Source organism: Trichomycterus rosablanca, chromosome 4, assembly GCF_030014385.1.
Source record: "Trichomycterus rosablanca isolate fTriRos1 chromosome 4, fTriRos1.hap1, whole genome shotgun sequence".
Lineage (NCBI taxonomy): Eukaryota > Metazoa > Chordata > Actinopteri > Siluriformes > Trichomycteridae > Trichomycterus > Trichomycterus rosablanca.
This window is the reverse complement of record NC_085991.1, coordinates 43,046,621-43,102,186: the sequence shown is the minus strand read 5'-3', so window position 1 is coordinate 43,102,186 and position 55,566 is coordinate 43,046,621. Positions and strand designations below refer to the sequence as shown.

Below are 55,566 nucleotides of genomic sequence, written 5' to 3'. Positions count from 1 at the left end.
GGCAGTTGCATTTTGAATCGGTTGCAGAAGCCTGATGGTTGACATACGAAGACCTGTCAGGAGGGAGTTGTGGTAGTCCAACCTCAAAATGACCAGAGACCAGTGGAAACTTTCTATTTTAAACAATGATACTTGCTTCGACTAATCAAACCTTGTTCTGTACCTCAGCCTCTGAATTCCAAGTAGACAGGCATCTAGGCTTTTCTCTGTACTAGTACACAGGTGAACTTCCCCGTCTGTTCAAACCGTTTCTTCCTGTCTTCAAAAGACAACTAAAGCAGCGGTACAGGAAGCGAAATGCAATCGGGTAATTGGATACAACTAGATTAGGAAAAAGGCATTTAAAAAAAGTACAGTTATTATTATACTAGTTTGTAATAATCTTGTCATTATAATAATAATCTGCTGTTCATTTTTGTGTTCTTTCTATGCTGGAAAATAGATTTGGTATTTCCCTACTATAAGCTTTTTTTTTTGTTTTTATTTTTATAGTAGTAGTAGTAGCATAGTAGTAACATAGTAGTACATCAGTGCAGTAATGAAACTGTTAGTGATGCTACAAATTTGACACGAATCTCTGTGCCCTACCAGGTTCACACAGTGTTTCCACACTTGTAGAAATTTTGAGGCAGTGGCAAAGTATGCTAGGCCACTAGTGTTGAGATCTGGGGCTCTAGTATTCACATCTCAGCAGTGCTGTTGGCTAATGTCCACAGGAGAAGAATGGTCCAAACAGCCTTGCTGTTGGGAGGTGCATTTGTTAGTGCTTTCTCAGTGCTGGTCCCAAGCTCAGATAGAAACAGTCTGGTAAATAGTGTCAGATTTAAGGTGGTGACCCCTAAATACAGCAGCCAAAAGAAAAGAAAGAATGAAAGTACCTGGTTCACGCACACACACAGGGGATACTGAAATAAATAACCTAACCAAGCAATAACTGCTTGGCAGAAATGTTAACGTTACCAACTAAAGCTCTAACTTTATTCTAGTGCTGTCAGAGGTACTAAATAAATAACTCATTTATTTTCCTATCTGCCTTTTGATGTTCTGTTCTGATGAAACTTTCTGTAAAAAGACATGTTATATCCATGAGACTGTTTCCAGTTCATCGGTTGTTCTTTCTTTTGGTCCCACTTTTGGTAGGTACTAACCACTGCATGCCAAAAACACCCCACAGGATCCAACTATTTGACTTAGTGGTCTAACCATTACAATTTGCTCCTTGTTAAACTTACTTGGATCCCTACACTTACACATCACTGCTGAATATATCTCACCCCTTGACAGATGCTATTGTAATGAGATAATTCATCTTATTTACTTCACCTGTCTGTGGTTTTTCTGTTGTTACTGGTTGGTGTATTTTTGAAAAAGGTCTTACTAGACATTTTCATCAACCTCTTTATCCTGGTCAGGGCCATGGCAGGTCTGGTTTCACCAGAAACACTGGACGCAAGGCCATAACCATTTTACTCTGTTCCTAGAGCCAGGATCTGCAGAGATCTCAGCTGTGGTGTACTAGTGTAATAGACTGCTGCACCACTTAGTGCCATGTTACTTATTTGTACAGTAAAAGTATCCACATTTCACTGTGTAAAAGTGGTTAGTAAAGCTTACATATTTTTTTTACAAAGCTAGTTTACCTTTATAAATATCAAAACAATAAAAACATATACTGTAGTCTAACTGGTCACTTTATTAGAAACACCGGCAAAGCAACCTCAATATGTGCCAGCATGCTACATAGATTACATTCACACATTGTGTTACATTAAACTTGATAATGGAATGGGATTACTTTAAATGAAACCATGTGCATGTGCTCACCTGCAGAGAAGAAAATTGGACAAAATAATGTTCAGCTGTCTCTTTTGCTCTCTCCCACTGAATTGTTTCAGGTACAGTGGTACCTTGTAACTCAACGTCCCCTAAACTCAAAATCTTTGAAACTCAGTGACCTTCATTGAGAAATTTGTACCCTTATTTATGTAATTTTGAATTAACAATGAACAGTTGCTTTGTTCAGCGCTCGGCTTAAAAACTTCATCAGTGTGAATATGAGTCGAATCTGCATTTGTGTGGAATAATCGTCAGATTCACTCTGAAAGCTCCACGTGTGTGTGTGTGTTTATCTGGATTTTCCTCACTGTTTCACTTTTAAACTTATGTTACAGAGCGAGGTACAGAGAAATTGTAAGAATCAGCTTTTTATTTCAGTTTTATTTATATTTGTGTTATTTTCAGTGTATAAGTGTCAAAAACAACCCCATTATGTTACATTAGACTAAAATATATGCAGTTCCACAGGACCATGGAATGCATTAACAGGTTTCTCTTGCATCCTTATGGAAAAAAATTACCTTAAACTCAACACCACTCCTAGAACCAATTGACGTTGAGTTTCAAGGTACCACTGTATTCAAAAAACGTGTTAGACAAAACGACATTCAGTAAAAAACTGTCTGACACCCATATCAAAAGTATTTGCCCTGTTAACGTACCTGATTCAACTGCATCAAACAGCAGTCTTTTATTGCCTTGCTGCAAAACCCATGTACACCCCAGCTTTAACTCAAACGGATGACCTTATAGTGTCTTTCATTAATTTTCTTGTAGAATAATAAGTCCTCCAGGTCCTGACACACAACGTCATACTACAACTAACGTGTGAGTGTTAGTGTAGTGTTCATACTTTAAAATAAAACAATAAAAATATTGTTGCCCTCCATTTGTTGATGACACTAACAGATGCAAATACAAATGACAGAATAAAGTTCATGTATTGACTTCTCTCTGTAGAACTTTATGTTAAATCTGGGGCTCACCTGATATGACCTGAGGTTAGACTAGAGCTGTCTGCACTTTTAATGTTTTCGGGGATTTTCTGTTACGATGTGGATAAGTCAATATTTCCTTTGAGAAATTTTTAGCTGATTCACCTCTGTTCCAAGTTTCCTTAATATGGAAATAACAGCTCACTGTTGTTGGGTAGACATGGTTTTGAATCTTGTACAAAAACATTCTATATCCAGACGTATGTGGACACTTAGTGAGTTTGTTAGACATCCTATTCCAAAACCATGAGCATTAATATGAAGTTAGTCCACCCGCTTCAAAGTTACTCCAGCCTCCACTTATCTGGGAAAGCTTTTTGCAACATTTTGGAGTGTGTCTGATTATTTTGTACCCATGCATTTAAAGGAACATTAATGAGGTCAGGGACAGTGTTTAGTTCAACCTTTTGCTTAGTTTAACATTTATATGGGGCTTTTTTTTCTAGCTGTCGCTTGTTTTTCAGCTTCTCGCTCGGTTGTTGCTGTGTGTGTTTTTTAGTCGTGTGGGTTGTGGCTTTATTAAAGTCACACTCATTTTTCACCATCATACCTAGCTTTCACTTTGGTCAACTCGAAACTTGACATTTAAAAGCAGAGTGTGTAGTGATTAAACCTGGTATCTTTGGTTTTGATTTATCAAGAAATAATTTTATTTCTCGAAAGGTCATAACCACTAAGCAGCAGTGCATTTGCATTTTCCAATCGATTTATTGTCCAGGATCAAGCAGAGTGCAACGTGAATAAAACAAACAAAAACACTGACGTACGATTGTCAAAATAATTAATTATTACAATTCAAGCTGTACATTATGACTGTACTTATCCTGTCACAGTAGAACTTCTCAAAAGTCATAGAGGTCTAATAAAGTGCTTTGCTGATGCTGTTTTTTTCTATTAAGTGCTAAAAACCGCAAGACAGTGAACTGTGACACAGTGACCACAAAAACTGAGCCAGAACAGGCAACACTGAGTCAGTGAGAAATAAAATTGAGAAAGAAAAGAAAGAGTAATAGGGAGGGTGTCTACCTCATCCGCAGGGGGCAAACACATCGGTTAAAGATTTATAGCTGCCTACTGAAATGAGTCAGTGTGTTATATGGAATCCATTAACAGTATCTAACAGATTGAGGGCTTTTCCATTTATTCATGAATTTGATTCATTCATACATAAAATACATATTATTACTCACAAAGTAAAGCCATATGTACAAGCTTGTGTATGACCTCAAGCAGTCATAGCACAAATAAGCAACCACAATCAAACTTTCTCTCTGTTTAAATTATTAAGAACATACAACATTTACCTAATTTTAAATTTAGTCAGTTCTACAAATCTACAAATACATGTTTGATGTGTGACCTTTGGGTCCAACACTCAGCAGTATCTATTCTAGCAGTGACATCTGCTTTATAAAGAAGAGTAACAGCTTAAAGAAAACTCCATATAAAGCTTCTTAGTGCTTTTGAGCCACTAGAACAGCTTTATTGCACCAAAAGCTTCCATAGGTGTTTGACTGGGTTAATATTTGTTGACTGTGAATGCTGTAGCATAAAATTTAGATCACAACTACCGAATGCCAGCAAAACAGAGCTATAAACGCACAAGAATCAGTCATTAGATTTGCACTTTCAATCACATTTGTAATTCTATTTATGTCTTTCGGCCGGTTGCTTTTAAATGCATATGCAAATCACTGTTCTCACTGAAACACTAATAAGTTGAGCAGATTTGTGACAACTTCTCTCTGTGACAATAATGAACAATAATGAATGTATTTTTATACTTGCCACAAAACTTCTCAAAACACCTCATTGTTTCTACACTCACTGTCCATTTTATCAGCTCCACTTGCCATATAGAAGCACTTTGTAGTTCTACAATTACTGACTGTAGTCCATCTATTTATCTGCATGCTTTTTTAGCCTGCTTTACCTTGTTCTTCAATGGTCAGGTATTATTTGGGTGGTGGATCATTCTCAGCACTGCTCAGTTGTGCTGGTATAAGTGGATCAGACACAGCAATGCTGATGGAGTTTTTAAACACCTCACTGTCACTGCTGGACTGAGAATAGTCCACCAACCAAAAACATCCAGCCAACAGTGCCCTGTGGGCAGCGTCCTGTGACCACTGGTGAAGGTCTAGAAGATGACCAACTCAAACAGCAGCAATAGATGAGCGATCGTCTCGACTTTACATCTACAAGGTGGACCATCTAGGTAGGAGTGTCTAATAGAGTGGACAGTGAGTGGACACAGTATTTAAAAACTCCAGCAGCGCTGCTGTGTCTGATCCACTCATACCAGCACAACACACACTAACACACCACCATGTCAGTGTCTCTGCAGTGCTGAGAATGATCCACCACCTAAATAATACCTGCTGTGGTGGTCCTGTGGGGGTCCTGTGGGGGTCCTGACCATTAAAGAACAGGGTGAAAGCAAACTTAAAAAGTATGCAGAAAAACACAGTCAGTAATTGTAGAATTGTAAGTGGAGTAAGTGGAGCTGATAAAATGGTCAGTGAGTGTAGAAACAGGGAGGTGGTTTTAAAGTTATGGCTGATCAGTGTGCTATTAAATACTGTATACTACTTAAAATAATAAAACCGATCAAAATGGCAGCAGCACTTTTTCCCAAGATTCTAATTAAGACTCAGCAGGTCACTTCAGAATGGTTCAATGTTCACTTCTCATCCATTCTTGGGAGCTTTCTGATGCATTTTCTGGGTCATTATCCTGCTGAAAAACCATGGCCTGTGATTAAGGCTTTCGGACACAAGGCTGCACATTTCAGTCACAAATACTTTGATACTTCTGACTTTATAGTGGTCTGCACAGACGTAAGACATCAAATGTCTGAGACAGCAATGCAACCCCAAAACATCACTGAGCCTTCATGCTTCCCAGTAAATTCACAGTGTTTCTATAAAATAAAAGAGCTCTTATTTTGTTTCATATGTCCAACACACATTCTCCCAGAAGAACTGTGGCTCTTCCACATGCATCTTGGCAAAGAGCAATCTAGCCTTTTTGTGTCTTGCTTGTAAACAAGGGGTCCACATTCTAATAAAATGATAAGGTATTATTTTCAGCCACATCTGTAAGTGAAGACAAATCATCATTGCTGTTCAGGTGTGTTAATGCTTTGACTGAATAATTTGGCTCCATCTTGTCCATCTGCAGTCCAGCGACTCTCACAGAGCTCAGAGGAATCAACGAGTCTTCCAAAGGAAGCGATTCTCCCAACAGACACACCATTCCCGGTCTGGGAGCCGGAAGTGATGACCATCGAGGCAATGGATAGTGACCTGAACAAAGTTCTCCATCTGTTTCCAAATCTCTGGCATTGATCTCTGGGTCCTCATGTTCTTCATGACAAGCCTGGTATTGCAAAATGGCAGCTGTGTAATACCTGTCCTCAACATTCTGGGTGCGAGTATGAATTGACTGGGTGTCCAGAGAAACCATGCTAGGGATTGATACAATGGATAGATGGATGAAGGGGCCCTCTTCTTCTGAAGTCTCTGGCCTGGACTCTGGTGGAACAGAAGCTTCTTGATCCAGCAAAGAAATCTGCACAAATGTAAACAGGGTTAAGTAAATGAATAGGTTTAGAGCATGAGAAGATTAAGAGAATGTGGACGTGCTCTTGTTCCAGTGCCCATTGTCACGTTGCATAACCTAATTCAGTTTTTTTGCAGAGAGCAGAATTCCTGGTTCTATTGTTTGACTGTTGTTAAGTAAAGCTGTTTTAGGTTTATTCCAGATGTAACAGGACCCATGTCTTTGAATATCGACCCCAACCTGTTTTGGGATGTTCTAAGGACATCTAGATGTTTTTTATTGGCAAATGTCAGACCGGCCGTTATGTTCCTCTTTGTTAGTAGTGATTGATATACACTGATTAGCCATAACATTAAAACCATCACCTTGTTTCTACACTCACTGTCCATTTTATCAGCTCCACTTACCATATAGAAGCACTTTGTAGTTCTACAATTACTGACTGTAGTCAATCTATTTCTCTACGTACTTTTTAAACCTCCTTTTACTCTGTTCTTCAATGGTCAGGACCCCCACAGGACCACTACAGAGCAGGTATTATTTGGGTGGTGGAATTTCAGCACTGCAGTAACACTGACATGGTGGTGGTGTGTTAGTGTGTGTTGTGCTGGTATAAGTGGATCAGACACAGCAGCGCTGCTGGAGTTTTTAAATACCGTGTCCTCTCACTGTCCACTCTATTAGACACTCCTACCTAGTTGGTCCACCTTGTAGATGTAAAGTTAGAGATGATGGCTCATCTAATGCTGCTGTTATTACAAAGAACCGGATGTGGGTCTCTCTCTGTCAGAATGCGATTACGACCTCTGCCGGCTGATTAGAGGTGCCTGTGTCTCTCAGCATGCAACGCTAGGTGGCGCCACACTCATCAATGTGTGGGTGGCAAAAATGCATCAGGCTGCTGCCCATGTTTCGGAGGGGATATGGGTTAGCTTTGACAGAATGGAAGACAGAATGGAAGCACGATGCAAACTGAACAATTGGATGCGCTAAAGGGGGAGAAAAAAAGGAAAAAAAAAAAAGATACTGGACTAGTAAGCAGAAGGTTGCTGGTTCAAACCCCACCACTGCCAGGTTGCCCTTGAGCAAGGCCCTTACCCCTTAATTGCTTAGACTGTAAGTCGCTTTGGATAAAAGCATCTGCTAAATGCCAAAAATGTAAATGTAAATGTTTGAGTTGGTCATCTTCTAGACTTTCATCAGTGGTCACAAGACGCTGCCCACAGGGCGCTGTTGGCTGGATGTTTTTGGTTGGTGGACTATTCTCAGTCCAACAGTGACAGTGAGGTGTTTAAAAGCTCCAGCAGCGCTGCTGTGTCTTATCCACTCATACCAGCACAACACACACTAACACACCACCACCATGTCAGTGTCACTGCAGTGCTGAGAATGATCCACCTCCCAAATAATACCTGCTCTGTGGGGGTGCTGTGGTCGTCCTGACTATTGAAGAAGTAAAATGAGGTTTAAAAAGTATGTAGAGAAACAGATGGACTACAGTCAGTAATTGTAGAACTACAAAGTGCTTCTATATGTCCTGGTTATTCTATCATATGTGCAGAAAAACAAAATACTAAATAACCTAAATACTGGGATACCATTATTACCATAAGTGTACAATTATTACTAGTGAAGTTGTTACAGTTTGTTGTATTATTAGTTAATGTAAGATTTTACCTGGTAGCTGAGGACAACAGCTTCCAGCCTAAGCAGGTAAGGGCTAATGCACAACCTCTGATGCACTTGAAGCCAGCCACCACCTTCTTTTTTATCCAAATGGCAGATCATTTAAAATCATTAATCAGATTAACACACTTGGAGTTGGCACAAGCTTGGCTTGTATGCCTCTGTGGGTAGCACTGTTGCCTCACAGCAAAAAGGTACTGGGTTCAGTTCTCAGGTGGAACAGTTTGTGTCCTTTCTGTCTGGAGTTTGCATGTTTTCCCTGTGTCTGTGTGGATTTCCTCCGAGCGCTTCAGTTTCCACCCTCAATCCAAAGACATGCAGCCAGGATAACTCGTCATTTAGAAGAATTAAAGGCAAAAACTAATAGGTGCTAAGAGTAACATTTGAGTAACAATGTATTCGCATTTGCTATGAAATTAGACAAATATGATTGGTCTCCTTTAATCAAAAATGAAAAAGCCCCCCTCCAAAAAAAAGAGTTGTGGTCCATACTATATACCAGAACACTAAATATAATGGCCAATATAATTGTATTGTATATCACCACAAATGATGTGGAACCTATTTACACATAATTCACTACGACTTTACATGATTTATGTACAGTAGTTTGGAATAGAACCAAGTCTATTTACACATGTGTAAAACAGCTGTAATGCTACCGTCTGTGTTAGATACAACAGTGTAGTGGGTAAGTATACATATGACTGAGGTACCAGAGATTTAGGGAGTCTGAGATCTGTTGAAAAACACCTTCTGCCCAACACACACAGCACAATAAGTAGAGTGATGGTCATACCACACAGGACAAACCGGAAAAGGTTTGGTCTTTCTGCAAAACATTCCCAAAGATAAACACATCAGTACATCAGGTTTCTATGTGGATGCAGTCAGAATGAACAAGATTTTTACATTAAATTCAGTATGAGCAGATTTCTAACAGGCACAAATTGTCTTTAAAAGGTGGTGGATAAAATAAGACACATTCCATTAGAAAATAGACACTTGACCTTAAAATGACTAAATAACAGTTACAAATAGTTGAAGCTTTAAAACCTGATGGTTATCACTTTCATATTTAAAATATCAAAGCAACAAGATACAGCTAACAGAGTTCCAAACAGGGCAACATTTGGGTGCCTGGGATTGCAGGAGCAATACAATAGGTCTTAACCCAAATTCTACATCAAGTCATGACAAGCTTTAGAAACCATTTGTATCAAAAGCTAAAGCATAAAGACCTAATACTTGGTGTAAGGAGCACAAAAACCTAAACCTTTCAGTAATCAAATAAAGTAATTTGTCTGGTGAGACAACTTCACTGTTCATGCTAACATTACACACCATACAAGAATTATACAGGCACACATAAAAAAAACTAAAACCTTTTTACACATTTTAAAAGCATCATTCCTAAAATACTGAATATCATAAATGCTTGTCTTCTTATATAATTTTGTTTATGCATTTTATCCCCTTTTTCTCCTGACTTTAGCACGTCCAATTGCCCGATTGGGTCATGCTTCCTCTCCTCTAATGCCGACCCCCGCTCTGATTGTTTGTTTGTTAGGATTTTAATGTCATGTTTTACACTTTGGTTACATTCATGACAGGAAAGGTACTCACTCATTACACAAGATTCATAAATTCACAAGATTATATAGAACACAGTCATGGACAATTTTGTATCTCCATTTCACCTCACTTGCATGTTCAGAGCAAACTTCACACAGAAAGGACCCGGACCGCCCCACCTGGGGATCGATCCCAGGACCTTCTTGCTGCCGCTTCCGCTCTGATTGAGGAGAATAAAGCTAACCCACGCCCCCTCCAACACATGGGCAGCAGCCGACTGCATTTTTTTCACCTACACTAGGCGAGTGCATATGCGGATCAGCTTTGTGTATGGAGAGCCACACCCTGATCAACAGGCAAGAACAAACCAGGTGACTATAAGTGAAATGAGAAAAGTGTGATTTACCCGGCACTGGGATGTGAATACACTGTGGGTCAGAGGAGGGAGAGGAAACAAATTGAGCACGAGCACAGTACTTCTGACCTGGTACGAGTCCTCCAAACTTCACCTTCAATGTGTTGTCATTGACCAACTGAGTGTGAGTCTGCAGGGAAAGCAAACAAATATGAGATGCAAAGCATGTAGTACAATTCATTAACACTAGAATGATTAAATAACTTTAATATTTAAATAATTTCAAGACTTCCTGAAGCATTCAAATGTTACATATTTTATATATTCATGGCAGTCATACGTCATGTTGGGAAAATTAAGCAAAATCCTGCATAACTGAAGCTGGTGCTCAAGTGGTGTAGTGGTAAAACACGCTAGCACAACACAGCTGACATCACAAACTCATGAGTTAGAATCTCAGCTGGCAGGCTGGGTGCCTACTTGAACAATGACTATCTTATTCGCAGAAAGGGTGCCAGAGGGGATTCCTCACAACTGATGTGATTACAACCTTTGCTGGCCTTGATGGTGCCTGCACAGAGACGAAGGATAATGGGATCAGTGCATGACTCTCCCCGCGGGAATCTCATCCACATATGAACTCGCATCGTGCAGGTGAATAGATCCAGTCGACTACTGCACACATGTCAGAGGGGAGCGTGTTAGTCACGGCTCTCCTCAATCAGGAGTGGAAGTCATCATCAGTAGAGAGGAAGCATAATGCAATTGGGTAATTGAATATAGTGGGGGGGGGGACTGGAATGTATTTGCTCTGGAGAGACTGTGGAGCAAGTTACCAATTTCCCTCAATGCTACATCAAACCTAGCATTCAATTCTCAGCTGAGCAATGCTATTAGAATATTATTCTTACACACATGAGGTGGGTAAAAAACTTTCCCACCAAGCAGCTTTAGTCTTGAATTTTGATTTATAAGGTTCTTTTATTAAGCTGCATCTTTGTGCTCCAGTTTCACTTCTGTTTGCATGTGGAGGTCAATGGTAGAATAGTAAATTAATTGCATACGATGTCATATTTGAATCATTGGAGTCATTTCTAAAACCAAACATTAGCTGGGGTGGTCAATATTAATGCCCATATTTTTGGAATGGATTGTAGAATTAAATGTTTGGAAAGAGGTCATTGGTTAAAATCAGATAGCAATTAAATAGCTTTTGTTTGTGCCAGCTCTCTAGTAAGCTTTATTATTTTGTTGCATTTGCATAAAGACACTGCTCAAAAAAATAAAGGAAACACCTAAATTACACATTGGACCATGATTAACAAAAGATTCAGGGTGAAAGTCTGTACTGATATAAAGTGTATGTATCTTTACACTAAAATTATACCTCATGCATCATTACAGTTATCAGTTATTCATTTTATGTAAATTACAAGAAATACTTAGTTCTAGTTTTTCTGTTTGCTTTTGTTTTGTTAATTATTTGTTGTATTATGCTATTGGGGCTTTAATTTCCTTCGGGATCAATAAAGTATCCATCCATCCATCCATCCATCCATCCATCCATCCATCCATCCATCCATCCATCCATCTATCTATTCGGTTTCAAAATTCTTGAAATGCTAACTTGTTTTTGTACTGCTTTCAATCGAGTGCAGATCAAAAAGGATTTTTGCAAATCATTACATTTTCTACTGTCCCACTTTTTTGGGATTTGGATTCAGATCAGGTAGCCTATAAAAACAAAAGTGAGGCAGAGTTACCTGAATATCAGACTCATTTTGTTCATTGTAAAGCATCACTGTGGTGTTCAGCTGTTGATATTGAGAGAGGGAACAGCAAGTTGGAGCTTGCTCTGCACTGCCCTCCTCCTCATCCTCATAATCAGTCGAGCAGCTTACAGAGGGGGCACAGGGAAATGCTACTTCCACCCAAACCAATTGATCTTTCAGCGAGAGTGAGAGAGAAGGAGCGCTAAACCTTGCTGAAAAAACAGAGCCAGATTATTATCAAATACATTCTTACTAATATTAGAATGAAGAGTCTACTGACATGAAGAACATAATGTGTAGATAAAGTCTGACAACACTACTTCTAAAATTCATTAAGTTACTTAGTTACTAGGCATAGGGCTGATTTAAGTATTTTAACTTTACTGTAGAACCCCAAACTGTACTCTTTACTTTACAATGAAACTTGCTGATTTCTTTTTACGTTCTGATGTAAGAGCTTTTATCAAGCAGCATCTCCGTGCTCCAGTTTCACTTCTGTTTGCATGTGGAGGTCAATGGTAGAATAGTAGATTTGTTGCACCTGAGTCATATTTGAAACACTGGAGTCATTTCTGAAACCAAACATTAGTTGGGGCAGTCAATATTAATGCCCATATTTCTGGAATGGATTGTAAAAATTTTGGAAAGAGGTCATTGATTAAAAAATGGACAAGCTTAGGGATTTGAGCGAGTTTGATGAGGGCTAAATTGTGACGGCTAGACGACTGGGACAGTGCATCTCCAAAACTGCAGCCCTTGTGGGGTGTTCCTGGTCTGCAGTGGTCAGTATCTATCAGGATCAGGAGCAGTGGTAAACCGGCGACAGGGTCATGGGCGGCCAAGGCTTACTGATGACCGTGGGGAGCGAAGGCTGGCCCGTGTGGACCGATCCAACAGACGAGCTACTGTAGCTCAAATTGCTGAAGAAGTTAATGCTGGTTCTGATAGAAAGGTGTCAGAATACACAGTGCATCACAGTTTGTTGCATATAGGGCTGCATAGCCACAGACCAGTCAGGGTGCCCATGCTGACCACTGTCCATCGCAGAAAGCACCAACAGTGGGCATTGGAATAAGACCACAGAGCAATGGAAGAAGGTGGCCTGGTCTGATGAATCATGTTTTCTTTTACATCACATGGGTGGCTGGGTGTGCTTACCTGGGGAACACATGTCACCAGGATGCACTATGGGACGCAGGCAAGCCGGCAGAGGCAGTGTGATGCTTTGGGCAATGTTCTGCTGGGAAACCTTGGGTCCTGCCATCCATGTGGATGTTACTTTGACACGTACCACCTACCTAAGCATTGCTGCAGACCATGTACACCCTTTCATGGAAACGGTATTCCCTGATGGCTGTGGCCTCTTTCAGCAGGATAAAGCACCCTGCCACAAAGCAAAAATGCTTCAGGAATGGTTTGAGGAGCACAACAACGAGTTTGAGGTGTTGACTTGGCCTCTAAATTCCCCAGATCTCAATTCAGTTGAGCATCTGTGGGATGTGCTGGTCAAACAAGTCCGATCCATGGAGGCCCCACCACACAACTTACAGGAGTTAAAGGATCTGCTGATAACATCTTGGTGCCAGATACCACAGCACACCTTCAGGGGTTTAGTGGAGTCCATGCCTCTACAAGTCAGGGCTGTTTGGCAGCAAAGGGGGACCAACACAATATTAGGTCATACTGTTATGCCTCATCGGTGTATATAAATATTATTTATATTATTAATTTATAATATATTTTAAAAAAATCACAAAAGTATTTAGATTCTTTAGTAAGACGTTGCTGAAGCCACTTTGACAGCAGTTATAGCTGAAAGTCTTCTTGAAAATGACTCTACAAGCTTTGCATACCTGGATTTGGGCGGTTTCTTCCTTCTTTCATAGTAGAGTCTCTTAAACTCAAATTCATCTAATATTGTTGTGTTATATACTATTGTAACAAACAAATAGCCCAAACTATTACAATTATGGCATGTTAAAAGCACTTAATTTAAAAATCTACAAGTAAGATTCACCTGCCTACAACTGCATATTAATGTTTTTTTTAATCTCCTGCAAACCCATCTTGCTTTTTTGTTGAGAACCACCATCTTATCAAATTTAATATGTATGAGGTTCATTATTTTAACTTAGCTGTAAAAGTTAACCTTGAAGGTAGATATTACTGAGGAAATGTTATTTATTATTAAAACGTCTGACAAACTATTGATAAACTTAAATACAATAACTTGGGCACTGCCATGATTTCTACGAGAACAAAGGGAGATATTTTGCACTTTGTGTTATCCAGAACTGTTAAGAGTAAAGAAGTACATGCTAGATACTAACTATCTTTCAGGTGGTTACAGTGCTTCTCTGTTAGCCACTGAGGCTCATTATGTCTGTGGTTCACTCCCAGCCTTACAAAGTTGTACAAATAGAAATCAGTGAAGGTTTGAGACAGATCACAGCTGTTAGAGGACATCTGGACACACTCAGAAACATTCTGCCACTCTGACCTGCAAAACACAAAGTAATACAACCTAAGTTAATTGTATAACAGAAATCTGCATATTACATGCTTATGTAAAAAAATGTGCGCCCCCTCCTGATTCCTCTCTATTTCCTCGGCTGCTCCCATTAGGGATCGCCGGCGGATCGTGATCCTCATTATTGATTTGGCACAGTTTTTACGCCGGATGCCCTTCCTGACACAACCCTTCCTATTTATCCGGGCTTGGGACCGGCACTACAATGCACTGGTTTATGCATCCTAGCAGCTAGGTACCTATAGGACAATTCAGTGTCTCCAATTAGCCTGGCTCCATTTTTTTTTTTTTTGTACTGTGGGAGGAAACCAGAGAACCCTTGGGTCCTGCCATCCATGTGGATGTTACTTTGTCACGTACCACCTACCTAAGCATTGTTGCAGACCATGTACACCCCTTCATAGAAACGGTATTCCCTGATGGCTGTGGCATACTCCAGAGAACCCGGAGTAAACCCACGCTGACATGGGAAGAACATGTAAACTCTGCACAGAAAGGACCTGGACCGCCCCGCCTGGGGATCAAACCCAGGACCTTCTTGCTGTAAGGCGACAGTGCTACCCACTTAGCCACTGTGCCACCCCCACCCCCTGATTCCACCTTCATTATTTTTATAAATTGTCTTCGTCACAATAAACTGATTTTTTTTATGTTATCTTTGTATTATTAAATTCTGTATGAGAATCTAAAACATTAAAGAAAAAACCTTGCAACCCTTTTATCACTTATGTAAAAACTAATTAATTCTTTGGGTTTTGAGCATAAGCTGCTCGTTTAAGCTGGCTAGATGATGTTGACTCATTTAACTTTAATAATTCTTAACAATAATAATTCTTCTTGTATGATATTTATCATAATGAAAAAAAAAACATTTAGTAATTATTAACATGTAAGCATATGTTTGACTCATCATTCTGATTATTATAAAAGGGTGAAATAGGTTTCACTTCTTGTACACACAATGGACTGGTTTTCCCCAAAAACATAACTTGTTTTCAATATGTGCAAACACATCCGACTCAGAGGAAATTAAACAAAAAAAAATCCGCTTTTGACAAATGCATGAGCAAATGTACGCAAACAAACGGGCATAGACCCACTTCTGAGCACCAGCTGTCAACCTTCTTTCCATAGACTTTTCCATTATTCTGCAGCATGTGCTACACCCTCAAGACAAATTCTCCTCTGAAGTTCAATTAGTCTGAAAGTGTGAAATTATACAGTGGTGTTCAAATAAATAGACGCAAAATTAATAACTTTTATTTCAATAAATGCAAATGCACTGAAAATACTACACTTTCAATTCTAAATCAAAACATTAACAACATTTAGCCAGTTTGTGTTAATCCTTTACAGAAAGTTACAAAAAATTTATATTAGACTGTTCAAAATAATAGCAGTGCCAGCATTTTTCTTTAAAAACTAAAAAAATGTATGTATAAATTGAAAAAAATATTTGAGGTTTCACTTTACTTTAAATTACTGAACTAATATTTAGTGGCATAACAATTGTTTCCGAGATCTGTGTTGCATGGAGTCGACCAACTTCTGGCACCTCTGAACAGGAACTTTAGTCCAGGATGATTAGAAAAAAGTTTCAGATTTCAGCTCACAAGTCCTGTATGGGATTGAAGTCAGGGGATTGGGCTGGCCACTCCATTACCTCAATCTTGTTTGTCTATAACCAAGATGTTTTGGGTCATTGTCATGTTGAAACATCCATTTTAAAGACATTTGGCTTGAATTCAGTGCTCGGGGGTCGTCTGACATACTGTCTACGGCCACTAGGCCCAAAAGGAACAATTTTGCTTTCACCAGTCCACAAAATGTTGAGCCGTTTCTCTTTGGACCAGTCAATGTGTTCCTTGGCAGATTTTAACCCATTCAGGACACGTCTTTTTCTTAACAATGGGACATTGCAAGGAGTTCTTGCTGGTAAATTGGCTTCACTTAATCATCTCCTGTACTCACTGGTAACTCCAGATGTTCCTTGAGCTTTCTGGAGGTGATCATTGGCTGAGCCTTTGCTATTTTGGCTATTCGTCAATCCATTTGAACGGAGGTTCCACGCTTCCTTCTGCGTCTTTCAGGTTTTGGTTGTCACTTTAAGGCATTTGAGATCATTTTAGCTGAGCAGCCGATAATTTGCTGCACTTCTCTGTATGTTTTTTCCCTCTACAATCAACTTTTTAATCAAAGTACAATGTTCATTAGAACAATGTGTGGAACAACCCATTTTACCCAGTATTTCAAAAGAAAATGCGCTATGACCAACCTGTGCAACATTTGCCCCCCTCCTACCTTAAATAAGGGCCAAAATTGACACCCGTCCTTCTGCAGAATGAATGACTTCACCAATTAAACACCTCACTGCTATTATTTTAAATAACCCCCTTTCAATCAATGCTTCGATTACTCAGAATGAGTGGCATGCATGTCCTAATTGTTGGGTTTGTTTTGTTTTCATTACTCTACTACACTTTCAAGTGAATTATTTGCAATGTAGAAATATATTTTCTACTAAAAACAGTGATTTATCAGGTTAATAGTGTTGGACTGCTATTTTTTTGAACACCACTGTAGTTAGCAGTGCGTGTGTATTTACATACCCCTGGACCTTGGTCTGCACAGTAAAGGTGGTGTTGGTGCCAATATCAGAACAGCTCCAGTGCAGATGGCAGGCCAAATCTTGAATACTTACACTGGTATTACAAGAAGAAAGCGAGGGCCCTAACACAAACACACACATATTACTTGTGTAAGAGTGTTATAATTAAAAAGACTGACTGACTAGCAAATACATACACTGACCAAAAAATGTGGTAGGAAATCCGACAGAAAAGGCAAGTTTATTAAAAGGAGACAAATTATACAGATAAACTGTGATCTGCTGATCTCCTGAGATTTCACGTAGTCGATAGATGTTTGTTTATTAGGATTTTAACGTCATGTTTTACACTTTGGTTACATTCATGACAGGAACGGTAGTTACTCATTACACGAGATTCATCAGTTCACAAGTTTATATCAAACACAGTCATGGACAATTTAATGTCTCCAATTCACCTCACTTGCATGTCTTTGGACTGTGAGAGGAAACCGGAGCTTTAGGGGGAAACCCACGCAGACACAAAGAGAACATGCAAACTCCACAGACAAAGGACCCAGACCGCTCCACCTAAGGATCAAACCCAGGATCTTCTTGCTGTGAGACGACAGTGCTACCCACCGAGCCACCGTGTCGCCTGTGCAGCAATTGTGTGAAGAAATCATGTGAACATAAACCAAAATCTTAAAGGAATGTTCATAACACCTTGTAGAATCCATGCTACAACAAACTGTAACTCTTTACAGATTAAAATGAGTATTACCATTAATATTGTGTTTCTAACTCTGTGGCCAGTAAGAGTACAGAGATAGATATACCAAAATAATCAGATACAAATATACAGTAGATTTAGAAAGCATTCAGACCCCTTGACTTTGTGTTTTGGATTTAATTTAAGGGGATTTAATTTTGGATTTAATTAAAGGAGTTACCAAGTAATTTACCAATGTAACCTATTCATTTACACTTAATTACTTATAATGACCAAAAATGTTTTTGTAATTTGGGGACACTATAGCCTTTCCAAACTATGTCCAAACCATGTCAATTAAATAGCAACATGTGGACTCCAATCAACTTCTGGATACATCAACATTAATTAAAACAACAGCATGCACCGGATTTGCATAACAGCAAATGATCTGAATACTTTTTTGATAAAATATGATATTTATTTAAAACCATGTCTTCACATTGTCATTATAAGTTACTAAGTGTAGAGTTAAAATGTCAATTATATCCATTAAAAATAAAATCCACAACACTATTATGCGCAGAAAAATGGGTCTGAATACATTCTGAATCTCAAATATACAGAGACTGCCCACAAGGATAATAGATAATAAACACTGAGTTCAGTTATTGTACTCAATTATCTTAAGATAAGGAATTACAAAAAAAAAAAAAAAATGATTAGGTCTTTGTCTACATTTACATTTTCAGCAGACACTTTTATCCAAAGTGACTTACAGTATTGTGACAGTATACAGTCTAAGAAATTGAGGGTTAAGGGCCTTGCTCAAGGGCCCAACAGTGGCAACGGTAAGGCTTGAACCAGCAACCTTCTGATTCCCGGACCAGTACCTTAACCACTAGGCTACAACTGGCTTGTCTACAACAAGACAACACTACACACAAAGTGGAAAAAAGAAAACAACCTACCAATCACATTTATAAAAAGGAAGATTATATGAACTATTGTCCATTATTTTATTTTTTTTACTAATAATCAGGTGTACACAGTTTGAAATGGCCATGATTGTAATAGAAAAGCTTAAATTGCTTTAATTTGGCTGACATATTAAAAGCAAGCAAAACACCCAAACTGTCCTTATAAAGAAACAACAATAATCCTCATTTAAATGCTGCTGCAACACGTGAACCACAATGTTAGCCGTTTGGAGCGTGAATATCTGATGCAGTATAATCAGTACAGAACGTGGCCTCCTACTTTTTAATTATTAACTAAGTGTAAAAGCAAGTTTGGCTCAATGTACAACAAACAAATAGAATTTATTCTGTCTACAGCAAATACAATACAATACAGAGTACGTGCTCGCAAGTTTTACGGGCCTAAAAAACCACTGATATACTCCAATTTATGGGCCGATAGATAGATCAGTTATTCTGTACCTCAAAGTCTGTGAGTCTGTCTCTTTTACAGCCAAAAATGTACAACCACTTAGAAGGACCTTAAAGCTGACAGATAAAGATTTTTAATAAAAAGCATGGATCTGGAAAATTACATCTATATACTCACCCACATTTAGCATCAGAGAGAGCACCCACACAACTGAGAAAACAGTTACTAGCACCATCACACTACAAGACAGAAATTAAAAGTTTTATCCAAATTACAAATTTACTGTACACTGGCTGAACTGTGTTAAATGTTAAACATGTATTAGAAACACAGTCATTTATTAATCGGCAAGTTTGTATTTTTATAGTACTTACCTTAACAGTCTAGAAGCTGTTGATAAGCTCACAGTAACCAGAAAAGAGATGTAATAACCACAAAACAAAGGCTTGCAACACTGAGGTGACAACACTGAAAGTGTGTGTGTGTGTGTATACAACACAGAGAGAAACTAACCATGGTGTAGGAAGAAAGGAAAGGAAAAGCAGCACTGTATATCTATGTATCTGCCTGCAACAGTCTGAGAGACAACAAAGAATGTTCCTGCTTTCTTATATATTTACCGTTCTTCAATGGTCAGGACCACCACAGTACAACCACAGAGCAGTTTAGGTGGTGGATCACTCTCAGCACTGCAGTGACACTGACATGGTGGTGGTGTGTTAGTGTGTGTTGTGCTGGTATGAGAGGATTAGACACAGCAGCGCTGCTGGAGTTTTTAAATACTGTGTCCACTCACTGTCCACTCTATTAGACACTCCTACCTAGTTGGTCCACCTTGTAGATGTAAAGTCAGAGACAGAGTCGCTCATCTATTGCTGCTGTTTGAGTTAGTCATCTTCTAGACCTTCATCAGTGGTCACAGGACGCTGCCCACGGGGCGCTGTTAGCTGGATATTTTTGGTTGGTGGACTATTCACAGTCCAGCAGTGACAGTGAGGTGTTTAAAAACTCAATTAGCATTGCTGTGTCTGATCCACTCATACCAGCACAACACACACTAACACACCACAACCATGTCAGTGTCACTGCAGTGCTGAGAATCATCCACCACCTAAATAATACCTGCTCTGTAGTGGTCCTGACCATTGAAGAACAGCACGAAAGGGGGCTAAAAAGTATGCAGAGAAACAGATGGACTACAGTCAGTAATTGTAGAACTACAAAGTGCTTCTATATGGTAAGTGGAGCTGATAAAATGGACAATGTGTGTAGAAACAAGAAGGTGGTTTTAATGTTATGGCTGATTAGTATGTGTATATATAATGTACTGTAACTACTATACAGTCTTACAGTAATACAGGGAAACTGTGTGTGTTTGAGCGTGTGTGTGTGTGTAAGAGAGAGAAACTTTAATTGATGAAGGGAATTTGTGAGAAAGCAGGAGTGTGTGTGTGTGTGTGTGTGTGTGTGTGTGTGAGTCTTTCACCTTATTGTTGTAGCAATACTGTACCGACTGTAACGGACTTACTTATAAAGCGCTTTGTGTAAAATGAGAATACAATAGCTCCCTCTAGTGGACAGAATTAACCAACAATAAACAAATTACATTCAATGCGATTTAATTTCCTTAATAAAATAATATTCAGACAAACTTTTACAACCTTAATTCAAAATAGCAAACAAAATATTTATATAGACATCTTAAGTGTCATAAAGTCAAGACAATAAAGGCCAAACAGAAAGTATAATAAGTTACTCATTACATTTTTACACAGGCATGGGCGGTAACATAAATGCACAGCACCTTATTATATAGTTGATAGAAACAGCTCAGCTGTGCTATCAAAACATCATCTTTATATAATCTTTCCATAATAATTATTTCTTGTTAAAGATCATTTGTTGAGAGAGTCTCTAGCAGAACTGTCAAACAGGCACAAGATACATTTAGGTGGCAGCTGGATGCCCTGCTGATCCCCACCCAGCACATTAACACTTTTCTCTGTGCAATTAGCAACATCAGTCTTAAAGTTATAATTTCACAAAAAACTAATTTTTGTAATCGCAATCAGCCCATCAGCCAACACCATGAATAATGAATAATGTCTAAAATAACAGTAAAATGCCATAAAGTTATTTTGGCTTTAGAAGTATTAAACATCACTAACAAGCAATGGAAAATACTATTCCACCTAATTGTTAGCCATGTTAGCTCTGTAGCTGCAGTGCAAATTCAAAAAGGCAAGCACTGTTATAATAGTCATAGTCAATACGTTTTTATTTTTATTTTAGTAATTTTTGATGGGTAAGTCAGAAAAACATATCCTTTTAAGTCTGCTTTATAAAAGATTTTAGTTAGTTTTGATCTGCTTTAATTTTCATAATATTTTAGTTTTTTTGTGCAATTATTCCTTTAAGACATTTCTCATACAGCAAAAAATCAAACAGCATGCAGTGGCACCTTTACACATGTGTGCTTGGTGCCGTGGGTGATGTAGGCTGTGCTTTCTGAAGAAGTCCCATTGTGGCTGCATCCTTATTTAAGTTCTTATATGGGTTCCGCCGTGTCCCACGCAAACACATAGAGGGAAGCCTAAAACCTGCCAGGCAGCAGCCTGAACATGCCACAACCTCATCCTGCTCTGGAGGGCTCACTGGGCTAGCGGAACCACGGAGACCATTTACAGCCAAATTCAAAGGTCTCGACAAGGTCGACTGGCTGTTGTTGTTGTGAAAATCAGGTAGCCGGCCTAGAAATGGTGGTCCATTGGAAACAGGTGGGGTCCAGCCATTGGTAAAATGTTTGGGTGAATCAGAAACAGAGTCATCTGATGTGTTAGGAGAGCTGATGCAGTCCATAGCCTCGTCAACACTCTCCTCACGATCAAAAGACATCAACTCAAAATCCATTGGGAGTCCAGAGTCATCTGCAAGGTCGTTATAATCTGTCTGGTGCCCATTACTGTCCTCCTTTTTAAGTTCTTCATAAACTGAGTTCTTTATGATCTCCTTCACACACTCCTCCCCTTCTGGTACATTTAACACTTGATGTAGCCCGTCTGAGGAATCTGTATTTGAGAAGTCTGATTCACACTGTGCGCTCGTGTCAGACAGATCATTAATATGTCGGTTTTCTTCATGTGTGTGAGCACTGAACACATGTTCATGTTCAATCTTGGCACATACATCTCTGACAGCGTCACTGTCCCTGTCTGGTAGATCAACAGCATGTGCGGTCTTCCTGTTAGGATATTGATTTCTTACTCTTGTGCCACATTTACTCCTTAATGACTGGACATCCTCAGGCGTGCAGGGCAGCGACTGGCAGCGTCTGTGGCGACGGTACAGTGCATTTGCGCAGTGTGTGGGGCTGCATGCATCAGAGGGCGGAGGCAGGGTGAAGGTAAGGGAGATAACAGACTTGCTGGGGGTGTCAAACAGTTTAATGCGGCCGCCATTCAGGTCATGCCTCTGGGAAAAGGGGTTAATGCGTGCTGGTGTCAGCTGAACTGGAGTAAACACGTCCGATTTATTAGGGGACACACGATCATTCAAACAGGTGTCCAAAGACAACCTTCTGTGGGCCGGAGACACTGAACTGGGGGAGAGTGGGTCTGAAAGAGACGATAAAACAAAGAAAAATTAAACATGAGTACATCTCAGTGCTAAACGTGCTTGTAAAATATTGCTAGTTTTAATGTTAAATGGTTTTTAAATAATTTGTGTACTGACCTTGTTATGCTTATGGCCAATCTAAGCATACACAATGTGCTTCTAAAAACCCATTTTAAACCAACAAAATGCATACAGCTACCACCGGCCACTGTGTTCAGTTCAAGCCTTTATGATTTGTTACCCAACAGAAAATATCTGCACATTTTTTTACATTTTGGTCAAAAATTTGTATCTTAACTCGCTGGGAGAGTGAATAATTAATCTAGTTAGCAAACGTTTTTACAAAACGAAACAAAAAATGTTAAGTGTTCCCAGTGTTCATTTGAACTGTTATACTGTATTCATAATGCCTTGCATTTAATATGTAATAAAAAATTGCAATCAAAAATATTCAACCGCCCAAACTTCTGTGCAGAGCTAGATTTTGCGTTAAATTTTAGTTGAAGTAGAGTAGTTTTTCTGTTGAATAATGCAGCAAAATTAACAAAAAAGATCGAAGTAGTATTTTACAGTCACAGAATATACTACATAATATTGCTGATCTTAAAACCTACTGCTAGTCTGTAAGACCTAAAGTTGGGTTATACAATGAGTAAACCATTACAATCACAATAACCACCCTTCATTTGCTTCAGCTGTGATGTGTTACATAAACACCACCTAGACATTCAAATGTTCAAGGTGTGTTACAACCCTTGTGAAAACTAAGCCGCTGTTACAAAAGCTGAGAGGAAAAAGGAGTTTGTCTGGTGCAAAAAAAAAAAAGGCAACGCTTATAACCAGAAGAATACTTATCCCCATGGTCAAGCACTGAGATGGGACAGTGATGATGTGGGGATGTTTTTTTTCTGCTGCAGAAACTGGTAATCTTGACTGCATGACTGGCATCATGGATTCACAGAAATATTACGGCATTTTGAGCAGGAATGTTCTGCCTTCTGTGCTGAAACTGAACCTTGGTGATAATTGGACAACTGGATAACTTTCCAGCAAGATGGATGGATAGATAGAGGGATTATTGTTTTTGTTACTTTAATTGTCATGGTAACTTGTGGGTCATTTCCATGAAGCATTAGTACTGGCAGGAAGCATTGGTGCTGGGTCTGTGTCATTTTCCCAGAAGACTAATCTGATCCTTATTTTGCCCAGTGACCATGATCAGAATTTTTGACTTTTCAGCAAGACAATAATCCCAAGCAAACTTTCAAGTCTACCAAAGCATGGTTAAGGAATCAGTCCTGTAATATCAATGATCCTCCAGCCTTTTCAGACTCCAGATTAAAATCCCACATTCAGTGGGATGTAAAGAAAACAGTAACAGCACAAAAGCCACCAAACCTCAATGAACTGGAAGCTTTTGTATGATAAAAATTGGTGAAAATTTCACATGACAGTTAAGATGTTTCATCAAGTACTGAGGCTGGGGCTTGAATAATATTGTACATGAACATTTGTCAAGAGAAGTACATGTTCTTCATTTCAACCCCAAAAATTGTCAACTTGTGTTCTCACAAGTGCTTGCATGTATCAATAAACATTATTTCCCTGTTTAATGAGACTTCTTGTAGATCTTTATTTACTCTATATACTCTCTAATTTCCTTCAGGATCAATAAAATATCTATCTATCATATCTATCGTATCTATCGTATCTATCGTATCCATCCATCCATCCATCCATCCATCCATCCATCCATCCATCCATCCATCCATCCATCCATCCATCCATCCATCCATCCATCCATCCATCCATCCATCCATCCATCCATCCATCCATCCATGGTTTTGGTCATGTAAACCCCTAGAATTTGATCGCACAAATTTTGTAGAGATACTGTTCATATTTTACATGACAGAAAAAAAATAAAATAAAATAAATAACCAGAAATTAGTAAAATCTGAATAAATGGGATTCCTAAAATTAGCTAGAGATTTAGATAATAACCTCACATTCAGACTCATGGTTATACAGTAACTTCACGGGTCAGACTTGTATGATTTGTTTGTTTATTTTATTGATTAACGCCATGTTAACACATTGGTTACATTCATGGCAGGAACACTGAAGTTTTTTATTTATTTATTTTTCCAAGTCTTTCTTGTTTCATTTTTGTTTTATTTATCTTCGTATGCAAGTCCTCAGTTTTATATTCGTAAATGATTGGTTGACTGAGGGGTTTAACACCATGTCTACATGAAATTAATAATGGTGGCTGAAAGGTAATTCGTTAGATTTTTGATGTTGTCTGTTTTCAGATGTTTGTGTTTAGTCCAGTATTTGCGAGAAATTTTATTACTTTTTTATAATGTTTTGAGTTGAAAACTTCTATTATATTATTTGGGATTCCTAGTTGTTCAGACTTGTATGAAGTTGGAAAATTAAACAATGATAGTCAGTGACTATGATAATTAATATGATGATAATTAAACAATGATAGCCATTAGCAAGCAAACATACAGGCCTCCGAATGAACTGCTAAAGATGTCTGCTTTATTTAAGCTGAGAACATTAGAGAAGAATGAAGAACATACACATACGTGCTGACTCACCCTCAGTGGGCACTGCCAGCTCCATCTTCTGCTCGGCATATATTCTCTCCATCTCAGGTACTATTAGAGAGAAAGGAGGACGACTCTCTGCCTTCATCTAAGAGACACACAGATGCATCATACAATTGTCCCTCTCCCCCATGGAACATTTTAAAGGTAAATATTTAAGATTTCTATGGATAAAGTTACATAATTTGGATACAAACTACTATTACACTATACAACTATATCAACTGAATGGCGGTAGCACTATAAATAAAGTGCAGGCAGAATGTTTAGTTATATAGTTAATATAGTGATAGGCACCATGTTCCACCCAGGTATTTCACCCTTGTGTCAGTTTTTTGTGACAGCCTTAATGAAGCATTTGAGAGTGTGTGTGTGTGAGATAGTGAGAGAAAGAGACATACACCACAGCATGTAACTGCTAGGTTGAAAAAAGCTGGGGGACAGTCTTCTGCCAGCTGCTGAAATGCAACAACATCCAGTCCAAAATCCTGCACACAGAGAAAACCAGCCACACACATAAGCAGCTGAATTGTTCACAGTATGTGTTTTTAAAAACCTAAATTTAAGTCCATACATTCTTTCTAACTTTCTAATGAGCTTAAAGCTGGTATTTTAAACACACATCATGAAAAAAGTAAGAATAACCTGTGACACTGCTACGTGTATTTTCACTTCATCAACTTACTCTGCTTTAAAATAAAGTGTGGGGTCTTGAACGTGGATAAAGTTTGTTGCTGAGATTTACTCCGGCCAAGCATTAAGCAAAATTAACATTGGTTGTCTTTTACATACAGCTTATTAGAAAAGAAGTAACTGCCCCCTTCCTGTTTTGCTACCCATATTGTTTTCAGATCATTACTTTTGCATCTCCATACTAAGACAGATGTTAGCATTTGCACCTTTAGCTGATTACCATTAAGGATGGTACTTTTAGTCTTAGGCACTGAGGAATTTTACCAGAAAACAAATTTGATCATGGACCCATCTGACCAAGTCGTATGCTTGAACGGTCATTCAGTCTTTTTGAAATAAGCTTGAGCCCAGAGAACTATGCACCCTTTCTGCATAGAACTGATGTACAACTTCGCCTAATAAGAGTTTCAATTGCATTTCTTGATTACAGTCTTGGGAGTACTCGTGAAAACCGTTGTCGCGACAACGTGGCTATGTTTTGCTCAGTACCATAATCTTTTCTCATGTAATGCTGGCTGAGGGTTCAAAGGTCACACACATTCAACAGTGGTTTCTGTCTTGCCCTACACTGACTGAGATTTATTGGATCTTTTCACAGTAATAAATACATTAGATGGTGAAAGACAAATGACCTGCTATCTTGCATTGAGAAATGTTCTTTTTGAACTGATTGAGCTGAAGGAAACAAGAGAAATTGTCAGTGCTGATTCATGACCCGTTTGCTTGTAAAAACCTTTGGTGTAAAAAGCCTTTGGTGGATCCTCTTTTTATACCCAGTCATGATTTCCTCACTTGTTAACAATTCACCAGCTTATTGTGGAATGTTTTAAAATAGTGTAACTTCATTATTCTGTAAACGTTTGACTTTTATTTTGCCCCATCCCAGGAATCAAACTTAAAATGAGATTTTATTTACAAAATACAATCAAGTTGGTCAGCTAAAACACCAGTCGTATCTTTGTAATTTTTAAACTTTTATTTACCTGACATTTATTGCATTTAATATCGCTAGTTGCCTTGAATACCAAAATTTCCACACAGAGATTTTATTTGAAAGATCTTTAGTTATCAAAAGCATGTGGTTGCAGACTTTACTTTTCTTTTTTTTAACATAGGTGATTTTTATCTTTTTATCTTACTTTTTGTTTTTTAATATTCCTATAAGAACAACACAAGGATATCTATCTATCTATCTTTTAACTCCGTGTTTACTCTCGTGAGTTACAATTATGGCAGGAAAGGTTTATGTGGGTGCTTTGTATCCGTTATGTAGTCTCTGATATTATATGTGTATTCCTAATTTAGTGACAACACAAGGATATAAACTCCCATTTTGCATAACACAAGCTAATGTAAGCTTTCTTTTATTTGTATTTAGGTGGTGTGATTTACTGTTTTTGAAAAAAAAAAAAAGTTATCAAATATTGAACTTATGGGGTTTTTTAAGAGTCATTTATTTAAAGCACAATGTCCACGAGGAAGGAGTGTAAAGTGCAAATATTCAAGAGTCAAGGTTCACTACTGAATCTTACACATACGTCAGATATGACTGACAATACATACCCTGTCAAAATACTATTAACCAGATGAGTACAACTTGTGTGGGGAAACTATCAACAGGGGGCAGTGTTACACACACCAACAGTTAACTGCAACCAAGTAAGTGCATGGCCAACAACTAGATAGTAAATACAAATAACTTACTGCTTAAACTGACTACACACACAAACACACAAACACACAAACACACAAACACACAAACACACAAACACACAAACACAGTTGTCATTGATCCCAGTACTGAGTTAGCGGTCAAGGTTTTCATGCTTCACAAATAAAACTAAGCATATTGCTTGAAGTAGCACTCAATTCTATCAGATACCCTTAAAATCAGATAAAGAGCCATTTAAGTGTTGAGACTATACACATACATTATGCAACAGATGTGTCTTAAAATGCATCTTAAAAATGTCAAACATGCATGAGAGACTTGTACCCTTTAAGACAATGAACCTCCTCATGAGTCCCCAATCCAGCCTTGTACGTACATACACATTTACACATGCTAACACAAAAACAGGGCAGTGGTAGCTCAGGTAGGTATTGGCCAAGCAGTCGGTAGATGGCTGGTTTAAGCCTCATGACTGTGAAGTTGCCACTGTTGAGCCAGTGAGCAAGGCCCTTAACCTTCAAATGCTTAATTGTTTTTATCAGTCTTTGGTATTTGAACTTTGGAAAAAAGTGTCTGCTGAATGCTATAAATGCAACCCTAGTGCCACATATTATGGCCGTAAGTATGTATGTGAATACCCCTCCTAATTATTAAGATCGGGCACACCTAATGTGGCAGAAACACCGGGTATGTCCAATCTATTAAATAAGATTTACTTTAAGCTTTGTAATCAAAACTCATTCAAATAACGTTTTTTAAACTTTCACATTTTCAAATGGTGCAACTGATACTCAGTACTGCAGTTCAGAAGAGGCTTCCTTCCTGCCATCCTGTCATACGGGCCAGCATTGTGTACAGCTTCTTGTGTAATTCCTCTAAACTTTACTCAAAGCGATAGTCCAAGAATTTTTCTGAAACATTTAATTTATGACTTTCCACAACTCTATGCTGAAGCCCTTCTGAAAACACTTTTTTCAAATACAGTAAATTTTTTGGGTTTTCTGTACACCACTAAGTATTTGAATCCTCAAGAAACAGCTTTATGATTAATTGATCCCCTACAACCACTCAGATGGGGGATAATTAGCTCTGAAATTGCTAACACTGACGCGGGTTTGCAATGATTATTTTAAGGGCTGTTCACTAATTCAAACCAGGTACTAAAATAATGAATAACATTTTAATAATTCGGAATTTTGATGTTAAACTACATCTGTTAGTTACTTATTTGAATTTTATTTAAAGTAGTTACTAAATACTATTTGCATTACTATTGCACATCACTCTAGGCACTGCATGTGGGGAATTCTGCATAGTTTTCCTACATCTGCACACGCAGATGATGAATTTGCTGCTTTAAACTGCCACTGTATTTATCTTAAGTCCAAGTTGATTTAGAAGACTGGGACCACAGACAAGGTCATAATTGCAGCAGTTGTGAGAAATCCCCCCTGTGTCTTTAACAAAGGTAAGAAGGGAGATTTGACATACCTCTGTGCGTGGCAGGAAGTCTGGATCTGCCTGGATCCGACCAATGATTTCACAGAGGACAATGCCATAGGCAAAAACATCCACCTAACCAAAAAAACAACAATAGTTTGCTAAAATCTACACAGACAAAATGACAGATGTATGGACAAAGTGTAACTTCTGACTTAGTCATAAAAATTTAATGTGTTCACAAAATCAGTTGGGTTTCATGTAAGATTAATCCCACCTTCTCATCATACTGCTCTCCTCTCAGCACTTCAGGAGCCATCCAGTATGGAGAACCCACGATGGATAAAGGCTGCTTCTGTGTGCCATCACTAAGAAAATGAAAGCAAACAAAACAACACATTTATAAAGCTGAATAACTAGGGTAAGTTATTACCGGTGCAAGGTGTGCTCTGATGACTGCAAGAATACAATCACAAGGGTGTGCTGGTATTCTTTCAATGTGCAGATCTTATCAATGATTTTAGTAGTAATGCAAATTAAAATGTGCAGAATTGGCACTCTATCCGTTTACAATATTCACTAAACTCACAATGTAATGGTGTCAGTAGGATGAAGATGGTTGCAACAGAGCATCCCTGATGTATGGTGCAGTGTTCCACTGTTCCACCAGCAGTTTAACAGACTAGTCCACAATCATAAAGACCTGAATTTCCATCTGAGTGGTGTTCCCAGCCAGGTTAGGGACGTGGCACAGCAACCGTTATTCCTACTGCCTAGTTAAGGTGCTGACACAAAGAGTCAAAGCATAGACTGGTCCGCCACTGCTGAACAGTCTAACGTGATTGATATTGGATGCAGATGCATTGGAGCAGGCATGTGCTTCTTCAGCCAGACAGCTGTTGTACAACAGGCCGGGGTCAGCAGAATTTACAAGGGAAATTAGACTGCCAGACACCCATCAGTGTAAAACATATGTTAGAATAGAATAGAATGAATAGAACAGAATGCCTTTGTTTGTCATATATACATATACAGATGTACAATACAACGAAATTCTTTTTCTTTCTTCGCATATCCCAGCCATTGTATGGTGCCCCTGGAGCAGAGAGGGTTAAGGGCCTTGCTCAAGGGCCCAACAGTGGCTGCATGGCAGAGCTGGGATTCGAACTCTCAACCTTTCAGTTAATAGCCCAAAGCCTGTTATTTTGAGCTGCATCACAAGATGAAAATCGTGACTGACGCACCAGCATTTAATACGAAGGAAGAACCCACACCATGAGAGGACTGCCAGACACCTATCATTATAAAACATATCCTGGCTGAATGCCAGGACACAGTACAACAGTGATGGACAAAGACTACATATGGCTAAAAACATTTTAAAAAAATCACTAAAGATAATACAAAACCAATTCTCAAATTTCTCAATAATACAAGACTGAAAGCACACATATAAGACCATAAAAACATGCACAAAACACTGTTTCCTGCTGTGAATATTACACATGTGAAAACGAACAAAAAACGCTTTCAAGATGGCAAAGTGCAGTGAAAGCTTTTTCTTTCTTGTGTACTGACACATTGATTGTAAGGAGCTAAAGGCGAGTTCATATGTGGATCAGTTTTGTGCACGGAGAGTCACACCGTGGTCCCATTATACTCATCATCATTCATCCAGAAGATGTAACTGCATCAGTCATGAGGAATCTCCTCCGGCACCCTCCCTACGAACAAGCCAATCATTGTTTGTGTAGGCGCCCAGCCTGCCGGTAGCAGAACTGGGACTCGAATAGATGAGTTTGAGATGTAAGGGCTGGTGTGCTAGTGTGTTTTACCTCTGCGCCACCTGAATGTATTGTATAATTGTAACATAAATAGAGAAAAAAATATCCATAATAAGTAATATGACTGATGTAAAAATTATGTAATTATATGAGAAAATGCCAATCCTATGCAAATGTTTTGTCAGTTTTGGAAACTTGAACCTGATGCATGGTCGTGTGGTAGTCTGCTTCATATGATAGAGGAATGAAACAGTAGTACAGAGAAAGAGTGGATTTGTAACTGCGCACCAAGAAACGATCCTAATGATGTGCACTCGACCCAGAGTCGGCTTGATGTTCAGGCTATATTTCTGCTCTGATGCAGACTCACTGTGCTGACTGCAGCTAAGCTTTTGTGGCTTTTAAGTGCATTGGTTTACAATCTTGACATTTTCTTACAGCAGACAGAATTGTTCATAGTTTTTAAGCTTTCCCTTGAATGCGTCATCACACTCACTCACCAGCTTTCATGTAATACTGTTGCCAAACACAGGCAGCTGTGTGTGTTTGTGTGTTTTGTCCCTCGTGCTCCATTTCCGTTCTGTTCTTGTACTTCCTATTCTGTGCACAAGTGATTATTATGCTTGGGTTTGAGTGTTAGTGCTTATGTGGCTGTGCTTCTTCTGCTAGAAAATGTCCTGAATCATGAGCTGCTTTTCTCTTGGTGGATTCACAGGTGTTTGGTGGTTTGAATAATTGAATAGCGTCTCAGGTGACATGCACACATGCATGCACCCTTCAGAGCAGTGTGTGTTTGTGTGTTGGGAGAATTAGACCAAGGACTTTTTTGGAATGTTTTCCTAATAAGGTCAAAATATTCCTGCGAGCAGCTGCCGATTGGCACTGTGCCTCTACCAGCACTTCCCCAAATTGTGTTTACTCTGCAGCCTCCTTACCCTTGACCCACTTTATTCAGCATTCTTTTTATATCAGCCTCTATCTATGAATTTCTATTCCTCTTTCATCTTCCTTCCCCCATATTTCTTCCTTTTTTCATATCATTTATTTATTTATTCAAACTGGTTAAAATGCCAGCAATAAAGAAGCAGTGTGTTTATAAGTTATGGTATTTTGGCATTTTGCACAGATGTGCGTACATTGTTATGAGGTGGTTGGTTCGCTGTAGATGTTTGTGGGGGCAGTGGTAGCTCAGTGGTTTAGGTATTGAGCAACTAATCAGAAGGTTGCCAGTTCAATGGCGTTCTGGTGGCACAATGGTAAACTATGCTAGCACACCAGAGTTAAGGGGTGCCAGTTAGAATTTTAGCTTAGCTATCGGCAGACAGGGCGAATAAACGGGCAATGCTTGGCTAGTCTGAAGGGTGGGAGTGCCAGAGAAGATTCCTCATAACTGCTGCAATTATGACCTCTGCTGGCTGTTTGATGGTGCCTGCAACAAGGCAGGGGATAATAAAGATTGGTGCATAACTCTTTGTGTGTGATATGGATCTCTATATAAACCCAACTTGTGCAGGTGAAAAGAAGTGGTGTTAGTCACGGCCGTCCTTTGTCAGAAGTAGAGGTCTGCAGCAGTAAAGTAAGCGAAATGCAATCGGGTTATTGGATATGACTAGATTGGAGGCAGAAATTGGGAACAACGCATAAAAAATGTCTTAATTTGGATATATCTAATTTCCCCTGTAAATTCTGCTGACCCCGGCCTGTTGCAATAAACAAACAAAAAAGTCTTGGCATAGTGTGGGGTCTTTCTTTCCTCTTCAATGGCCTATTCTACATCTAGTGTAGATTACTTGATCTATAGGTTTTCATCTTGTTAAGCAGCCCAAAATAATCTTTGAAATGAAGCCAGTACCACTTACTTATGCTTTTTAAATAACATTTTATTTGCTAAGTGTATCAGCAGTTGTAGTCTAGCAGTTAAGGTACTGGACTAGTAATTGAAAGGATGCTGGTTCAAGTCCCACCACTTCCAGGTTGCCACTGTTGGGCCTTTAAACAAGGCCCTTAACCCTCAATTTCTTAGACAATAATACAGTAGTGTAAGTCACGTTGGATAAAAGCATCTGCTAAATGCCAAAAATGTACATGTAACTGTCATCACCTCTAATTACTGTCTGTCTGGAGTCTGACGCAGACCTAAGAGTCTGCATACCAAAAACAAGCTAACTGATTGACTGGTGATTCCATATTGCATCAAAGTGTGAGTAAGAGATTGAGTAAGTAATGTCCAACAATAGATTTGGCACGCTGTCTAGGATGTATCCCCCCTTGTGCCCAGTGGTTCTGGAGTAGGCTCCTGATATAACACAACACAAAAGCACTTTTAGAAATGAATAAATGAATGAAAAGGTTAGTGGCATTAACGGAAAATTAGAAGTCATAAAATAACAGCAACACTTAAGGTCTAGCTCTGAACCCCAAGTCTTAGACATCACTGACAGAGCTCAAATAAGAACTTACTAACCTGTAATCTGGAATTTTCTCTGCCAGGCCAAAGTCACAAACAACAGCCGTGCATATGCCGTTCTCCCATTGTATCAGGCAATTCTACACACACACACACACACAAATAAAATACATTAGTATGTGTTGTGTGTACTGTATGTGAGAAGCAGATTGGCATATGTTACAGAAGGAACTAAGTGCTGTTTGTACCTTTGAGGTGAGGTCTCTGTGAAATATCCCCTTGCTGTGGAGGTACTGCAGTCCTCTGGCAATATCCAGACCAAGGCTCATCCTCACACTCCAGGACAAAAACACGTCACTGTCCAACAGCTGCTCCAGGTTTCCACCATTAATGTACTACACATAAGAAAAGCTTTTTCTTAAATTTTTTATTTTTCACCAAATATTCATGGGAAACGTAACGTACACATTGAATTTATAAGCAGTGTATAGAGGTTTTTTTTTCCATCTGTGACTATCCATATGTATCCTTATGTACTCATAAATTATTTAAAATGTATTCCAGTAATAGGGGTTTATGTAAGAACAAGCATAAGACGTACTGTATACTATAGTGCATTAAAACAGCAGTGAACCATGGTGGTGGGAATAATAAAGTCTGGGTGTGTTGGGCAAAGAAACAGCTACACCCTGACAAAGGAGAAGTACCACTCTAATTTGCAAAGATATGCTATACATGGACATGAATTTATACTGCAGTAGAATAATAAACCTGTTACAGAGCAGTGTTACATCCTTAAAACAGTTACCAGCTTTTGCCTACATGCAACCTTACAACATAAACACAAATCTACAAAGTTTAATCTTTGGAAATATTACATTGTATTACATTGTACAGTGTATATAGTGTTTCATAAATTTGTTGTAGGACTTCTTAACATTTGCCGACAACTACCCTAAAGATATATTTATTTTAAGAAAGATAATTGTAAATCCATTTCTGTCAAAAGCAGCCATATGCTGCTTGGTTAAAGTTTGTATTTTTAATGCCGTGTTTGCACATTGGGATATTCACTACTAAGGTGTTTTATATTTTTACTAGGGTCTGTCATGTACACTGATCAGCCATAACATTAAAACCACCTCCTTGTTTCTACACTCACTGTTCATTTTATCAGCTCCACTTACCACATAGAAGCACTTTGTAGTTCTACAATTACTGACTGTAGTCCATCTGTTTCTCTGCATGCTTTGTTAGCCCCCCTTCATGCTGTTCTTCAATTTTCAGGACCCCCACAGGACCACTACAGAGTAGGTATTATTTAGGTGGTGGGTCATTCTCAGCACTGCAGTGACACTGACATGGTGGTGGTGTGTTAGTGTGTGTTATGCTGGTATGAGTGGATCAGACACAGCAATGCTAATAATGGAGGTTTAAACACCTCACTGTCACTGCTGGACTGAGAATAGTCCACCAACAGCACCCTGTGGGCAGCGTCCTGTGACCACTGATGAAGGTCTAGAAGATGACCAACTCAAACAGCCGCAATAGATGAGCGATCGTCTCTGACTTTACGTCTACAAGGTGGACCAACTAGGTAGGAGTGTCTAATAGAGTGGACAGTGAGTGGACACGGTATTAAAAAACTCCAGCAGCGCTGCTGTGTCTGATCCACTCATACCAGCACAACACACACTAACACACCACCACCATGTCAGTGTCACTTCAGTGCTGAGAATCATCCACCATCTAAATAATACCTGCTCTGAGGGGGTCCTGAGCATTGAAGAACAGGGTGAAAGCAGGCTAAAAAAGTATGTAGAGAAATAGATGGACTACAGTCAGTAATTGTAGGACTAGAAAGTGCTTCTATATGGTAAGCGGAGCTGATAAAATGGGCAGTGTGTGTAGAAACAAGAATGTGGTTTTAATGTTATGGCTGATCAGTGTATGTGTATTAGGTCTTATATTAGTGACAAATTTGAGAAATGTTTTTGTATTATTCTGTTCGAGGGTCTCTTATTTATTCAGGGATATGTATCTTCATCATTCTATGGTATACGTTGGGCACTCGATCAGGACATGCTTTATAGTAATGGGTGTCTGACAGACTTTACATAGTGTAGGAGTCTCTCCCTTTATTAGGTGATAATGCTTCAGTTTGGAGTGGCTGATTTTACTTCTTGAGTAGATTACTTGGTCTATGCGTATTCCGTGGTGTGTTTTTGGATTTTACCTAATACTGAGGTTTACCTCATATAGTTTATTGTTAGAGTGTCCCATTTAAAGAACCACTTGTTATTGATGTACACATTTACTATGGGTTTGGTGTCCGTTGGTGGTATTTTTAGGTTTATGGTTTTCCCTCTTGCCAGCTGGCCTGCTTTCTCGTTTCCTGTTATTCCACTATGTCCTGGTATCCAGCATATTCTCATATTGTATTTTTGGTCTGTGAGTTTATAGATTATTCTCAGTATTTTAAATTATTGTCTACTCTATTAAAGATGGAATAAATCCTTCACTACATTAGTACAATAGGTCCACCTTTAGTAATTAAACACACTCATTCAGTACAATGTAAAATGAGGCTGTGGTGGATGTGGTAGTAAGACATACCTCTGTGAGAGCATGGAGGTGCCCCTCATGTACACATACTCCCACAAACCTAAGAGAAAACACAGAATAAATATTCATAGTAACACAATTAAGGCTGCCAACAAAGCCAACAATTTCTCCAACAAGTTCTTGCAGGAACGACCAGGTAAAGATAATGATGCTGCGTAAACAAAATACCACAAGTTCTAGCAGGTTATGGGAATTTTATTCTCGCCAAGCAAATTTCTCTACAGAGCCCATCCTATTAAGAACTGAAGCTACTGTTTTTGCTCAGTAATCCAACACTACGCTACGAGCAGGCCCTTGGGGACACGGCTCATTTACAGCGCTGGCAGAGGTCCAGCTGTTACACAAGACAATATACAAGACGGTAAATTAAGGATTTGTCAACATAATTATAAGTGTTAAGTAAATGACAGTTTACAGAAAAAAAAATCACAGCCTGTATTTTCAACTATACAACACGTCTGCCCTTTTAGCACCATAATTATGTACTGTAATAGAAAATGTATGACTGAATTAAAATGAAATAGCAGGCAAACATTGTCCTGAGTTAGTAAGAGAACTACAGTAGCACTATACTCGTCATGCAGGAAATAATTAGGAAGCAAAACAAACAGTGGTAGTGATGAAATGAAAAACTAATTAAGGTAAAATAGTCTAGCATGGCCAGACCTTTACTCTTATTAAAGTCTGGAGAGTATGTTGATTAACTGGGATGGAACAGTTTTACTTAAACTGTATGCAGAGCTCGGTTACGACAACATTTGTTCCTAATCACACAATGCTAAATACTATGTTAATTAATGCACTATTTTATTTATGCTTTTTCTCGCTTTTTTCCCACAATTTAGCAAAGCCAATTAGTTTTTCGCTGCTGGAGACCCCAATATTTGCCTGACACACAATGCATGTGCAGTCCATCAACCCCTTCTTATTCGCTCATACACTGCCTGGCCAAAAAAAGGTCACACTCTAATATTTCGTTGGACCGTCTTTAGCTTTGATTACGGCACGCATTCGCTGTGGCATCGTTTCCACAAGCTTCTGCAATGTCACAACATTTATTTCTGTCCAGAGTTGCATTAATTTTTCCCCAAGATCTTGTATTGATGATGGGAGATTTAGACCACTGCGCAAAGTCTTCCCCAGCACATCCCAAAGATTCTCAATGGGGTTCAGGTCTGGACTCTGTGGTGGCCAATCCATGTGTGAAAATTATGCTCTCATGCTCCCTGAAGCACTCTTTCACAATTTGAGCCAGATGAATCCTGGCATTGTCATCTTGGAATATGCCCGTGCCATCAGGGAAGAAAAAATCCATTGATGGAATAACCTGGTGGTTCAGTATATTCAGGTAGTCAGCTGACCTCATTCTTTGGGCACATAACGTTGCTGAACCTAGACCTGACCACCTGCAGCAACCCCAGATCATAGCACTGCCCCCACAGCACTAGGCATGATGGGTGCATGACTTCAGCCGCCTCTCTTCTTACCCTGATGCCCCCATCACTCTGGAACAGGGTAAATCTGGACTCATCAGACCACATGACCTTTTTCCATTGCTCCAGAGTCTAATCTTTATGCTCCCTAGCAAATTGAAGCCGTTTTTGTCGGTTAGCCTCACAGACAAGTGGTTTTCTTAAGGCTACACAGCTGTTAGTCCCAATACCTTGAGTTCCCTTCGACTAGTAAACATATCCCTGAGTTCTACTGGAGTTTTTCTACCATTTGATTTCACCAAACGTTTAACTGATCGCCGATCACGATCATTCATTCCTTCCTCGAAGATGATGTTTCCCCACTGTCCTTCCACTTTTTAATAATGCGTTGGACAGTTCTTAACCCGATTGTAGTAGTTTCAGCTTCTCCTTAGATGTTTTCTCTGCTTGATGCATGCCAATAATTTGTCCCTTCTGAAACAGATTAACATCTTTTCCACGACCACAGGATGTGTCTTTCGACATGTTTGTTTAACAAATGAGAAGCTACTCACTTGCATCACTTAGGGTTAAATAACTTGTTGCCAGCTGAAACATAATCACCCATGCAGTAATTATCCAATGGGAGGCTCTTACCTATTTGCTAAGTTAAATCCAGGCGGTGACCTTTTTTTTGGCCAGGCAGTGTAGTTTGGTGGATTAGTGTGTGAGGCCAATCTCGCACATGGAGTCACCCACTGATCTCCATGTTTCTCCACTTTCTGTACAGGCGACTCTGGCTACTAAGCAGGGTCCTTACACAGCGCCAAAAACCCCACCCCCCTTTTTAGTCCGGTCTAAAAAGGTCTACCCACCCAGCAGACTAGTGGCCAATTTTGTCCGATACAGGCACTGGCAATTGTGCCTGCTAGGGGGCCAGCCAACTGGTAGCAGAGCTGAGATTTAAACTTGGAGAGTTTTGAAAGACAATAACATTTTGGCCAGTATGTTAAACACCATATTTTGGAAAAAAGATTCTTATATGGATATTTATATCCTATTTGTTTATGGTCATCAAAATGGTTCTTCAAAGTGTGATTTTGTAATAAGTGTTATGAATGCCATCATTTCAGGCATACTAACTTTACAAATGCAGTGCAACATCAGCCAACAACAGGACTGTTATCGGTCACACTCCACTGATATAGAAAAGAACAGCTTCTGACCAAGTCTGAACTTATCCGTTTGTGCCTCCTGTTTAAGACATGCTTTTTACCAAAAGTCATGAATAAAACAATTTTAAGAAAAGAAAGATTAGTGTGAAACCCTTCAGCCCTAAGAGGCTAAATCTGTAAGACCAGACATTTGTTAAATTGCCACCTAATCACTTGAAAATCATTTGAAATTCCAAGATTGTGATGACATTCTCCTGCCTTAAGAGTGCATGAAAACATTTTATTTCAAATATATGTGTACCAACCTGAGAATATTCGGGTGGCACAGACGATTCATGAGCTGCACTTCTTTCAACATGTTGGCCCTGTTACTAGCCATTGTGTTCATCTTCAGAGCCATGACCTGCCCGGTCATCCTGTGTTTTACCTACAGAGAGAGAGAGAGAGAAGGAAAAAAAATCTGTCACTGACAGGCTTACTTGTTCATTGATGTCCAGTGCAGCTGGCCAAACCACACACCCACTCACACAGCTTCTTTTAATTTACCCCTACCTTTAAAGTGAGACAAAATCTAGGGAGTTTTCAAACCATTTTTAGCAACAAGTACCAGAAACAATGTTATGACTGTCATTGAGTCACTAAAGAAACCCCTAAATGTACAGCTCTTTAACAAGGTTATTATGGTGCCAAAATAATGTATTCATTTACCACTTAATGTTTGTTAGGAAAAAATGATTAAGGAACATTTTATTTGAATCCAAAAGCAGAACTGATTCAAGTCATTATATTCCAAAAAGCAAAAACCTCACAAATTACCAAAAAGGATTTGTTTCCCATCTTTAAATAAAGCAAAAGCGGTAAAACCCACTAGCACACTAGAGCTGGCATTTAGAACTTGTCGATCGAAACTCAGCTCTGCCATCTGGCTGGGCTGGCTGGCTACATGAACAACAATTGGCTTGTTGTTCATACAGGGTGGGAGCCGGAGGGGACCTCATAACTGATGCAATTACGACCTCTGCTGGCTGATTGATGGCACCTGCACAGAGTCGAGAAAAAACGCGATGATCAGGGTGTGGCTTTCCGTACACAAAGCTGATCCGCATATGAACTCGCCTCGTGCAGGTAAAAAGATGCAGTCGGCTACTGCACACATGTCGGAGGGGGCATGTGTTATTCACGGCTCTCCTCAATCAGGGTGGAGATTAACATCAGTAGAGAGGAAGAAAAATGCAATCGGGTAATTGGATACGACTAGATTGGGAGGAAAATTGGGACAAAATGCAAAAATAAATAAATAAATAAATTTTAAAAAAAATAATAAAAATAAAGCCAAAAAAAAGGTATAATTGCCCTTTATGCACTACTCAGCCAGATAACCTTCACACACATGAAAGGAGATTTAAAACATACATTCATGGCTGAATTAGCATACTTAACATTCAACAAGAAATATTTTGAATGTATATTTAGGTCCTGCAAACCCATAAAACCAATAACCTAGACCTCTTAGCATTTGCACTAAATTACCCTGTTTTTTTGTAATGGGCATAGCTATTTGACATCTGGATGCTGATGCCAATAAAGGCTCAATTTGAAAAATGTGTTATTTGGCTATCTGCAAAGCAAAGTCCCTGGCAAATAATACTTATGGAATATCTTGTTAGAAACACAATATATTGTGAATATTTAATGTATCTCTCAGCCCTAAAGAGAATCAATATTAGATAAAACTGGTAACATTTTAGCACTTGGGAAGATGGCTTCAAACACATTCCCATACACAGTAAACATAAAACCTTCACTCAACACATTACAGTTTAACCCATGGTTCCTAAATGCCAGCGACTGCCTCTTCATTAGGATTAAAATGCCACACACAATAAATTGGTTTTTAAATGAGGCTTCTATAGTTTGCATAAAGCAACTGGAACGAGGTACAAGACAGGAAGGAGGTGGTCAAGTATCGAATTACTTGCATCTTATTCATGGCAATTTGATTTCAATCTGATAGAACGAAGATGGATTTGACCAAGTATTAATGCATGTGGTCAAGATCTTAGCACACAATGCAGTTACACAATACATTCAAATATTTATGTGGTGGGGTTGGGTGATATAACTGTGTATATTGCCAGACTGTAGAAACGTATTTTAAACATTTTCCAACCTAATGTATTTTTAAATCTTGCTTTTAAAACTTTTTTTAAAAAAGTGTTGGATTTAACATTTAAATTATGAAGTGAGGTACTCCAGAAGTGGGTTATATCAGTTCTGCCCCAAGATTTATTTATTTATTTATTAGGATTTTAACATCATGTTTTACACTTTGGTTACATTCATGACAGAAACGGTTGTTACTCATTACACAAGATTCATCAGCTCACAAGTTTGATGTCAAACACAGTCATGGACAATTTTGTATCTTCAATTCACCTCACTTGCACGTCTTTGGACTGTGTGAGGAAACCAAAGCTCCCGGAGGAAACCCACGCAGACACAGGGAGAACATGCAAACTCCACACAGAAAGGACCCGGACTGCCCCAAGATAAGCAACACCACAAATTTGGACTGGTACTTCGTACCCCTTTTAGCATTTCCAATTGCCAGATTGCGTCATGCTTCCTCTCCACTAATGCTGATCCCCGCTCTGATTGAGGAGAACGAAGCTAACCCACGCTCCCTCCAACACGTGGGCAGCAGCCGTATGCATTTTGTCACCTACACTTTGACGAGTGCAATGCGGATCAGCACTGTGTAAGGAGAGACACACCCTAACAGCACTCTTTTCCCGTCTCTGTGCAGGCGCCATCAATCAGCCAGCAGAGGTCGTAATTGCATTAGTTATGAGAGAGACCCTATCTGGCTTTAATATCCCACCCCTATCTGAACAACAGGCCAATCATTGTTCATGTGGCTGCTCAGCCCAGCCGGCAGGCAGAGCTGAGACTTGATACGATGTATTCGAGATCCCCCGATGTAATAGAGTCTGTGAGTACATGTTAGTCCTTTTCAAAGCAGCTTAATTTCTGTTGCTAAAATAAAACATTAGCTTCTATTTTTGCTATTTAGCTAAAGCTGGATAATGCAAACTATGCTGCAGTTTATTAGAAGTGCATTCCAAACAGATGATGGTAAACCTTCACACATACACATGTAGACTTGACCAAAATCATGACATTGTCTCACACCAGGGGTCAGGAAACTATTGAAACAATCCAGGTCAGTAAGGATGCAGCAGCTAAATATGGCAGGCTGCTGCAGCCCCACAGGGACACGCTTACCTTCAGACTGCAGCTTTAGTCAGGCCATGAAAGTGCTGAATCACCAATCAATCACAGACAACCTCAACAGCCATTACGTTTAGCAGCTTTCTCCTGATTAAAAATCCAAACCATGCATGCAACAACTCTGAGCCATAATCCAAAAATACATTCTCTCAGCCTTTTCAGATCTCTTTTTTTTCCTCAATCTTACAGTCCACTCTAGCTTGGACTATATTTATCTTCATACTGACCAGCATCACAGTGGGACCACTGCCGGCCAAAAGCAGCCAAACCATATTGGCATGTTTCTTTTTTTTTTTAAGTAAGAGAACAAATTTATTAGAGGGACAGCACAGGTCAGATGTTTGGGAGACAAAGTTAGGAAAGGTAAGATTGAGATGGTTTGGGCATGTGCAGAAGAGGGAGTAGCCATCCTCCTGTTAGCCTATGTCTGCAAGGTTATGTCTGAGTAGAACTGAAGTAATACATAAATGTGGGCAGAGCATGGCAAACCGTTCAGACAATAACTGAACCCAGGTCCCCAGGACTCTGGTGGTGTGTAGCATCAACATGACCAGATCCTGATGACATTTGAATGAATGTTGAATGCTGATGAATGTTAAACACTGTAAACAACACCAAAATGGTACCGCAGATCTGGTTCTCAAAACTATTAATTTAGTAATGTTCTACTGTGGGGTGGATTTATGAACTTCAATAAGCATAGCATCTAAATTACAACAACTTCTCCAAATAATAAAGAGCTACCACGCTACCACCCAGACACAGCCAATCATGTCTGTATGCAAATATCAGACCAGCCGATGGCACTGCTGGGAATTTAGACCTTATAATTTACTGCTGTACCACCACAGTGCACCCATGTTATACAATTAATAGACCTGCATCTAACTGCAATCATGAATGTAAAGTTAAATGCTACTTACTTATTTTATTCAACATTTAAACGGTTGAATCTTGTTTATTTTGCCTTGAACGTGCGGCTCATGTCAGACTATTTAGTGTCATACTGGTGTAATTTCAATAAGGATACTATACAAGGGAATAAAATCTCTGACATGTGCTTGTCTCGACACAATAGCATACTGATTTGTACTGTACAAGATGTGCTATGGATGTGTTTCAGTGCATCTGGGAACGAGGTCAGGATGTGTTATCACAAAACATAATCTTATGTAAATGTCATCCTTTGGAACACTTTTGTTTGGCAGTCATGTAAATCTTGGATGGGCAAAGCCGAGTTAACTACTCCAATATGTGATCCTCACATGGTTCCCTTCAATTCCTTCATAAAAAAACCTTTTACTCAATTGTACTCTCTGTTGTCATCTCTGTGTGACAGATGAAAACTGGCATCACCATATAAAAGACTATCATTACAGTGCAAAAAAATTGTTTGGTAGCTCTCAGACAGACCAGCAGCAATAACAAACTACATATAAGATAAAATAAGTTAAAACGCAGAAACGATACAACTGCCTTCCCCATGTTAAAACCCTTCAGGATTTCTAATGTGTGCGCTCATGTTGATTCTCAGCGAAAATAAAGCTATGCAAGTCCACAGACCTTTTACTCCATCATACAATTTAAAGACATGTGACATGGAAAATTTACAGGCTGCTTATTCATTAACTTTGCACTTTGAACAGAATATGGAGTGAACTTTTATCTTCTACGTCTTCATGACAAAGATAATTATCTAGTATAGTGAAATGTGACGTGCAGTAGTTGTAAATTAAATGAACTGACGTTATTTTGTGCTGTACAGCATCTGCTCTGTGTACAGTAGTACTGGAGAGAGAATAATACTGATACGAGTTAAATTAGAGTTATAATTTGAAGAATGTGATTCGAGTGATTACCATTCCTGTTGGAATACTGCCCAAATTTTCTACGAAATACTATGGGACCTTTTAAAACCAAAGTGACAAGTGCACCTCCCAATGGCTAGCCTGTTCACCCCCAGACTGTGTAGATGCCTGAAAGCATAATTTAAACCCTGGATCTTAGCGGTAGTGGGCTAGCATGTTTTACTTTTATCCGTACTTACACTGATCAGCCATAACATTAAAACCACCTCCTTGTTTCTACACTCACTGTCCATTTTATCAGCTCCACTTACCATATAGGAGCACTTTGTAGTTCTACAATTACTGACTGTTGTACATCTTTCATGCTGTTCTGCAATGGTCAGGACCCCCACAGGACCACTACAGAGCAGGTATTATTTGGGTGGTGGATCATTCTCAGCACTGCAGTGACACTGACATGGTGGTGGTGTGTTAATGTGTGTTGTGCTGGTTCGAGTGGATAAGGCACAGCAGTGCTGATGGAGTTTTTAAACACCTCACTTTCACTGCTGGACTGAGAAGAGTCCACCAACCAAAAACATTCAGCCAACGTACAGAAACGTACTTTAAGCCATATGAAAACCTAACAAAAATTTAAAACGTAAACACCAACAGCAGAGGTGCATGAGTGTTTCCAAACACAATCCAAGTGCATAATTTGCATTCCTCGTTCCGGATACTGCAGTCGGCCTAAACACCTACAAGTCTCTGGAGTGCATGTGCGAACATTTAACGCTGTACTAAACACTGACTGATATAGCTTGTAAGCTTCTCTCATACACACACAGGTCATAAATTCCAAGCAGACATGAGAAAAGGTCAGGCTTGTGCAATAAAAAAAAGCAGTGGTGAGATACAGATAAAGAAAAATGCTGTCTAATTGTATTCCATGTGGGGGTAAATTAAAGAATTTTATGCTACCAGCGCTACTAAAATGTTGTCGGGTTGTTCTTTCAAAAGCTAGACTTTTAATTATACAATATAAACATTTATATACCGATCAGCCATAACATTAAAACCTTGTTTCTACACTCACTGTCCATTTCATCAGCTCCACTTACCATATAGGAGCACTTTGTAGTTCTACAATTACTGACTGTAGTCCATCTGTTTCTCTGCATGCTTTGTTAGCCCCCTTTCATGCTGCTCTTCAATGGTCAGGACCCCCACAGGACCACTACAGAGTACGTATTGTTTAGGTGGTGGATCATTCTCAGCAATGCAGTGACACTGACATGGTGGTGGTGTGTTAGTGTGTGTTGTGCTGGTATGAGTGGATCAGACACAGCAGCGCTGATGGAGTTTTTAAACACTTCTCAGTCCACCAACCAAAAATATCCAGCCCCATGGAAGGCATCCTGTGACCACTGATGGTCTAGAAGATGACCAACTCAAACAGCAGCAATAGATGAGCGATCGTCTCTGACTTTACATCTACAAGGTGAACCAACTAGGTAGGAGTGGCTAAGAGTGGACAGTAAGTGGACACAGTATTTAAAAACTCCAGCAGGGCTGCTGTGTCTGATCCACTCATACCAGCACAACACACACTAACACACCACCACCATGTCAGTGTCACTTCAGTGCTGAGAATAATCCACCACCTAAATAATACCTGCTCTGTGGTGGTCCTGACCATTAAGGAACAGGGTGAAAGCAGGCTAAAAAAAAGTATGTAGAGAAACAGATTTACTACAGTCAGTAATTGTAGAACTACAAAGTGCTTCTATATGGTAAGTGGAGCTGATTAAATTGACAGTGAGTGTAGAAACAAGGAGGTGGTTTTAATGTTATGGCTGATCAGTGTATACATTTATTCAAATGACCAGTGACAGTAACAAATAGCAGATGTTCAAGTTAAAATCAAAAGCAAAATAAAATGTAACATTTATTGCTGAAGTCAATGTTGCCTTAAAAATACTGCATTCATTAGCTCGATTGACTACGTGCACAAAAAAGGAAAACAATTTGCTAACACCAACTTGGTGACTCAGCAGAGCTACTGCACTATTCCTCTACGCATAGGCAATATTTCATTTCTCTCAGTTACGTTTTAATCAAATAAAAGCAAAAGTTCTTTACTTTACACTTAATTTGAAGAAACCGTACCGAGGGGTCATACTATCTGTACCTAAAATATATATGAAAAACGTAGACCTATTTAAAAGATCTGTGTCCCTCAGTGATATTCCAGATCTGAGTGGAAACTCCAATGCCAATCCACACACGCCGCCAATCCTGTAAATTACCATGCACAAATTCCTTAAACATGAAGGCTAAAGTATTTCTGGAAAAACTGAACCATTTCCTGCCCCCTATAAAGTGCAGCATTAAGTCATGAGCTGTGAAGAACCCAGACATCACTGCTTCTACCAGGACCAGACACAGTAAGTGTATATGTGCATTACACATAACTCTGTCAGGGTTGGTCTCATATTTCAATTCGAGACTGTTTAGTCTGATACAGAGTGCTGAGCAGAGTAGCATTACACCCACCCACATCCACAACAATCACACTGCGCTTAGGCCAGGGGTGTAGATGCTGCATGGCTAGCCATGTGCATGTAGCTTTGATGAAGACGCCACTCGTGTGTGTTTCTTTTGTGCACTGAAGATACTGTTTCCAGACAGAATAATACATTAGGATAAGTTACTGCACTGGCCATGTAATTGTAATGTTATTCAAGCACAAATTTGTGTGATTACAATGAATTTTACAATGCAAACAAGCTGCAAATTTCTTTAATGAAATGCTTGCTGGCAGGATTGATTAGGTCATGTTGTTCAGGGGTGTTTAGATACCTTGGTTTTAGCCCAGTCTTTCGGTCCCTTTTGAGGAAAAGGCCACTGCCAATAGTTATTCTGACTGATCACCTGCTCAGTATACTGGAACATTTATATAGTTTGGTACAGTACAGTGGTACCTTGAAAACTTGGGGAAGGTTTCCTGATGCTTTTAATCATGGATATGCTTTATCTTGGAATACCGTAATCCGTTAAGTAAAGGCACATTCACATGAGAAGTTTTTGTGCTGGCTGTGCCGTTATTTCCTGTGGAGTGTGGCGATGCACAAAGCTTAACGTGACTTAATTTACTAAAACAACGAGCAAGGAATTTCATTAGTGGAGAGAACTTATGAGCAGTAATAATTAAAGGAGGTTTAGTGTTCCTGTGTCGTTCTTTTAATGCTTTGTCACATTAGGCTTTCTTTTTAACGATAAGCGTTTTAGACTCTATCAGAAAAGCTGATTCTCACAATTTCTCAGAACTCCGAGCTATAACACAAGTTTAAAAGTGAAACAGGAGAAAAATACAGCTAAACACAAATACATGTGGAGCTTTCAGAGTGAATTTGACTGTTATTTAACACACATGCAGATTTGTGCTGCTGCACTGCTCAAGCTGAGGGCTGAACAAAACTGCAGTCGCACACAAGAAGAATTAAAGGGAAACGTTGAGTGTAAGGGTACAAATTTCTCGACGAAGGGCATCAAGTTTAAAAGATTTTGAGTTTAGGGGACGTCGAGTTACAAGGTACCACTGTAGTTCCTTTCAAGATGAAAATCCCCCTGTTCCCAAGGCTCACTGACAAAGGTACTATAGGAACTGGGGGAAGTGAAACATTTGTATCCCAACTGTAATGGTCTCTTCCAAGATAAAAATTCCTTTTTTCCCCTGTACCCCTATATATAAAGTACTATACTGGAGTATTTACTGCAATAAACCAAACAAAAAAAACAGCTTATTCTAAATAAATATCTAAATGAAAAACATGCTTTTGGTTTTACACAGAATTTTACAACTAGCTACTAGGGCTAGCAGGCTTTACCTGACCAGGCAGACACACTTGCAACAAACACTACAATGAATAGGGCTGCCCAAACCTCTCACTTATGACACTCATGATCTCAGCAACCCAACACAGTGGGCTATGATATACCCCAAAGACAACTTCAGTTACTCAAATTCTGTCACTGAGGCTTACCTCCACCAGACATCCACACACCAAGAACACAACCTGCAAAAAAAAGTGTAGTGTAAACCAGGCATTAGACTAAAATTCTTCACACTCACACCTTTTTGTGCATTACAAGTGTAAATGACAACAATGCATACACAGACGAGAGAAACACCAGCAGACAACAGAGTGATACAGAAAAGGAAAAATTGCACTAAAACAACCTCATGTGACAGCCATGCTATATTTTCCCGACAGGCAAATTTTCCCACAGCACACTCCTGAATAAACACTTTATGGACACCAAGACATCCAGGCTGGAACAGGAAGCTGACCTCTTGCCTTATTCTACGTTCAGAACAAAGTTATGCTGTTTTCTGGACTCATGCCATTTCAAACAGTGACATAACAGTATTGTGTAGCAGTTAGTAAGTGTCTTCCATTATTCAAGTATTGCATTATTAAGTAAACATTTATTACTTAAAAGTACATGGTTCTGTTAAGAGGTTCAAATGAGCCACTGGGCATGTTCCTTACAGGTTACAAACTCAAACATACATAGCTGAAAAAGTCTCTTGCTTTTTTCCTGAGGTTACCGAATGTCTCACATACAGCAACTTTTAATCTAAATATGCAAATGTAGTAACCAATTGCACTAGCAGGACACGTATTAAACTGGCTCTGGGACTCTGGGCAAATTACAACGAGAGCCATTAGATGTGTCCGGCCCACCGGTGAGAGTGCATGTTTGACCTATCTCAAATGCAAAAAACCATGACAAGCATCTAAAGAAGAAGGTCTCACTCACCTAAAATAGGATTAGTATTTACAGAACAAAAATGTGTTTGTATGGGATGCTAAGCAAGTGCATCATCTGGATGCATTTTATTAAAGTCAAAAACACACTTATGACCGCATAATTTGTGGAATAATTAAATTTTTAAGGACATTGGTCTGGTTATATCTGGCACAATGCTAAAAGGCATCAATAAATAAAATGACTATTTAAAAACGTGCTCCTTATATTACATTTTGCATGAGAATCGGACAAATCTGCAATAAAAGCATCCCAGAGTGAGGTGGGCAAGTATTTTTCACAGCACTCTATACACTCTCACCACTGAGCTTTCGACTTCCCACGTTATGAGTGAGCGCAAGGTGACCTGTTCTAACCAGCATACAGTGATGTGGGCTGAACACACACTGCTGTCTGACTATACACACACAGTTCTAACAGGTTGCAACACACTTTATCCAGGCAAATACACTTGTGTGCACAGGAAAATTCAATTCATTCAAGGTATTTTATTCAACAGTAAACCACACAGCCTCATGTCGGACTGAACTTAAAAACAAGTTCCAGTAGATTTTTACCATATAACAAAACAACCTCATTCCATTTCTTATATTTTTATATATAGGTCTTTCTGCTAATTTTACCAGGGTTGTTCAAAAAGTTTCCACACTTTTTAACTCTGTTTATTGAGAATGTCAAAAACAAATTACATCACTTTTCTACACAGTCACCTTCCAATGCATTTTTCCCAGCATTGTGCCATTTTAATGCCATCAGCAAAAAATGTTTTTGGTTGAGCATGTAGCCACTGATGCGCTGCTGCTTTCACATTATCGTCACATGAATATCTTCTTCCCCTTAAAGCTTCTTTGAGTGTCCAAAAAGGTGGAAATCAGATGGCGCTAAATCCGGACTATAAGCTCTCTTGGACATGACCAACTACTACTCCTCCCACCCTCACTGTTTCCAACGAAAATATAAAAGTGCAATCAAACATTTGTGATAACTTGCGATTCTGTGTCAGAATTGTTTTCATTTGGCTACTTTGGAGTGTTTTTAAGCATGCCCACTTAAGGTTCTGCCACAGCATCTTAATAGTACTGAAGTCAGGACTTGACTCAGCCACTCCAAAACCTTAATTTTGTTTATTTGAACCATGGAATTGCTTCCATGCTTCAGGTTATTGTCCTGTTGCATTTCCCAATTGCACTTGAGCGTCAGTGTGTATTTATGTGTTATGTTACTAAAAAATTAGTTTGTGTAAAATCAAAATGTGACATGATGTGACAAAACAATGTTAAAAGAAAAGTTTAACACAGTCCCAATGATGCTAGTTCAGACCTTAAACATGCAAAATATTGTATATATAACAAACTGATTGATTAATATAGATTAAGAGTAGCCAGGCACTGTCAAGTAAACGTTAAAAAAATTCTCCAAGTAGCAACTTGTGTGAAAGCATTTAGGAAAAAAAGACAACAAGCAGTCTACTCCTTTGATCAAAAGAGACATTTCCATCTTATTAAAAGCCACATGCAAACTTTCCACCCAAATGTCAGTATTGTAGGATTCAGACCAGCATGTTTTTATGTCTCGACTTAACTGAGCCATAAATTGTTTTGTCTTCTATGAAATTCTGATCTGCTGGGAAACAGTACAGGGTAATAAAAATGATTGCCTTTAGCAAGTTCCAATGAAAACTTAGTAAACATGTTCTTGGTAATAAGCATGCAACCTGGCTGACTATTGGCAAATAGTGCACAAAGAACAGTGTATATAATAAATAATTATAATAATTATACGAGGTGCTACATCTAAAGTAAATCATATGCGACCTAAGTAGCCAAAAGTCAGCACTAACAAATATTTTAAATTATTTTTTTATTTCCTCACAGTAAACACAGTAAAGTCAGAATATCTCATTTGGCAAATTATCATAAAATAGAAAATATTACAAAATGCACAAGTTGTTTAAATAAACAACCAATCAAAACAACGTTATAGATTCGTAATTCCATCCTGTATCACACTTCAGTTCTTTCCAACATCTGACTGTGAAGAAAACCCACATTTTTACTGTTACATTTGAAATCTAACAAAGAGTAAATGTATTCTGCCTTACACCTACTACCATACAACCATAGCCAGATGTTAGACAAATTAGGTGTAGACAAATTACCTCCGCCACCACCAAGGGGCACAGGTGGAATCCCTTCCATTAGCTAACAGTCTATAACGCTAGCCCACCAACGCTGAGATTTAAACCTCAGGAGTGTTGGGCTAGCATAATAGACAGCTGAACCTTTTCTCAGTTATTTATAAAATAATACATACAGTAACACATATTTTACATACATATGTATTTTATGCAGATGTTTAAAACTCAAAAAAATGCCACTTATATAGTCTGGGGCTGACTTAAGCACCACCTGTATGTGTCCCTGCACAATACTGATAGCTTTAACATTTACATTTATGCCTTAAGCACACACTTTTATTCAAAGCAAATTACAATTGTGACATACATTTCCAGCAATTAAGGGTTAAGTGTAGAGATGGACCGATCGGGGTTTTTGGCACTGATCCCGATCTCCGATCTCCTTTCAGGGACATCGGCCGATAGCCGATTCCGATCGGGGGGGGGATTAGCAGTAAATAAACTTAAAAAGAGCCTCACAGTAAAGATAACCCGGAGCAGCGCGCGTGTGTGTGTGTGTTTGTGCCTTTAGAAGATACGCTTTGTTCACAGTATCGCTATAAGTGATTCATTGATTCATGAGTTGATTCGTTTTTATGTGAAGCGTAAGTTTCTCTTCTCAGTTATCTCTCCGTGTTTACTGTTATTAATTAAATGTCGTGGTTTTAAATAAACACCAACTACTACAGAACATTTTGTGTGACTCTCTTACATTAAAAAGCTTCATTAAAAAGCTTAATTAAACTGCTATTACCACAGATCTGTAACCGAGTCAGACTCGTTCCGTCTAAGGAGCTAAAAGTTTTCTAAAAGTTCAGCAGATGATCCTGAACTAACGAATTTGGTAATGAATAAACTTTTGCCTCTGATTGGCTCTGTAACATCTTCTGTTCTCATCTACATCACAAGTAAGAACCGCTTACGATTTACCAAAGTGAACCAGGAGTTTATATAACGTGCTGATAGAATCGACTCAGATGTGACCGGGTTGAATTATCTTTTTAAAGTAAATATTACAATCAGCAAAATTACATCGTAAGAGCTTTCACGATGGTTTCTGGTTGGTGCTTCGTAGCTCAAAGTCTGGATCAATCCACTGAGCTGTTAACTTAACATGGTCTTTATATATCACACGATCGGATCGGCTACTTTTAGGAAATATCGCCGATCGCCGATAGCATATTTTGATTAAAAATCGGCCGATACCGATTCGTAGCCGATCGATCGTCCCATCTCTAGTTAAGTGCCTTGTTAAAGGGACCAATACTGGCAGTGATTGGGCTTTAACCAGCAAGCTTCTGATTACTAGTCCAGTACTTTAACCACTGAGCTACCACTGCAGCCTAATATAAAATACTATAATTAAATATTATTATAAAAAAAAAACAGAGAAATGATAACTGTTAAAATGTGTTTGACCTAAACGCAGTTAGTACCAAAATCTTTCCAATAAGTCAAAACAGACTGTAGGTTATATACAATTGTTTGTGCAGTATATAAGTGCAGGCAGTGGGTAGGTAGGTAGAGCTGCTCAAAACAGTAGTATGACTAGTGTTGCCTGGTTATTTAATTCAATCTTCACACAATTTTCCTTTAAAATTTAAATGTAGTTCATCAGACAAGCCATGATTGGTATTAGAAGTTTATTAAAGTCTTAACTGTTATGTTGCCAATCTAAAGAAGTAGTGTTGCCAGCAAGCAAAGGGAGCCAGCAGTTTAGCAGTGTGCAAACTATACACCAGCATTAATCCACACTTAACTTAACAGAATGTTTGAGTAATAGCATTTATACACAAACAATTGCTAAGGCAAAGTGTTAAGAGAAGAAACTGCCTTTGGGAATCGTTCCATATTGGTCCAAAGGTGCTTAGTAAATAAGACAAGAGGCAGAAGTTGAGGCAATCGGAAATACAAATGTGGCAGGTACTGAAAGTACCCTGTTACTACACTGACAAAAAACTCTATTGATCCTGGAGAAGGAAACACTTGATGTTGCAATACACAAAGAAAAACCTAACATTTATCTTCCAAACTGGTCAGTTAACTGTACAATGTAAAAAAAATAATAGAAAGCACAATGAAAGCATTGTGTATTTCAAGCATGACAGGAACTAAATGGCAACACCACATTTGCATTTACATTGAGCTCATCAACTGTGGCAATCTAGGATACATAGTCTTATTGACAGGAAGTCATTATCATATCTGGCAAGATAAACAGAAGTGCCTGGCCATAATTCTCTCCCTCTCACTCTTTGCAAAGATCCAAATGCCCACACACCCACATATACATAAACAATACCAAGGTCCAGTGTCCAATGCACCTGCACAGGTTGTCATCAGGTATCTGTTCACAACCAGCTTAATGTAAACCTGTCAGCACTTTTAATTAGACACTGATTAAACAGTTATAAAGTAATGAATTTAAAAAATCAAGAGCAATGAAGTTACTCTAAAGGTCAGACTTGGGTTTTTGATTAGAGGTGGTGTCACACATTTAAAACATAGAGCAACAACTACAGATGCTTCGATCCAAATTAAATCAATCCATCTATTAAATCGAGGCAAACGCTGGCCTAAACCGCTGGACCGGTATCCTATCAAATTATGGAATATACTATATATAATATACTGACACATTTATTTTCAGTGTGTGAAGGTCTGGACAGACCAAACATTTATAAAAATAAGTCCTGAACTGCTAGGCCAAGTGTTGCATGGAGACAGCAGAAATGTTAAATCTGTGGCAGAGAGATTAATGTCAGAACAAGAAAATATACAACACAAATTTTAATAAAATTGGACTGAACAGCCATAATAGTTCAACTAAACAAGCGACAAAGGTTTTTTTTTTTTTTTTTTTTTTTTAAACACACAACCACAACAGTAAAGTAGAATATTACTGTCAGTGAAGTTGACTGCACAGAAAATAGACTAATGCAAATTAAAAGAATTCCATAAAGTATTACAAAGAATGAGGCGCTCAGGTGGCGCAGCCATAAATTATGCTACACCGCTACTGGTGAGATCTGGGGTTCAGATTTGTCCTTTCTGACAAATAAGAAGCCGGAACACAAGAAAATTCGTTTACATGTTTCAAGGTCAACTGTTTTGGTAATTTTCAAATGTGTGAACAGCAGACTGTTGTCCAAGACCAAAGTAGCCTGACTAGTATTGGGCTTTTTTCAAATTACATTTTAGAACCACTATGACACAGACAAAGGGTATAGTCTCCGAGTTTTAAGTAGTTACTGTGCCTAGTGATATTTACTCTTATGGAAATGCTCGTGATGTGTGTAATTGTAGAGTGATGCTGTTTGAACAACCTTCATCAGATTAAGAGCAAAAATCAACTAACTTTACACGTACTATGCAAAACCACACACCCGACCTGAAACGTTCTTACTCTCCATTACGATTTTTTGTTTCCAAGGGTCCACACCTTGGTCCCATCTACTCAGAACTTTTGTAAACCTCATCAATTAGGGGTTTCCCAATGCCATTCTTTCATTTACCATTTAATCGTCAGCCATTGCAATTGCTAAACCAACATTCACAGCCAGGGGCGGCTCGTTCCTTAGGGCGATCAGGCGACGCACCACCAAAGGGCAAAAGGGAAGAAATTTTTCTATCACAGCTGTGACTGTTCTGGAGTCTGTCTTGCCTCTGAATATCGTAGTCCAATCAGCGTCGAGTTGTGTTCCGTACAGTACCGCCCCTTTTGACTGAAAATAGCCCGGATTGCTCTCATAGACTCTCATGTTAAGGCTCTTTTTTCGAACGGCAGGCGCTGCAATACAATCTGAATGGGTTCCGGGAGGGCTCGCACTTACGTGCTTGCGTCACACGTAACCTGGTGTAGCGATCTCGTCACCATGACTACCATTACCTCAGTTCAGAGTAACTCCATCGTGTAATCAGGATAAATTAGCAACTTAAGAATTAGGGCCACCCAGACCAAATTTAAACATCAAGTATCTACAAAGGGGGGAAAATCATATAAGTTACAAGTAAATTACAAGTAAATAATGTATTTTTTTAATTGTGATTGCACTTATTGTATCTCGCCAATTGTTTAATTGTTTTATTCATTGCTTTACTTAATTTTATGATTAATGGTAAAGCTGGTCTCTCTCCATGTTCATCGCAACAATTGCCCCCCCTGAGAGATTTGGCAGGAGCCGCCACTGTTCACACCCTCACAGTAACCATGATAAAGTTATGCAATAACCAGACATGATGTATGGATTGCTTTAAGACAGTTTGGTTTATGTAAAATGTGTTCTACGATTGTCAGTTGCATACTTAGTAGTAATGGCCCCAATACTGATAGCCCATATCAGATACCCTGTCAACATTCACTACACAACCCTAGTTTTAGCACATACTACAGTTTAACAAAATGCAGCATGGAAAACAGCCAAGTTATTACCTTAAACACTTCAGAGAAGAAGCCAGAACCAATCTTCTCACAGATGAAGTCATCAATGCGTGCCAGGCTGGAGACAGCACTGCGCAGGGCCCGGTATGATGAGGGCCTAAGCCTCTGTGGCCCATGGGCTCCATCCACTTCTGGCTCTGCATGCTCCATCCCATTACTCATCTCTCAATCACTTAGGTATCTACAGCTAGTGGTTACATCTTGCAAAGTTCACTGGACCACTTCAAGCAAGTTTACAGGGATGCAGAGACCAGAATACAGGTAGCAGGTTGTGGTAGCATCAACAGAGGTCCTGGAACACCTTCTAAAGGGGTTATAAAATAATTAAAGGGTTTGTCAGGGCGGCTAAAACCTACTGGGTACAAGATGTAAGCTGTTATAGAGTGTAGAGCTGATTAATTCCAGTTAAGCAACACGGGGTGCATCAAATGTATCCATGCGCATGGATCACCAGGAGCGCACGGGTTAATTTAGCGCAGTTTATCCGACTAGTTGACTCGTGCGATGTTTATGGATCCGGTTCCACGCGCCTTCCCGCAAACATCCACAAACCTTGTGGCAATATCCAACCCTCCTCCTGAGTTCCTGCA

General features: G+C 39.0%; 3 protein-coding genes across 4 annotated transcripts; all 3 read right to left on the bottom strand.

The window, feature by feature from the left end:
* Positions 1 to 4,768: 4,768 nt before the first annotated feature.
* Positions 4,769 to 14,128, bottom strand: LOC134311709 (uncharacterized). The gene is made up of 5 exons (XM_062993359.1): positions 14,114 to 14,128; positions 11,775 to 11,995; positions 10,063 to 10,201; positions 8,798 to 8,913; positions 4,769 to 6,404 (listed from the first exon to the last, which is right to left on the bottom strand). Exons 2-5 carry the CDS (start codon positions 11,808 to 11,810, stop codon positions 5,895 to 5,897), a joined length of 801 nt encoding a protein of 266 aa, XP_062849429.1. The 5' UTR covers positions 11,811 to 11,995; positions 14,114 to 14,128; the 3' UTR covers positions 4,769 to 5,894.
* Positions 14,079 to 19,238, bottom strand: si:dkeyp-75h12.7 (uncharacterized). Its single transcript, XM_062993360.1, has 3 exons — positions 19,182 to 19,238; positions 16,923 to 17,043; positions 14,079 to 14,283 (listed from the first exon to the last, which is right to left on the bottom strand). The coding sequence occupies exons 1-3, from the start codon at positions 19,192 to 19,194 to the stop codon at positions 14,109 to 14,111; spliced, it is 309 nt and encodes a 102-aa protein (XP_062849430.1). The 5' UTR covers positions 19,195 to 19,238; the 3' UTR covers positions 14,079 to 14,108.
* Positions 19,239 to 20,619: 1,381 nt separating this feature from the next.
* Positions 20,620 to 55,199, bottom strand: tesk1b (testis associated actin remodelling kinase 1b). Of its 2 annotated transcripts, none has more exons than XM_062993357.1 (10): positions 54,968 to 55,199; positions 38,751 to 38,872; positions 35,850 to 35,898; positions 33,482 to 33,628; positions 33,291 to 33,373; positions 29,320 to 29,410; positions 29,094 to 29,177; positions 25,639 to 25,725; positions 25,217 to 25,325; positions 20,620 to 22,618 (listed from the first exon to the last, which is right to left on the bottom strand). In XM_062993357.1, exons 1-10 carry the CDS (start codon positions 55,136 to 55,138, stop codon positions 21,468 to 21,470), a joined length of 2,094 nt encoding a protein of 697 aa, XP_062849427.1. In that variant the 5' UTR covers positions 55,139 to 55,199; the 3' UTR covers positions 20,620 to 21,467. The 2 variants fall into 2 exon arrangements, with proteins under 2 accessions (XP_062849427.1, XP_062849428.1); XM_062993358.1 differs by having other exon boundaries at positions 25,229 to 25,325.
* Between the last annotated feature and the right edge of the window lie 367 nt (positions 55,200 to 55,566).

Coding starts and splice junctions, on each gene's coding strand:
- si:dkeyp-75h12.7 (XM_062993360.1), bottom strand. Junction 14,284..16,922: donor GTGCAGACCAAGGTCCAGGG/GTATGTAAATAC, acceptor TGTGTTTTGCAG/GTCAGAGTGGCAGAATGTTT.
- LOC134311709 (XM_062993359.1), bottom strand. CDS start 11,810: ATGCTTTACAATGAACAAAATGAGTCTGATATTCAG. Junction 10,202..11,774: donor AAAATGAGTCTGATATTCAG/GTAACTCTGCCT, acceptor CTTTCCCTGCAG/ACTCACACTCAGTTGGTCAA. Junction 8,914..10,062: donor TATTCACATCCCAGTGCCGG/GTAAATCACACT, acceptor AATGTTTTGCAG/AAAGACCAAACCTTTTCCGG.
- tesk1b (XM_062993357.1), bottom strand. CDS start 55,138: ATGAGTAATGGGATGGAGCATGCAGAGCCAGAAGTGGATGGAGCCCAT. Junction 33,629..35,849: donor ACCTCCATGCTCTCACAGAG/GTATGTCTTACT, acceptor TCTTATGTGTAG/TACATTAATGGTGGAAACCT. Junction 22,619..25,216: donor CACTGAGGGTGAGTCAGCAC/GTATGTGTATGT, acceptor CGTCTCTTTCAG/ACCCACTCTCCCCCAGTTCA.